This window comes from Lithobates pipiens, unplaced genomic scaffold (genome assembly GCF_037356315.1).
Source record: "Lithobates pipiens isolate NorthernLeopardFrog02 unplaced genomic scaffold, aLitPip1_a1.2 Scaffold_1, whole genome shotgun sequence".
NCBI classification, from domain to species: Eukaryota; Metazoa; Chordata; class Amphibia; order Anura; family Ranidae; genus Lithobates; species Lithobates pipiens.
In genome coordinates, this window is record NW_027507685.1 from 191,615,176 (window position 1) to 191,687,264 (window position 72,089).

The window sequence follows — 72,089 nt, forward strand, 5'->3', positions numbered from 1 at the left end:
CGTTTGAGCGTTTATCAGTGTTAGAGCGTTTTTACAGCTGAAAAACATCTGAGAACCCACTCTTTTTTTTTTAAACGCTAACGCGGAAAAACGCTTAAATATGCTATTGCAAAAATATTGAAAAAAAGTTGAAAAACTCACTGCAAAGCTATGGACGTTTTTATAACGTTATTTTAATGTCCATTGTGCATGAAGCCTTAAACCATCAAGCTGGTGTCATAGATGATCACATGTGCAGCTCCATGGCAACTTCAGATCACACAGAGCCCAACATAGCAGCTTCCTTGGTTGTAAAAGTACGGGGGGGGGGGGGGGCAGGGTGGTTTTAGTTTGACTTTAAGGGAAGCCAATAAAAGGGCTGTGTTTTATTTACTACAAGATGAACCAAACCGCTTACTAGTATTTGACTGTTAAAATAAAAATGCACATGCATAAATTTAATTTTTTTTTTTATAAAAGCACTAAAAACTCTTGCCTACATTACTTTTATCAATAACAAAAAAAAAAAAAAAAAAAAAAAAAAACGGAAACAAATGAATTAATAGGGGAGGTTCTATGTCTTTACATGACTGTGAGACACTAGCCATTTCATTGGAGTTCCATGTATGCAAAAATATGGCCTGCATGTCAGACTATACCATCTTTATTCTCCAGCAGGGTTTCTCAACCAGGGTACATTGAACAATCAGTATGTTCAAAAAAGTTCCCACTGACACCATTGATCTTTTTCAGTATCTGTAAGGCTCCTTTCACACAATAGGCCCGCTCAGATCCTCTTGTCCGTTTTCAGGCAAATCCAAGCGGGCCGCATGGGCAAGCGGATATCAGCGGAGATGCCATCTGAGATAAGATCCACTCAAAACAGCCGGATGACGATACATTCGCCATCCGTCCAGCAGATGGGATGAAAACTGACAGGGGGAATCTGTTTTCATATAATCTCCCATACAGAACAGTGGGGCTCTGACAGGTCCATCCCTGCTCAGTGAGCATAGACGGACCTGTTGTCCGTCGGCTCAGTGGGGGGTCAACAACGCTGAGCTAGCGGAGTCCACCGAGCAGATCCACCCCATGTAAAAGGGGCTTAAGGGGGTAATTCTCAATTAAGAGCACCGAGTGCCTTTTCTGTCTGCTGCGTCGTTCCTTTTTAACCACTGTCAATTTTCAGGAGAACAAAGACTTCTGCATCAGACACTTCCTGAAGTGTGAATTGTCCTTTCCCCACAATGTGCTCTGTGGTTGAACTTGCTGGCCCCATATGAAACCACAGACCTCTGTGGGGAGGCACTGCAGTCCCAAATAGTTTTCTGCCACCATCACTCTGCAAGGCAAGGGCAGTGGCAAGGGCAGTGGCAAGGGCAGTGGCAAGGGCAGTGGCAAGGGCAGTGGCAAGGGCAGTGGCACAGGTATGTACTAAAAGTATTATGGTAGTTGTAAACCCTTACATATATTTAAAGAAGTGACTGGCCTCAGGTGATATACAAGGATGGATGAAAAATCCTTCTACACAAGTTGTACCTGTCTATCTTCTCTACATCCTTTCAAAGTGCTGAATTTCTAAAGCTTTTCTAACAGTTCAGAAAAAAGGGGCAGAGAGCTGAAATGACACACTGTAGAGCTCAGTGAGGAGATATTGGAAAGTCGATTGGAAGGAAGAGACACTGCCCCCTCCTCAATCTGCTGGTGGTCCCTCCCATCACCATTTTTATCTTGGCATCAGGAAAATTTGTCAGAAGTTATTTTCATGCTGATAGCAGAGGAACGACACAGCAGACAGAAAGAGCACTCAGTGCTCTTGAGACAAATATACACTATAAAGGGATATGTTTTGTTCATATTTCATGTCTGAGGTTTACAACCACTTTAATTACTCTCTTTACAGGCCGGTCTATTTTACTACTAATAGTAATTAAACAAGAGAGTCTCCAATTCCCTCTGCTCTATACATAAAAATGAAAAAAAAAATGGGATTCAACAAATTCAATGCAATAACAGATCAGTGTATGGTTTCAAAACAGTACACTGGGTAGGAAGACATTAAATACATTCTGGTTTATATAACTAGATGAGAGAGATGGTTTTGGTATGATAAAAACAGAATTTTGCAGCACAGTTGCCATTCCACTGTAAAGGGTGTCATACACAAAACACGTTATTGCTGCAACACATGCACAATCTTGCATCTCTTTACCCGTACCTATGAAATGCATGGCAGCCATGGCTGTTCTGATGCACCCAAGTACTTCATTGGTGTATTATAATAATGCTCCTAGATATAAGTGTACTAGAACCCTGCTTCTACTTCCCCCATGAGATGATCACCTTTTAAACCATTTTTACGTGGAAGCCTTTGCGGGGTGCGTGTGTGTATGTATATATGTATATATGTATACACACACACACGGCCTAAAGGATTACTTCACTACATAGTGAAACATTTCAGTTAAGAATTGTAAAGCAAGCAGGTAAAGCACTTAAGGGGCAGCATTGGCCACTAAGTGCCACAGCAAAAATGACCACTGTAAGTTTCAACCACCTAGGCATAGGTAGCATAGCAAAAAAAAAAAAAAAAAAAAAAAAAAAAAAAAAAGAAGAAGAAGGATCTTAAAATTTAAAATTAAAACTAGCAGATTGGGGGCACAAAGGTAAATCATGTATATAGCACACTCATACTACCTACCACACTAGTGGGTTAATGGTATTACCTTTTAAAATTATCCTGTTGAAGGAGGAGGAGAAAGAATAAAGGAGAAGACCTTCTGCCAAACAGAAAGGCCAGCTATCACTATTCTGCCATCCGCATGTGCTTGCTATGGCAGGATATTCTCCTATGCACAATGCATCATGAGAGGCAAACAGGCAAGTACACTACCTGCAGAGGTAATCGGAAAATCTAGCCAAAGATTTTGGATAGTTGTGGGAATAGGTAGCTTTGTGAGGATATTACACCTTCCTATTACTACTTGACAATCACAAAAATGGTGAATGCCTCTGTTGGAGGAGTCTGCCACAACTTCCTATCTCAAGAAAATGTTTTCACTGGCACAGGGAGAGTGGAAAACTCCCCAACAGGGGCACACAAAACAAAAAATCTGACAGAAGCTCTAACCCCTCAACACTCTGAAAAATCAGACGCCCTTATTTGTGGCCCTTTCATTACATAAAAGTGTGGAAAAGTGTATTGAAAAAAGCTACTAGAGTTAATCTAAAAAGTACTGTACTAGCACAAACTGCTAGTTCTGTTAAAAGGGCCACTATATTTAATAGTAATTTAAAAGGCTACTCCAATTTCTTATGCCTAAAACACACAACCGCAACCAATCCTAAGGCTGGAGCAAAGTAAAAATGACTACATACAGAAGTCTCTACTGATTCTGTCTCAGTAATTAATCTGGCATTGCAATGGCCCTAAAAATAGTGTTTGGAAATGTTTCAACAGAATTCGAAAATGTATAACAAGCATGTTAGGCCTCATTCACGTGGGGCTCATCAATGAGAACCCCACATGAGGGCCATGCTTACCTGCAGACACATCCTCATGCATGCAGTCCCATTGCTGTCTATTGGGATACAGCTTCTGCTTTCTGACATCTGTATGGGTGCAAATAGACACCCCGTTCAGAAAGGCACCCAACTGGGATCAGCAGCTGTATCCATGCCTGCACAGAACACCTGTACAGGTAAACACGGACCTCATGCAAGCTACAAATTATTATATTACTACAATAATGAAGTTGTATGCTTTTCCCTTTTAAGCAGATGTGGTTTGTTTTTCTTTTTTGTAACAATATAACCCCCCTTGGAAGAAATTTGCTTTCAACCATATATCAGTTTCCTGGAAAAAAATAAAAAATAATAATAATAATTCATATATATATATTTATACATGGCAGAGAGGGCAAGGTGGAGACCAGTCACATCTGATGCCTTCAGTGTCCAGGCCAAATTTTCTTCAGTAGGTCAATGTAATAGAGAGATTTTCTGAATCTTCTTTTGTCGGGTGTGGTAAATAGAAGACCGTGCTTCCAAACGTTCACTTGCAAGGTCTGGTTCCTCCTGGTGAACATGTCTTAATCACTGCTGGGTCACCCATCAAGAGGTATATGGCAGGGATATCCATCAAACTTAAGTGCTATAAAAAACAAAACAAAAAAAAAAAAAAAAAAAAATTCTAGATGTGATACAAACCAAACAGTACCAGAAGTCATAACAGTTTGGTTGTGTTGGGAGACTGTGGCAGGAAGAATGAGACAGTGTAGAAATATAACAAATAAGCGAGAAAATAATGCGCTATTACATCTGGTTATCACTCGTCCATGGAGAGCCTGACAAAAACAGCCCAAGGTCCCAGAAGGCCAAGACAAGTGCTTTAAGTGGGAAATTCTCCCTGTGGATCTTATGTAAGATACCATCAACATAACTCAGTTAGGAGTGGGAGAAACGTTAAAAAAATAGTTGTGTTCAAACTTAAAAAAAAAATTAAAAAAAATTAAAACACACACACAACTTTAACGGCATCTTTTAGCAGGTGGTTCACCCGTTATATCCACCCTTCAACTAATGCTCTAAATTCTTTTCAAAGGCCTCAAATTTGAGGCAACGCAAAGGTGAACAGGATGAAAATAGTCTTGCGTAATGTGATTTTTCTACCATCTTGCTCTCTGTGCAGCCTGACTTTCTCAGTAAAACAAGTTTATGTCTATGTGTGCAGTTCTTACAAAAATAAGTCTTCAGCACAGCTAGGGACCCAGCTCTGCTTTCTCTGTACAATGACCCTAAAAAGTCCACTCATCCACTCAAGAAGAAAAGGGTCAGCATCAAGAGTGTAAGAAGAAGGTCACAGCAGAAGAAGCTTTCCATTCCGGTGAATCTTTAGGATCTTGCCCAGACGCTGCTTAGCTGTAGCTAAACCTTTCTTGGGTCGCTTTCCTTGAGGGGAGAAAAAAAAAAAAAAATAAGTACAGTTAACCTCTTATTGCAACTACTTTGTATATGCAGATGAATTATACTCTTTTTATATAGCCATTTAGCATTTTTTTTAGAACATATTGAGCCTTCATTTGGTACTAAATAATGGATCGCTCATATTTTTATCAAAAGGAAACTAGACCAATAAATCTAACCTAATAAATATTTTTTCTACAATTAGTTGTTAAAGAGGCGTTCCAGTCTCTCGCTCCATCCCACCATCCAGCAATTTTATCTTTCCATACATTTTTTGAATTTTTAAAGTAAAAAACAAGCTTCTCCTCTGACTGGGAGAAAAAGATCCAAAGAAACTTTTTCAGCATTCAGAGGGGCAAGTTTTACCGAATGATCACCGTTCTAGCCAATTACAGACTATCACGTGAGGTACTCTCGGCTCCCAAGACCAGGAGCTGTTGGTGATAGCACTACTGGTCTCTGTGATGGGGGCTCAATATGGAGGGTGCTTCCAGCACAAATGCCAGGCACATATGTGTGGCATCTAAGGCCGCGGCGGTGTAAAAGTTAACTACTCCTGGAGCACCCACATACTGCGGCAGGGTGGCCCGGTCTGGGGCATGCGCCGCCGCCTACCGTGATCGGACACACCCGGAGCCAATCAGCAGGTCCGGCAGCTGCTGGCCACCCACGATCATTCGGGGGAATGACAGAACGACAGTCTGCCTACATAAACAAAGCAGCCCATTGTTCTGTCACAGAGGAAGAAAGTTCTGTGATTCCTAGTAATCAGGATCACCGATCTTTGCCTAGTGTCAGCATCCCCCACACAGTAAGCACACCTAGGGAACACATTTAACCCTTTGATTACCCGGATGTTAACCCCTTCCCTGCCAGTGTCAATTATACAGTGGCAGCACTTTTTTTTAAGCACTATCACTGTATTGGTGTCACTAGTCCCCAAAAAGTGTCACTTGGTGTCCAATTTTTCCACCACAGCCCCACTAAAAATCGCCTGTTCCCAGCCAGAATCATTACAGTGACCGTGCATATTTTTTAACACTGATCACTGTATTAGTGTCACTGATTCCCACAAAGTGTCAGTTAGGGTCAGTTTGTCCGCAGCAATATCGCAGTCCCGCCATAAGTCGCTGATCGCCGCCATTACTAGCATAAAAAAAAAATCCAGTATATATCCCATAGTTTGTAGATGCTATAACTTTTGCGCAAACCAACATACGTTAATTGGGATTTTTTTTTAGCAAAAATATGTAGCAGAATACAAATTGGCCTAAATTGGTGAAGAAATTAGACTATTTACATATTTATATTGGATATGTTTTATAGCATACAAGTCATAAATATAGTTTTTTCCTTCAAAATTGTTGCTTTTGTTTAGAGGGCAAAAAAAAAAAAAAAAAAAAAAAAAAAAAAAAAACTGCAAATGTGATCAAGTACCACCCAAAAGAAAAGCTCCATTTGTGGGGAAAAAAAGATTTTGTTTGGGTACAACGTCGCATGACTGGGCAATTGTTAAGGTAATGCAGTGCCTTATCGCAAAAAAACAAAACAAAAATACATACTATTAGATTTTCTGCAGATTTTTGTCTTCAAAGACCAAAAATAAATAAATAAAATAAACACAACCATGTCCAGGATATTACTAATACAATTTTATGTTATAACATCTCTACCCAATTACAAAGTGGGAAAACAAAGACTAAGGGCTCCTTCATCGCTCCGTTGATTCCCGCTGAACAGGCAGATGACAGGTCCGTCTTTGCACACTGTGCAGGGACCGACCTGTCAGAGAACCGCTCGCCCCTATGGGGGATTGGATGAACACAGACTGTAGAGTCCGTTGTCACCCGATAGAAAAATAGGTTTTTCCTCCATCACACTTTTTTCGGATCGGATGTCAGTGGACATGTCACCGCTGACCTCCATAGACATCTACAGTGTTCGTTCAGGTCCGCCTAAAAAACTGACAGGTGGACCTGAACGGTTCATCTGTGTGAAAACGGGCCTAAGTGATCATTTTACAAAGCTGCACATATTTTTAATATTTCCGGAGGCCTATGCAGTCAGGGGGCCCAAAATGGATATTAAAAATCTGTGCAGCTTTATAAAATGATCATAAATTTGATGGATTAATCTGCCGGCCATTTGGGTCCCCCTCAGAAGGCTGGCCTGAAAACGCCTAGTTAGCGACCTACATGACCTAAAATGCTGGAAGTGAGCCTCCCAATGGTTTTTCACATCCTGACAAGTCAGGACTAATGGTTTTCAGACTAGGACTCTGAGGTGACCCAAATGTCTCACAGGTAAAACAAAAATCTGTTCAGCTTTGTAGGATCATTTTATTATCTACCGAGCCCCTTCAACTGCATAGGATATTTTCCGGAAAAAAAAAAAAACTTGGCCTCAAAAAAATAAATAACCTTAAAAATACAGTATCCAAGATTGAGCATTTGCTTAGGAAGGCCGATTTAAAAAAACAGTGCTAAAATAGTTTGGTTACAAGGGGGCAGTGTGACTTAATTTCTTTGACTTTCTAGTCAAAGAACTGAATTAGGAAAACTGAAGGCAGCACTTTTACTAGAATGCTGTTCTTTATAGTAAATATGCTGGGTTTGTGTCTATGACATTAGCCTGGCATCCATTTCAAATCACTTCTGAAATCATTCTTCCAGGTCAATGACTGGCACTGTTCTATCATGAAAGATGTCCTTTAACCACTTGCTGATCACCCTATAGTAGGTTTACTTCTACAGGGCGGCAGCTCTACGCCGAATCGCGTATATATACACACACACGTGATCCCGCATTTCCGCCTGCAGGAGGTACTTAAGCGCAGATTCTGCTGTGATTATTCACAGCAGAAGACGATCTGCGGGTGTTGTCATTGGATGTCCACTGGCACCCACTGATCATCGAGCAGACTGAGAATGGAGCTCTGCCTATGTAAACAAGGCAGAAATCCGTTCTGACGGGGGGAAACACAAATCCATCTCTTCACCTAGTAAAAGCAGCACACATAGTAAACATTAATGCAGAGGCAGTACATAATTTTAGCACTGATCATTGTATTGGTGTCAATGGTTGTCGCAGTATGTTAAAAGTTTCAGTGTCCGATTGTCTGAAGCAATATCATCGTCCCACTATAAGTCTCTGATCACTGCCATTACTAGTATAAAATAAAAAAATAAAAATAAAAAAATATTTCAGTATATCCAATTGATTTATTTTTTTTTTCACCAGGACCGGCGCCGACACCTCATCGGTCTTGAGCCATTGTGGGCAGGAGTTTTTAGGCGAGGACGCAGCCGCGGCCTCGCCTAAAAACTCCTGCCTGCAGCTCCTCAAGACTGATGCGGTGTCCATCAAAAAAAACAAAAAAAACAAAACAAAAAAGATCGCAGTTTTTTTTGGGAGAAAAATCTCCCAGCTCTAGGCAGGTTGATCAAATACCACAAAAAAAGCTATTTGTGGTGGAAAAAATTGGCACGCATTTAATTTGGGTATAGCGCTGCATGACGACAATTGTCAAGTTAAAGTAACGCAGCGCTTTATTCCAAAAAGTGGCCTTGTTATGAATGAGGATAAATCTTCTAGGTGGTCAAATGGGTAAAAAGATTGCTTTGTGTCCAACTGCATTGACTTGTTAAAGTGGTTGTATACCCTTTTTTGTAACTTTTACCTACAGGAAAGCCTATAATAAGGCTTACCTGTAGGTAAAAAAAAATATCTCCTAAACCTGTACGGTTTAGGAGATATTCCCCTCGGTATGCGCCACTGACTGCAGCGGCGCATGCGCACGAAGGGATTCTCGGCCTGAAAATCCGGCAGTGGCCGGCGGCCGGAAAGAAATCTCCCGCGCGCATGCGCGGGAGTGACGATATTGCGGCTCCGGCCACTCACAGCGCCGGAGCCGCGATACCCGGAAGAAACGCCGAGGGAGCATGTCAGCTCCCTCGGCGTGGATCGTGCCAGATGTCGGGGCCTCGTTCTAAGGTAAGTATTTCATAATGAGCTAGTATGCGGTGCATACTAGCTCATTATGCCTTTTGCTTTGCAGGTGTTAAAAAAAATAAAAATAATAGCGGGTTTACTACCGCTTTAACCATTTCAAACTGGAAAAAAGCATCCTAAACCACTACAATACAGGGCACTTTCGCCCCCTTCCTTCCCAGACCATTTTTCAGCTTTCAGCACGCTCGCTATTTCAATTACAATTCCGTGGTCATGCTGCGCTGTACCTAAATTACATTTTTATCATTTTGTTTGCACAAATAGAGCTTTATTTTGGTGGTATTTATTCACGACGATATAAGCGAAAAAAAGAGCGAAAATGTAGAAAAAAAAAAAACACAATATTTAGTTCTATTTTAAAAGAAATCTACATGTTTTTGGTAAAAAAAAGTCCGGTAAGTGTAGAATTTGTTTGTGTGATCACGGACATATATACGCAAATGATCATTTATAGATGTGTGTGTGTGCAGGTGATCACGGACATGTGTGTGCAGATAATCATTGGGACATGTGTTTTTAGTGGGACATATTGGGACAGGCGTTTTTATTATTTGAGGACATGTGTGTTTTACATGTGTGTTTACACTAGGTTGGTGATCAGTGCGTAAAAAGCAGTAAAAACAGCACATACTCACTGATCACCAGCCCGGTTGCAGCGATGTGCTCTCTTCACCGACAACTTCTGTGAGGAGAGTAGAGCCGATTGCCTAGCAACCGGCTCGGTGTTTACATCACATGATGGCTGTGACTGGACACAGCCGTCATGTGATCAGGAGGGCCAATCACAGATCCCCCTGCTGATCGGAGATGCGCCGTGTCCGGGTGACACGAGCGCATCGGGATTGCACCACTGCGCAGGCACGCGCAATCCCCCTCCTTCTGAAGGACATTCCTGATTATCCACTCAGAAGGAGAGAGCACCCACCCGACCGTATATGTACATTGGCCGGGTGGGAAGTGGTTAAGTAAGGTTACTGGATATGAAGTAGGCAGTGTCTAAAAAAATAAAATAAATAAAATAAAAAATTTCCACAAAAGTTTAAACATCCCAAGACTTGGTAAGATCTTGCAATTTTACAGTTATCTGTACACATAATCTCTTACACAGACATTATAGGATATCAAGCGGTTGACAAAGAAAATGTTTTATTGCTTCCAATTCTGCATTGAGAGAACAAAATGATAATCTGTTTTGTTCACCTGAAACAGGTACTACTAAATTCAGACAGATAACCCCTCTCTTGGGATCAGACCTGGATCATGTTCAGGTTTGTACACAGAGCTTTTGACTTTTCCCCAGGTACATACAGGCTCCACCTTTCCTGGTTTATAGGACACTAGCCTGACCAGATCTTCAATGGACAGTAGACATTCCTGCACTTGACAGCTGATTGTTGGGGGTGAAGCTTAGCACCAGAAGGGGGCAGGACCTAAAAGGATAAGTTCACCTCTAAAAAACAAAACAAATTTATTAGGAGCCTGGAATGCATTGCACCCATGATCAGCAGACTGCAGGTGCCGAGCAGGACTCCTGCAGGCTGTCAGTGTAAGCTGTCTGCTAATACCTCACAGGCAGTTACACACTAAAAGGAAGAGACAATGATCTAAAGCGCTCAACAGCGCCCTAGTAGTTCATTGGGATCTACAAACCAACAACCACAAAGGCAGGTCAGTAGTTGTAGTTCTCACATTCACAGAACTCTGAATGATGTGGGCGTAGCACTGCATATCCACATTTCTTTTAAAATTGTGACAGCAAGTTCAGGGAAAAGATAGCTTGTACTAGAGGCAGCGCATTGTGGAGCCGCTGCAGGAGTGGGAGTTTGATACATGTTCTGCCCTAGAAAAGGGTGGCACGTGTTATTTTCCCAAAGGTGAACTTATACTTTAAAAAAATACTTTGAAAGATGGCAAGGCCCTGTTTACAGCTCCCCCCACCCCTTCCAGGGGCCTCAATAGGATACAGTCATCTACTTATCTACAATCATCACTAGGTGCCTGCACTTTAGCACGGCTATCTTTTTAGACCAGGTTAAGTTCACTTTAAAAATTTCTAAGTATACCTGTCACAAATCTGAGTATCTCACATTTCGTGACAAACTGCACACCAAAGATTCATTAGACATATGCAGACACAGTTATATGGAAATGTAAATTTCTTCTGGAGCAAGGCCCTCCTCCCAACATTTACTGTACAGAGCAGCTTAGCCATTGCTCAGCTTCGCACACCTTTCTATTGGTCATGGAGGCAGCTCATGACATTCAAAAGGATTAAAAGTAAGGCTTAACAAGTAATGCAGCAAGCTAGGTTTTTGCGGGAAAAAAAGGCAAGATTTTCCTTAAAAACATATGTTTATATTCCTGGATTCGATAATTTTCCCCACACAGTTTTCACTAAAGGTAATCTGTAAACAGCTGTAACACATTGCAAAAAGACATTTAAAAAGGTAAAGTCAGTTACTACACAATTCAATTCATACCCTGAACTACTTGACTTGTTGGAGAGGTAGCAGAAAGCCGTCTGTGAGAAAGGAAGACACCGGGTGCCATTGGGGTAGTGCCACGGTTCACCTGAGCCATGCCAAATATATTGGGACCAGCTGTGTATTCATGGTCAACCAGGCTGCCAGAGAAGACCTCAATCTGAGGCTCAGGAGGTGGTGGTGGCGGCTCAGGCTCTGATGGGAGAATTTGAGGTTCTGGTTCACTTGGAGGCTTTTTCTTGGTGGCCAATTTTTTCTTTTGAGATCTCTGTTGCTCCTAAAAGAACAAACGTGAGAAAATAAGGAGCATAGACACACACAATGGTTTGTTTTTAGCCCTTAGCTCAAACACAATACCTTGAGAACTTTTTACCTGCCCACAAAACTTCAAGAGCCCATTCACATCTTAGCATGCTGATGTGTTGCGTTCTTTTTGCATGTTAACATGCAATGCATTAAGGCAGTGCATTCAAAATGTAAAAAGGGAGATGGTACATCCACCATTCTTTTGTACACACCGAGGTTGATTTACTAAAATGGGAGTGCGCAAAATCTTATGCATGGTAGCCTATCAGCTTCTAACGTCAGTTTGATCAATTATCCTTTGAAAAAGAAACCTGGAAGCTAATTGGTTTCTATGCAAATTGGCACGAAATTTTGCACTCTCCAGTTTTAGAAAATCAATCCCATTGTGTTCATGTGTGTTTGGGTGCAAGTGAATGCACTTGCAACACCCCGCAGCATGCAGTGTGAATAGGAACTAAAAGGGCTTCAATTTGTTTGGGATGCAAAAGGCCCCTTTAGATCCCCTTTCTTCAATTATAGTTAGTCAAATTGGGAAAAAATAAAATAAAAACACAAGCCCATCTAGTGCAGTGATGGTGAACCCTGGCACCCCATATGTTTTGGAAATACATTTCCCATGATGCTCATGCACTCTGTAGTGTAGTTGAGTATCATGGGAAATGTTAGTTTCAAAACATCTGGGGTGCCAAGGTTCACCATCACTGATCTAGTTCAACCAAAACAAAAAAAAATACAATCCCATATACACAATCCATTACCCACAGTTGATCCGGAGGAAGGTGAAAAACTCCAGCTAAGCATGACCCAATTTGCTCCAGCAGGGGAAAAATGCCTTCCCGATCCCCCCCTAAGAGGCAATCGGATACTTCCCGGATCAACTTCACCTATAAATGTTAGTAACGAGTTATATTATGTACATTTAGTAAAGAATCCAGGCCTTTTTTTAAAGCAATCTACTGAACTTGTCAGAACCACCTGGAGGGAGTCTATTCCACATTTTCACACCTCTTACTGTGAAGAAACCTTTCCGTATTTGGAGATTAAATCTTTTTTCCTCTAGACATAAAAGAGTGCCCCCTTGTCCTCTGATGACCTTAAAGTGAATAACTCAAAACCAAGTTCACTATAGACCACTTATGTATTTGTATATGTTGATCATATCCCCTCTTAATCTCTTCTCAAGAGTGGATAAATCTTTCCTCATAGCTGAGCTCCTCTATACCTCTTATCAGTTTGGTTGCCCTTCTCTGCACTTTCTCCAGTTCCCCCATATCCTTTTTGAGAACTGGTGCTCAAAACTGAACTGCATATTCCAGTTGAGGTCTTACTAACGATTTGTACAGGGGAAAAATTAGACCTCTCTAAATACAAGAAAGGACTTTGATCGCTTTGGAAACCGCAGCTTGGCATTGCATGCTATTATCGAGCTTATAATCTACAAAAAAAAAAAAAAACAGATCCTTCTCCACTATGAATCCCCCAGTTGTACACCCCCCCCCCCCCCAGTATGTATGATGTATACATATTCTTAGCTCCCAAGTGCATAAATTTACAATCAGATAAAAAAAAAAATGAACTTTTTATGAAGCCACAATGTAGGAATGTGCAAACTGCTAAAATAAGTTACCAAGGCTATAAAAGTTTGGTTGATTTTTGTAATGTACCTGCTGAGAAAGTCTTGCTGCTGCCACAGCCAATCCTGTCTCAACTGAGGCCACGCGAGTTCCTTCTCGAACTGGACGGGCTTGTTTTGGGAGTGTTGGAGTGACACGTGCTGAAACGGACAATTTAATTTATTACATTTCTGTCACAAGTCATTACCTTCATGTCAAAACGATTTTTATCATCATGGTTTACAAAGGGACTCAGCACTGAGGAATATGGTCTGCCTGGAGCTGTATGTATATTCTAATCAAATCTAAGAAGAAAATGAGACACATGCATGGGGTTATCCTCCCACCTTCAAATACTATTCATACACTACCAACAGACCAAAGAATAAAAAACAAAAAAAAACTAATAAAAACAATAGAATGTGTTAGAGAATGGCTGCTGCTTCAATTACATGATTCTTACACCTATGTTTAGGTTTATGACTGATAACGGCTAGTTCAAAGCCCAAAAAATGTATTTGTTTTCATAAAACGTTACTTTTTAAATGCAAGCTCAATTAAGCCCCTTTCAGACAGGGCGTCAAGCTGATTCACCTGCTCAGCGGGGATCTCTCTGGTGATCCCTGCTGAGCAGGTGGATGACAGGTCTGTGTCCACTCCACTATGCAGAGCAAACACAGCCTGCTGTCTTCTATGGGGGTAGCAAGATGGAAACGGATCGCCTGTCCGACTCAGTCGGACTGTCACCCCATTAATCCGCCTGATGGATGGGGACCAGATCCCCATCTGTTTTAAGGGACAGGATCGGATGCCGGCGGGCGCCAGCGGCTCCACCAATCCATAGAGAGCTATGGATGGTCAGATCAGGTCCATCTGAAAAACTGACAGGTGTCCCCGAACAGTCATCAATGTGAAAGGGGCCTTAGAGCCATTGCCAGTGTTCCCCTACTCTCTGAAATCTGTGACCTACCACTTGACCACAAGAGGACCTCAGTATTCAAAGTTAAATTATGCCCAGTGTCATTCAAACAGGAAGACAGAGGCTATGAGTGCAGGGCATCCAACATTCAGTGTAAGGAGTACATGAATCATACATGACATCAGCGATGCTTTATGTTCAATGTGGACCGCCCACCTCCAGGGGAGAACCCAAAAAAGGACCCTGTGCATCACGTGACTTTCCTGTAGACTTAAAAAAAAATGAATTGCAGGGGTCTTTATCTGAAGTTGGTTTTTAAAAACAGCATTGTGATTTGGCAATACCAATGTGCCCTTACGATTTTGTGATAATAATGGGTCAGTTTTATTTCACCCACCAACTATGTGCGATTCATTCTGTAATTACAAAATACATAAAACTAATGATTGTGGTGAAAACGACACCAAAATGTACAGTATAAGGAAGTTGAACATTTATTGTACCCTTTGGATTCCAAGGAGCATCATCGGTCTGCTTCTTTTTTTTGGGACGTGACCTTAGTGCTGGGTCGTCATCATCAGATTCCAGAGATGGGTAAACTGAAATGCATAACAGAAAAATAATCAAACTAACTATGACTGGTAGAGGTGGAGAGATGTTCAAAACCAATAGCGAACAAGAGAATGAATTAGATGTTTATGAGCAATGTCTGATGGAAATGTGAATGTAGCACTGGACTGAAAAAGTGAGAATTGGTTCTGACAGATCTACAGTGGAGTGCATTTGCCTATCAGGAAGCAGATCTGTAAAGGATGTATAGCATACAGAGACCTAGAAACAGATCATTTGGCGGCTGATAGACTCTTAGTTATGTACCGAGGCGCTCCTAGGTCACAAATCTAAAAAGCTTTAAAGCCAAAAGCATCAACCAGGAAAATAACACTCTCAAAAGGAGAGATCAGCATGAGCTTACGCTTCTCATGGCAGAGCCACTAAATTAATGATATGCATAGACATAGTACAACCATACTCACTATATTCTGAATCTTTAAAACAGGCTCCCAGCGTTTCCTGCTCATCAGTACTATCTTCGTCATCTTCACTGTCCATACTACGGTGCGCAGGTCTTTTAACCGGCCTCTTTCCTGGCCTCAGAATCACTTTGCTGTTCCCAGAGCTTCCACTTGTACCATTACTTCCAGACTTGTTGCCTGCTGCAGCCTTACTACCACTTTGTGGTATACCAGATACAGCACCACTCTCTTGTCCAGCTGCCCACCAAGCCTGAAGGCTAGCAGGGGTGCAGGAGGAAGAGGCTTGAAGGTTGGCCATGCACAGCATACCCTGAATGGCCTCCTGGGTGCTTGGAGAAGCAGGTGCTTCACTGTAAACAGAGAGAAGTAAAATTTTATATATTAATCTAAAATTGAATGGAAAATGTACAGTACCGAAAGATAAGCTCAGACAGTAAAGGGAGCTGAGAAGCATGATACTGAAGCAATATTTTAAAGTTTGGCCTGTAAGTCATCTATGAAAAGATTGGGGTGTCTGCAAAGCCTCTAAATCATGGGTCTTCAAACTATGGCCCTCCAGTTGTTCAGGAACTACAATTCCCATCATGCCTAGTCATGTTTGTGAATGTCAGAGTTTTACAATGCCTCATGGGATGTGTAGTTTTGCAACAGCTGGAGGGTCGTAGTTTTAGGATCCCTGCTCTAAATCTTTCAACAAAATCTAAGTATGTGCCCACCCCTCCTTACTGCTATACCTCAGACTAGGAAACAGCGATTTGTCCTTGGTGCTGGTCTGATAGCCAGCTTTTGCACTCTAGACGGAAAGCAGGGAGTTTGCGACTGTCTTTTGTTCACTGATTCACTTCCTGCTTTGCATGGATCCAGAAGTGTTCATTAATGAGCACTTATGGGTTTAAAGCAATTCTGTCACCAGAAAGAATTGCTAAAACAAAACCTGTAAATGAATCCCTTTTCAAGTGTTTAGGTCTACAAACACTATTCCGTTCATGATCTCTCATAATCTGAAGTTCTTTGGGAAATCAACACAGGAGTTTTGATCTCCTGGGTCCCCTGCAGCTCTCACTGGTTCCTCCTGCTGACCTCGATGTGGAGGTCAGAAGAAATATGTGAGAGCTGTGGGGAACCCGGGAGATCAAAATTCCCAGAGAACTGGGGTTAAACCATTGCTAGAGTGCAAAAAGACAGGATGTGTCGGCAAAGAGGCTGCTGCTGGTCAGTAGCACTGAGATGCAACAAAATATAAACAAAACATAAAATTTAAAAAAAATAAAAAAAGGAGGCGAAGACCATTTCCATTTAGAAAAAAAATAAAAAATTAACTAAAAACACAACACAAAAATGATACCACAATACAGCAATTATACAGTTAGGAGTTGACATCCTCTTTAAAATATGCAGAAAGAATGCACCAATTAAAGAAACCCATTTTTCTTTACTTACTCTATTTCAGAGTATTCTGGGCCTCCAACCTGTCTACTGGCTTTAAGAAGGTCCAATATACCACCACTGCTAGCTCCAAGTTGGTCTCCATCAGCTTCTCCCATTTCTTCATCCGTGGTATAGTCTTCCTGTTAGTGACATGGATGATTTAGTGTGATGCGAGTTAACATGACATTACACTTAAAATTCTTGTGTATTTCACCAACCTCTACATCAAACTCCAGCTCTCCTGGTTCTCGTACTCTGTTAGGGTCTGAGCATGGCTTTGCGCGTGGAAGCTTACGTGGGAATTCTGGAGAAAGCAGTGAAGTGAAAAGCGTAAGGGTCAGCCCACTTAAAAATTTTTTTTATTTTTTTTGAGAATAAATATTATATATATATATATATATATATATATATATATATATATATATATATATATATATATATATATAAAAACACATCTTGGCAATTGCTAATATCTTTTGGGGTTATTTGGTTTGACTTCCTCTGTCTGCACAACTACTAGGGGGGCTCCCGCTCTTCCTTTGAAAAAGATTTAACTTACCACCTCTGTTTCAGCCGATCTTCACTCTGTTTCACAGTTAAAGCCATGACTGGGTTCTTCAGTATACAAAAATGTTTGTGTTTATCAGATGCCTGTGTCTTCCCACTGTACACATTAGCTCACACCACTATATCACTAATGTGCCCCTTCAGAGCATAGCAGAGACACACAGATATTCCTAATCAGTAGGAAATGTCAGATACTGAAGATCCTAGCAGTGGTTTTAGCTCTGCACAGAGTAAGGATAGTCTGTTTAGGAGACATCACTTTTAAAGGCCACCTTTAAATAAAAAATGCAATTTTTTTTTGCAAAAAATTGCATTTATTAGTCTTTTCCACAGGAGCCAACATAGAAAGCACCTGCAATCAGCAGATCACAGGTGAAATGTCAGGCTCCTGCATGCTCTTCCTCTATGCCTGTACCTCTGTGCAGGCTGTTACAAAGCAGGAGGAGGAATGACTGGGGGGAAGGGTGCTCATCAGCACCCTCGCAGTCAATTGAGAAGCACCAGCAGATTGCCGCAGTGGAAGACAGGACTGGTAGTTTATTCATTTATAGATTTCTGCTGAACTCCACACAGCAACGCCATTTTTAAAACGTGACAGTGGGTTGGGGGGAGAAGAACTCCCACCCACTGTTACAGCGGAAGGGGGGGCGAGCGGGGCACCAGCTGGTAAATGTTACATTTACACCGTACAATCTGGTTGCAACATGTGCCAAAGGCGAACCAAAGAAGCTTGGTGGTGGTCACATCACTGGAGGGGAGCTAGAGTAAAGTCCCACTTGAAGTACCGTATATACTCGAGTATAAGCCGAGATTTTCAGCCTCTTTTTTGAGGCTGAAAGTGCCCCCCTCGGCTTATACTCGAGTCATCGCTGTCTGCCCGCTCGATCAGCGTGTCGAGCAGACAGACAGCGGCCATTCTATAATTCAAAAGCCGCGCCTCCGGCTCCGCCTTCGCCTGTGATAGGCGGAACACTGAATTTCCCAGCAGCCTGTGTTCCGCCTATCACGGACATCATATCATCCTCGTACTACGGACGAGGATGATACGATGTACGTGATAGGCGGAACACAGGCTGCTGGGAAATTCAGTGTTCCGCCTATCACAGGCGAAGGCGGCGGCGCAGCTTTTGAATTTTACAATGGCCGCCGAGGCGCCGATGAAGAGGGCACGGGACGGAGGCAAGGCAAGGCACGGCACGGGACGGGACGGAGGCAAGGCACGGCGGCGAGGCACGGAGGCAAGGAGGCAAGGCACGGGACGGAGGCTCGGGACAAAGGCTCGGGACACAGGTAGGCTGGACACACACACGGATGGATACACACACAGGGATGGATGGATGGATGGATGGAGACACACACACACAGGGATGGATGGATGGATGGATGGATGGATGGAGACACACACACACAGGGATGGATGGATGGATGGATGGAGACACACACACACAGGGATGGATGGACGGACACACAGGGATGGATGGACGGACACACAGGGATGGACGGACACACAGGGATGGACGGACACACAGGGATGGACGGACACACAGGGATGGACGGACACACAGGGATGGACGGACACACAGGGATGGACGGACACACAGGGATGGACGGACACACACACAGGGATGGACAGGCATGTCTTACCCTCGGCTTATACACGAGTCAATAAGTTTGCCAGTTTTTTTGGGGGTAAATTGGGGGCCTCGGCTTATATTCGGGTCGGCCTATACTCGAGTATATACGGTAATACAAATCTACTGTCCTATAGTTTACCTTTTTCCCCCCTCATGACAAGGTCTAAGGAAAGTCTATGGTTGATGAGCATAATCTTAGGAGGGAGGGCTTTTTTACAACCTTCTGAATACCAATCCTGGGGAAAGGGACACTGTACACTGAATGACTCAGACTGTCAGAAAGAGAAGCTTCAGTTAAGGAAAGCAATACTGAGAGAAATAAGGTGGCCACTTTTTCTGAAAATGCCAGCTGCCTCCTTATGCTTGCCAAGGGGCTTCAATACAGACATGCATACAGATGAGAAAAAAAAAAAAAAAAAAGCTTTAAAAAAGGAATTGTAAACAATCACCTTGTAAAACAAACCAGTTTTAAAAAAAAAGAAACGAAAGACATTTGTGTATAGATATATACAAAGAAAATTTATAAATAAAGTTTTTTCCCCTTTTTTTAAGCAATCACATTATTTTTTCAGCTGCATAAGATGGGGACGGAGGGGTGTCAGGACAAGTCTGATCATTGGAGGAGAGCAGGCTGAGTTCCCAGCATAGCTAGAGAACTGACCACGATGTGTTCTCCTGCTCAGTGTGTACAGTTGAGGGGGACTGGCAGGAACACCAGGGATTTCACACAAAGGAAGCAATACATAGAACAGAATACTTTCTCATACAAGAACATGGTACAGCAATACAAAAACGAACACAATACTTTTTACGACACGGCAGAGATAAGGAATGTTGGGTTTAAATTCTCTTTAAATCTGCCCCTTTTCTGGTTGTTTCTCAGAAGCTATAAAGTCATTAAAACAGAAAAGACAGGCGTTCTGTAATGGCAGACTGTATATTCATCTAAATAGAGTGGTCATGAAGAGAAATTCAATCTCCCTCTATGCTTACTACTATTCAAGAGCCCCACAGGATATTCTCCTCCCACCCTTGGCTGTCACAAGCTGAGCTACAATTTTCACCAGTGCATGCATACATTCTATGCAATGCCATGACAAAACATGCTCACTGAAATGATCTGCCTTAGTATCTCTCCTTAGAACGCACATGGTAGTGACACTTAACTCTGATCACGTATTTGGGAGGTACTCGATTATACTTTAGTATTAAAGTTGAACTATAGGCAAAACTCCCCCCCGCATTTTCAATAGTGTAAGGGAGAGTTTTAACCCGCCCAATTTTTTTTTCCCCCACCATCTATGTCCGATTGCAGAGATTTCCCTTCACTTCCTGTCCCATAGCCAAACAGGAAGTGGGAAGAAATGCCTCGGGGACCCCCCCAGGTCATCAAAACTAGTGTCGCCGTTGGAGTAAATTTCCCCTCTTACTTTTCTGGGAACAAACCAAAATTTGGGATTTTCTTATACTTTCAATGATAATGGTAAAAAGGACAAATAGAGGCCTCCCTAATGAGGATACAGACAGCAATAAAAACGAAGTGTTCTAATCCCTGTCCAATCTTTTTAAAACAAAAAAGTTTTGCCTTTAGTTATACTTTAATATACATGAAAGCAGTGTCATATGGATGCTACAAATGCCTTATCTAGAAAAAAAGCATTTCATTAGTTCATACTATGCAGCTTTCTTTTCGGGGGGATAAGCTTTCGCTCCTTTCGTGGCGTCTCATCAATCTGCAAGTCGTCCTCCGAGTCCATCAGAAAAGGGTCACTAGATGACAGATCGGGATCCACTGGTTCACTTTTTATATTTTTTTTGGCAAAGGCCTGAAACCTACCTCCAGCTCCTACACAAACCTTTTTCCCACTGCATAAAAAATAAATAAATAAAATCAGAAAAAAAAAAAAAAAAGTCGTGTTCCAAGGACTAACAATACATTAAATGACATTCCAACATATACTATTCTGCCATTAGATAAATATGCCAGGCCTACCATATTGTAAAATGTATGATGCTATATATATTACTTTTTAAAATGATAAAGTCTTGTTTTTAAAAAACAAAGCTGTCATACTTACCTGTGCAGTGGTTTTGCACAGAGCAGCCTAGACCCTCCTCTTCATGGGTCATTTCCTCCTGCTGAGTGCCCCCACAGCAAGCATCTTGTAATGGGGACAACTGAGCCGTGGCTCTGTGTCCATTCAGACATGGAACCGTGACTCAGCCCCGACCCCTCTCTCCCCTCATTGGCTTGACCACAGCAGGAGTCAATGGTGCCCCCGCTGCTGTGTCTCAGCAAATCAGGAGAGAGAGTCCCAGACAGCCGAAGCTCTCATGCAACATCAACATCGTGCAGAATGGAGATGGGGCTCAGGTAAGTATTAGGGGGGCTGCTGCACACAGAAAGGTTTTATTTTTATCTTAATACATAGAATGCATTAAGATAAAAAAAAAAAAAAGAGATTTGCCTTTAAGTTTTAGAATGAAAAATTGATTCTGTATTGTCAACTACCCTCAGTTTAGCAGGGTATAACCTACTATACTGTATAGGTTTTGTGAAGTGCAGCCAATAAAACTTAAAAAGGAATGTGACAATGGCTGCATCGCCCTTAACCACTAATCTCTCTCAGTGCAGCTGATCTCAGATAAAGACTGACACTTCCAACAACCGAACAATTTTTTTTTTTACTGTTTTAAAGTGGAATAAATCCTCCACAAAGACAAAAAAAAAAAAAGACAAAAAAAAAAAAAAGAAAAGAAAAACAAACACTCACCTTAGATTCGTACCATTGGCCAAAACTAACTGCAGTTTACTGTCTGCCAATTCTGAATCCAGAAGACTGCCATCAGGCTTCTCATCAATTTCATCTAAAATATCATCATCCACCTGGATTAAAAAAAAAAAAAAAAAAAAAAAAAAAAAAAAATAAAAAGGAAGAGGTAGGTAACAAAAATAAATTATTCGGGGCACAAGCATTTTATTTTGATTTCTTACTACTTTTTTTTTTAGGGTTAGTCAGCCCATAAAACAGTAAGGAGAGGATTTATTCGCAACTAGATCACAGAATACCATTAGATACAGGCAGGTTATAGAGTTACCAGTATAAATTCATTAAAGCATTATTCTGGGCCATCTTAAAACTGCCACTAAAACTGGCATCTATACTAAGTAACCTGTAGAAGATGCATATACACGCTTATTTGCAGGGTGCTTCTGTCCGGTCACATGACCAGCTTCCCTGTGTCAGCCAACAGTGACTTTAAGGGAGAAGAGGAAGCACTGACAATGGATGACCCATAGTAAACCTAATGCCGCGTACACACGAGCGGACTTTTCAACATCCAAAGTCCGACGGACTGAGTCCGTCAGACTATTTGATCGTGTGTGGGCTGCAACTGACTTTTGACTCGCCAAAGTCCGAAGGACTTTAGAATATGGAACATGCTTCAAATTTTTCCGAAGGAACTCCGCCGGACCCGGTCCCTTCGAAAAATTTGCTCGTGTGTATGCTACTCCGACGGACTAAAACCGACGCTAGGGCAGCTATTGGCTACTGGCTATGAACTTCCTTATTCGAATCCAGTCGTACGTCATCACGTTCAAATCCGTCGGAGTTTAGTGTGATCGTGTGTGGCCAAGTCCGCTCAGCCGAAAAGTATGTCAGAACTCCGTCGGAATTCCAGCAGAACTCCGACGGAACTCCTTCGGAAGTCTGTCGGACATAAGTCCTCTCGTGTGTACGGGGCTTAAGGGTAACATCACCGCTCTGGCATTCCAGCCATTGAGGAGCACCATCTCCTCTCCTCCTTAGTCGGCACTGGCTGACACAAGGGAGATCACATGACTAGATGGAAGCGCCATGCAAAATAGGCAAGTATATGCATCTTTCTTCGCTTTACCGGTTTAAGCAGCGCTTTTCGACCACTAGCGGGGTGATTTTAACCCCAAAGAAGGGGTTAAAAACACCTGTGTTGCGAGACCACGAAATGCTGCCCATTCATTGCAATGGGCTGGGGTGTTTTGGAAGCGGTGTATACACCGCTCTCAAACTACCCCAAAGATTCTGCTTGCAGGACTTTTTCAAATATGCTGCAAGCGCACCGCCCCAGTGTGAAAGCACTCATTATTGTTCTTCTAAACAGAGTAACCATAAGCTAGATGATTGAGTTTCAGCTTTTCCCTGAATGTCTTCCAGACACAGGAATAAAATGAAACCACCGTGCACAGTCCCAGCTGTTGCTTTTCTGTGCAAAGGCAGTGCAGCGCTAGACAGGGCTAAAGCTATTTTATTATGTGGGTGACACTCAAGTGGGAAAGCTTTAACCACTTGCTACCCAGACCAATTCTGATATTTCTCTCCTACCTGTAAAAATCCAAATTTGTTTGCTAGAAAATTACACAGAACCCCAAAACACACTAAATATATTATAGTAAGTGTATATATATATATATATATATATATTTATTTTGTAGTAGAGACCATAGAAAATAAGATGACGGCTGTTGTAACTCGCACGGGATTTGTGCAGCAATATTTCAAACATTTATGGGAAAAAAAAAAAAAAGTTTCATGCATAAAAAAAATAAATAAATAACATCGTAAATTTAGACCAATGGTCAATAAGTCCCCAGATCTCACCTCAAGGCTGGGGAGCCCAAAATAAAATATAAAAGATCCTGGCTTCCCAGCCAAGACGGCAGCATTTTTTTCAACATCACAACTGGCCTCCAAAAGATCATAGAGACTCTGTGGACCATCTGTCCCACAGAAAACCTCTATGGTCAGCATCCAGGCTAGTTGGTTCCTTCTCTGGTTCGTGGAAGGCAGGCGCGCGAGCTGGGAGAAGCACCGGAGGGCAGCGAGAGAAGGGGGGACGTCCCCTCTGGCTGACTGTAAGAACGATCAGGCGGCTGAACAGCCACAATGATAATTTTTATGGTGAAGGGAATCGCTGGCTCTAAAAGAAGATATCTGAACGATGCCTGTAGCTGCAGGCATCATTCAGATATCATATGACGTTACACGGCCAGCAAGCGGTTAAAGGAATAATTCTGTAATATAGTAGAAAAGAGATTCTCCTTTAAATAAAAAGGACTTTTAGAGAATCAGACTCTCCGTGTTATACACACACGTCATCTTCCTTGGCTGCTTGTACAAGCAGTTCACTGCATGATTTTAATTAGGGCCCCTATATGCTCTATCAACTCATATCAAGTTGAGAAAAAAAAAAAAAAAAAAACAAACAATCCCACATAAACACAGTAATATTTGCTAAGGATCATATAGCAATCTGATGTAAATCACACCATTTCTTTCTTGTGAACAAAGATCTTCCTCTGATTTGGAATATCGACAAGCTCCGAGTCATCGTCCAGCCCATCACTGATCCATCTACCACCTTTTTTCACAAAATCTTTGTTCTTGACCCCCTTTTTCTTAGGACCCTTGGGCAGTAGAGACATTTTCACGGGGGAGGAAGTGCTGGTCATGGGGCTTCTTGTCATACCCAAGAGGTTGCCAGTCTTCTCAATGTTTTGATGAAATATATCCTGATAGAAAAGCACAGAATCTCAAGCAACATGTACTGAATATGTACACTATATGAAACCTATATAATGGCCAACTTACCTCCATTAGCCGGATTTCACGATCAAGATCTTTAATGAGCTGAGAAGTAACTATGGTCTCTGGGATTTCCTCCTCGTGATCCATTAATGCCTGAAAACCAAGAAGCAGGAAAATAAAACATGCTGGGAGACCAGAGTTAAACAAAATGTGAAAAGAAAAGTATCAGCAAGGAGAAGCAAAGTGCCAGAACAGCATAATACAAAAGGGTAACAAAATGAGTGCAGGTGGGATCTGCAAAGCTCAATTGAACACAAAATTCAAATATTAAAGCACTGTATAATGCAATGGATGTGATACATTTACTCTTTGTGATATACTATACATCATACAGTATTCATATTGCAAAGACATTTTCAAAAACAGTAAATGAGAAAGCACCCCATCTCAACAACGTAACCACATCCTGATATCTTCACTGAAATAAAATTAAATTAGAGGGTGCCTTGCAAATTTAAGAGAAATAGGATCAGCCTGGTAGCTGCAACTAAATTAACCATTGGAGAAATATCATTATACTTTAACACCAGGACAAATGGTCAAACTAAACTTATCGGACAAAGCAGATTTTGCAACTTTTATGCTTCTTTGATGACACCTTTTTTTTTTTTGAATGACAAAAGTTAAAGCAGTTACGCCAGAAAAAAAAAATAAAAAAAAAGGTCAGCAGCTACAAATGCTGCAGCTGCTGACTTTACATTAGGACACCTACCTGTCCATGGCGCATGCAATGTCCTCACCCAAAGCCGATCTGCACCTTGGCTCCCGGGTGCAGGCAACGGCATCTTGGGTAAGGGAATCAGGAAGTGAAGCCTTGCGGCTTCACAGCCTGGTTCCCTACTGCACAAGGCTTGTTACGCGTCCTCACTGGTCCCTGCTTTCTTCTGGGACCTGTGTGTCTCCCAGAAGACAGCGAGGGGTGGACTGAAGAGGAGGGGCCAGACATGGAGTAGATCGCTGCGGAACCTGCGGCAATCTATCGCAGGAAGTGGGAGCAAATACCTGAACTGTTAAATAGTATAAAAGGCATGGACAAAGAATTATTAGTGAGGAATGCTTTGTGTACGCTGCAATTGCATCTCCACCTTCAAATTACACACAAAACACACATACACTAAAATGAACAGCTGGTGGGCAGTGGAATTGACACCGACGTTAGCTGACCTTACATGGTTAAAAGGTTATACATTACTGGACAAAATACTGGGGCATTGCTCTTCCTACCACATAATATATCAGCGTCACAACTTAAAGAGGAGGGCCGTTTAAAAAAAAAAAAAAAAAAAAAAAAAAAAAAGTCAGCAGCTGCAAACACTGCAGCTGCTGACTTAATAAACACACTTACCTGTCCAGGGCGCCCGCGATGTCGGCCGCCCCGTCCCTCGGCTCTCAGGTCCCTGCACCGCCATTCCCTCTAAGGGAAACAGGCAGTGGAGCCTTATGTCTTCACTGCCCGTTTCCTACTGCGCATGCGCGAGTCCCGCAGCACTTTCTGAATGGGACACGCTGTGTTCTGGAACACACAGTTCCCAGAACACAGCGTGACCCATTACCCAGAAGACGCCGCGACGAGGAGAGAAGACAGAAGATCTCTGCGGAGGAGGAAGAGGAAGATTAGGATTATGTGCCTAGCAACAGGCATTTCTGGTAAGTAAAAAAAAAATTTTTTTGATTTTTTTTTTTTGATTTTTTTGTAATTTTTAATATTTTTTTTGTTTTCAGGGTGGCCCTCCACTTTAAATAGCTCACCTCTTTCTTGGTCCAGGATCTAAAGGCTGTATTAAGTGCTTTGGCTCCATGCAGCAGGTAAGTAGCTGGATGCCTCCTGTTCTCTCGCAGACCTGAAAACAAAGAGTGGGCACAGAATGAAAGCCAATGTTATAACAAGAAAAAAATGGCTCTCAGAAGTCAGAATGATTTGTCCAAAACCAAACTTATAATATTTCCTCTTCCCCTGACTTATCTGTTAAGAGCAATGGCATAATCATCCACTCATGTCAGCATACTACCCTGTTTCCCCTAAAATAAGACCTAGTGTGATAGTCTGTGATAGCTGCAATAAAAGCCCTACCCCCCAAATAAGCCCTAGTTAAAATCCTTGTAGGTCTTTTCAGGGTAGGGCTTATTTTTGAGGAAAGAGTAGGGCTAATTTGGGTGGTAGGGCTTATATTGCAGCCAACACCGACAATCACGCTAGGTCTTATTTTAGGGGAAACACGGTAGGAGTTATACTGGACTCTGAACTCTCATTTCGGCCCCACATCCAATCACTTTCCAAAGCTCGCTGCCTCAACCTTTGCAACATCTCTAAATTACGTCCCTTTCTAACCAATGAAACCACAAAGCTCCCGATTCACTCCCTGGTTATCACTCGCCTTGACTACTGCAATTCCCTCCTCATTGGCTTACCTTCAAATAGACTACCCCCCCTTCAGTCCATCATGAATGCTGCTGCCAGACTCATCCACCTTACAAACCGCACAGTGTCTGCTACTCCTCTCTGCCAATCCCTGCCACTTGCTCAACAAATGAAATTCAAAATACTAATAACTTGCAAAGCCATCCACAACTCAGCCCCCAGATACATCACTAGCCTAGTCTCAAAATACCAACCTAAAATCGCCCTTTTCATTCCTCCCAAGACCTCCTTGCTATCTAGCTCCCTCATCACCTCCTCGACTTCTCCTGAGCCTAGCCCATCCTCTGGCATTCGATACACCAATCTGTCAGAATGTCTCCTAATTTATCCACTTTTAGGCGATCCCTGAAAACTTTCCTCTTCAGAGAAGCCTATCCTGCCTCCATCTAACAACTGCACTATTTTCTCCATGAGCTCACCCCCCCCCCCCCCCACAGCTATAACCCTTCTGTATAACTTGACCCTCCCTCCAAGATTGTAAGCTCTAATGAGCAGGGCCCTCCGATTCCCCCTGTATTCAATTGTATTGTTATGTCTGCCCTAATGTTGTAAAGTGCTACGTAAACTGTCGGCTCTATATAAATCCTGAATAATAATAATAATAATAATAATAATAATAATAACTGAAATGCTGCCTTTATTAAATGATCTTTTCTGTGCGTGACCTCAGTGACAATTAAGGATGAGCTCTGGCGTGTTCACACAGCCCACGTGCAGAGCAGTCCTGGAAGTCGGCACTGCACTGACCACAGGCAGTAAGACATTGTCCTGATGCGCGGCTGCAGAGATTGGGAAATGTCTCACTGCCTGTGATTACAGCAGCGCCGAGTTCCTGGCAGGCTCTGCACGTGGGCTGTGCGAACACGCCGGAGCTCATCCTTAATGACAATCTAGGGTAATGGAGGCAGGTCATCAACTGACATTCCAATACTCAAAGTGTGAGCTAGAACAAAAATTGACTGGGGAGAACAAGAGAAGAAATTCCTCACTGACAGACACTGAGCTGCATGGCAGGAAACGACCCCAAGCAGAGGTTGGCAAGATCCATCAATGGTTGACAGAAGAAACATCAGACAGATTTTGCATTCCCCTAAAAGTCTATAGAAATGTAAAACCCACTTGAAACGGTCCAGAAGGAAAATCAACTGCAGGAAAAATGCACATGTCAATTAATTCTGAATGATGCCTGAAGAATCTCAAGCAGATGCCTTCAACACAAGCCCGAAACTACTTGACACAAAAGCTTAGAATATTGACAATCTCAGTCCGCAGTCTTGTCCCCAGCAGGGCAGTACAAAAAAAGAAAAAAGGCAAAGTTATAGGCGGTGATTAACAAAGGATTTCCTTAAAAACTACTTTGACAAACAGACCAGCATCCTGTTAAAAAAAATCTATATATCACCCTTAGGCCCCTTTCACACACACACTGTACATCCATTTTTCATCCATCCGTTGATGGATGAAAAACAGACATCGATGCACTCCTATGGAAATACGGATACGGAAGATCTATCTATTTTCATCCGTTTTCAACTCCTTCCATCCACAGCCATTTTTTTGAACAGATAAAAGCCCCTTTTTTCACCCGTAAAAAAAAAAAAAATAAAAAAAAAAAAATACGGACGAATAACAGATGTAAACTGACAAATAGTCAGTCTTTTATCCATTTTTGCATTGATTGTTAGACGCAACCTGTAACTGGAACACTATTTTTCCTACAGCAACCAATGATGGGTTGCTATTTTTCCCACTAATAACAGTTACATAGTAGGTGAGGTTGAAAAAACAAAAAAAAAACAAACAACAAGTCCATCAAATCCAACCTGTGTGTGATTATATGTCAGTATTACATTGTATATCCCTGTATGTTGTGGTCGTTCAGGTGCTTATCTAATAGTTTCTTGAAACTATCAATGCCCCTCGCTGAGACCACCGCCTGTAGAAGGGAATTTCACATCCTTGCCACGAGTCTTGTTAAACTCCCTTCCGCAAAAAAGTTTTATCCCTATTGTGGGGTCACCAGTATGGTATTTGTATATTGAAATCATATCCCCTCTCAAGTGTCTCTTCTCCAGAGAGAAGAAGTTCAGTGCTATACACACACACACACACACACACACACCAATAAGGCACCATTATTTCCACTGACACCAACAGGGCACTATTCCTTCCACCAATACCAACAATAAGGCACTATTACTCCCACTAAAACCAATGATGGGGTATTGTTTATTCCCATGGACACTGCAGCATTTTTTACTTCCCACCCCCCTAAAGTCTGAAGAACAGTAAACAGTCCTTTCATTTAGAAAGTTTGGAGATCTCCATTTTAGATTAAAGGGATCTGTAGATGAGGGCAGTTTAACCACTTAAGATTAAACAGTCTTCTGACACTTGTTGCTTACAAGTTAAAAATCTGTATTTTTTGTTAGAAAATTACTTATAACCCCCAAACATCATACCATATCATATATAAGAGAATAAAATGGCAATCGTTGCAATATTTTATGTCAAACGGTATTTGCGCAGCTGTCTTTCAAACACAATATTTAGGGGGGGGGAATACAATTCCATGAAAATTAGCCCAATTTTTTTATTCTACAATGTGAAAGATGATGTTATGCCGAAAGAATTGTGATCTTTGTTCTAAGCAAAAAATAAAAATAAAATTGTGATTCTCATTTGTGCAGCTCTAATGTAAAAAAACTGACTCAAGTGGTTAAATGGATGTAAAAAAAAAAAATGATGCAAAACTTAAGTAAACGGATTAATTTTTTCTTTAAAAAAAACGTGACTGAATTGATGAAAAACTAAAGGCATGTGTGAAAGGGCCCTTAATCTTGAGTCACATCCTTAGGTGTAATTTAGAAGAGCAAATCAAATACTCTGGCATTGAGCAGCATCTCTGAATACATTGGTCTGTATTCAGACACTTAAAGGGAAGCAAAGACAGTAGTAGATAGATTTATTAAACAGAAGGTAGCAGACTCACCACGAAATGTGTCCAGTAAGTGTTTTCCCACATACCAACAGATGGACTCAAAATTTGGAAACTTGAAGAGATCAGCAGTACTCAGCCGCTTTTCAATCTCATATGCTCTGTAAAGAACAAAACAAAGAACAAAATATGAAATTTACAAATTCTGGCTCTGGTAAAACAGATGGACATCAGCAAAAAGAGAACCCCCTCAAGGTATGTTAAAAAGACTCCAAATGTTTTATAATGCGTTATACTTACCAGCTCTGTGCAATGGTTTTGTACAAAGCATTCTCCATGCTTCTCTTCTGGGCCTACTGATGCTCCAGGCTGCTCCTCTTCTCAATGTGCTAGCACCTTGCTATGGGGGCACACCTGCAGCCTCAATCGCGAGCTACCCTGTGTATATCTATAGACACACACAGTGCGACTACGCTGTGCCTCCCACTCTTTGCTCAAAGGATTTGATTGACAGCAGCAGGAGCCAATGACTCCCACTGCTGCCAAACTCCCTGTAAGAATAGGGGGGAGAGAAGACTGCAGCCGGGATCACTGACAGGCTCAGGTAAGTGTTTAGGGAGAAAGGGGAGGGAAATAGTGCAGGGAACACATTTACGTAAATTACACAAAGGCTTTAGAATCACTTTAAAGGAGTCGCAGATTTCAAGTTTACACTAAAGTGCTTTTTAAAAGAAAAAAATAAATAAAATGTTCCCTCTGTTGCTGACTGGTAGGTTATTTCACTTCAGCCGTTTGTCCAGCATTGCTGATCATCTACAAGGCTACCATTATCAGGTTTTATTGAAGGCTAACTCCAGCTTTAGCAACATGTTACATGTCTTTGGAAACCCAGTTGCAGTGAGCCATTGGAAAAGTTTTTGAAAAGCAATTATTTTCGGAGGACAGTGTTATGCTGAGGAAAGTTGAACAGCTTTCAGCAGTGGCAACTTTGGGGCTAGTCAGCGGTGCTACTCAAAATTAGCAGCTGTAAAGGGCAGCGTAGAGAGACCTCTAATTAGTGGTGGAGTTTTTCTGCTTTCTTTCTCTGAAAGTAGAAAATGAACTCCATCATTTTTTATCAAACAGCAGGGAAGGGTTGGAACACACTATTACGTTATTATAGTGGTCTAAAGCTTGGTTGAGCATGCAGCAATTGTGCAAATTCTATCATGCCCTTAAAATTATTGTAAGTTTTGTTTTTTTATTAACCGGTTTATACTTGCATGCTCTGTGCAATAGAATTGGTTCCTCCCCTCCTTTTCCTGGGTTCCCCGATGATACCTCCCCGCCTCCCCATAGCAAGCTCCTTGCTATGAGGGCCCCCCATGCAGGTTTGATCCTGAGCTTCGCTACATGCGTCCAGAGACAGCGCGGCCGAGCCCCGCGCTCCCTTGTTGCAGAATTTGACTACCAGCAGCCAATAGCTCCTGCTGCCTCAGCAAAGCCAGCGAGAGCAAGGAAAGAAGGGAGAGCCGCTACAGAGGGGCACAGCGCTGGATCGAGTGTGGGTAAGTAAGGGATACTACCTAAATGTTTTTTACCTTAAAGAGGAAGTAAACCCTGATGGGTTTACTTCCTCTTTCATTCCCTGCAAAGGCAAAGCATAATGGACTACTATGCATCGCATAGTAGCCCATTATGTGTCACTTACCTGACACAGGAGCCAGCGATGTCACCGCTGTCCCATGTAGTCCGGCGCATCCATCTTTTCGGTGGGGTCTCGCAGCTCCGCCGCTGTCATTCGGCGGAGCCGCAATGACGTCACTACCGCGCATGCGCACGGGAGCCGACACGCGCGGCAGCTCCATTATTGGAAATGCCGCGCTCAGTGCGCCGCTGTCCACGGCGCATGCGCCGTAGACAGCGGTGCCTGTCTTCGGGCAAATATCTCCTAAACCTTATATGGGTTTAGGAGAAATTTCTTGGACCTACAGGTAAGCCTTAATCTAGGCTTACCTGTAGGTCAAAGTGGTTTGTAAGGGTTTACAACCACTTTAATGCAGGGAATGCAAATTTTTTTTTTTATGAAAAAGGTTTAGAATTTTAGCACCAATTACCAAAAAACTGTTTATATTGCTGTGCATTCCTGGCAGATTTTTCCTCATGCCCTATTCCAGCGATGACAAAGCAGCAGTATTGATTGAGCTGTTTGGTTCATTTAGTTATTACAGGTACTAATAAAGTACCAACAATTTACACAGCGCTTTACATATATATTGTACATTCACATCAGCCCCTGCCCTCAAGGAGCTTACAATCTAACTTTGCAAACTCACATTCATACATATACATATACTAGGGACAATTTAGATAGGAGCCAATGAATCTACTAGCATGTGCTCACATCCCCATGGACACTGCACCATTGAATTTAGACATCTACACAGAAATCTTTACGTATTTTTGCACATTTTTTCCTATACATTTTTCTTATTTCTGCCTTGGTAAATTGTATTTTCTATTCACATACCAGTAATCTAAAATTTATTCCTGTACTATTCTCTCTGTATAATACCCAAATATTTACCTTTATGGGCTTATACATCACATTTGCTCCCAAAGAGTGGCGACATAGCTACGAAAACACGTTGAGCTACACGTTGTTTTCATTATTTTACCACTGTGATTATATTATGCTGCTATGCCATTATGTTACTTTGCTACTATGTTATGGAATTAAAGTTTCCTTGTTTTACTATATTGTATGTATTCTGGTATTGTGCAAGATATATGGTCACAAATATGGTTATCAACCAGACATTATCATTAGTATTATGTATTGCCTCCCTGGCTGCATGCTTTACATTAAAGAGGAAGTAAACCCTTTCAAACCACTTTGACCTACAGGTAAGCCTAGATTAAGGCTTACCTGTAGGTCCAAGCAATATCTCCTAAACCTATATGGTTTAGGAGATATTTGCCCGAAAACGGGGACCGCTGTCTACGGCGCATGCGCCGTAGACAGCGGCGCGCAGGCGCACTAAATGCGGCAAGTCCAAGAATGGATTTGCCTAATTTGTCGACTCCCGTGCGCATGCGCGGGAGTGACGTCATCGCGACTTCGCCGAATGGCAGCGGCGGAGGGTTTACTTCCTCTTTAAGTCCCAAACCTTTTTTTTCATATATCCAAATGTCGGGGATGGAGGTACATTCTAATGTCCTCATATAAAGTCCAAACTGGATCTTCTCTTTTCATTGAATCTACTAGCATGCCTTTGGAATGTGGGAGGAAACCAGAGTAACCAAAGGAAACCCAGGCAGGCACCCGAGAGAACAGGCAAACCCCAATGCAGGTAGTGCCAAGGTTGGGATTCGAACTGACAAAACCTAGTGCTACTAGGTGGAGGTGCTAACCACTTAGCCATTGTGCTGTTCCAGATTATATGGATATATAGGAGTCAGCAGGGTGGATATAAATCAACGATTTAACCACTTCAGCCCTGGAAAATTTGTCTGCTGAATGACCAGGCCATTTTTTATGATACGGCACTGCGTGTGACGCTGTACCCAAACAAATTTGACATCCTTCGTTCCCACAAATAGAGCTTTATTTTGGTGGTATTTGATCATCTCTGCGGTTTTTATTTTTTGCGCTATAAACAAAAAAAAATAAATAAATTAATTAAAAAAAAAAAAAGAGCGGCAATTTTTGAAAAAATAAAAAAAAGTATCCCTTACTTACCCACACTCGATCCAGCGCTGTGCCCCTACAAACTGTATAATTGAATTGGTTCTGATATCGCTGTTTTACTAACCTGACAGATTATTATTCCAAATAGGAAACATTGATTTTGTTTTCAAATATTCTAACTACCAGCAAGAATAAGCCCTTACATTTAAAGAGCACCTACCTTTAAGTGATTGGGGAGTGGGCAGTTCTTATGGCCCTTTTACTAAATACCAACAGTGTGGTGATTGAGTGCTGTGGTTGCATTCTTCCGGTCTTCTGCAGCTATTGCCACTACCTTTCCTGCCTGGGCAGAAAAGGGGGAATTTTGGGGGAAGTTCCCGTAACCTCCCCGCCCCAAACCTCCACAGCTCTTTTCCAGGTGCACGTAACACTAAACGTTTGTAGGATGGTGTAGTCTGACTTTCCAGAATTCCCCTACCTGAGCTGCATTGCTATGTTTAGACTGTGCAGAAAGTTTCCTCCAAAAGCCAGGCACTCCACAGGGGTCAAAACTGCATGAATCCAGCCTGTAAAGAATGAAGGATTTACCAAATGTCAACCAATTCAGTATTGAGAGCAAGTCTGAAAATATATATGCAATGCCATATTTGCTAAAAATTCAAAGGGCAATGACGTACAGTTAAATCGTTAACAGCCAATCTGTAGTTGGCTTTTTGGGACCAACATATGTTCTTTGCATTGTCTTATCAGGCAAAGCTCATATATCATTAATATATTAGTTACCTGTAGGGATGAAGAGAGTCTGACCCTGCTTTACAGGACACCGGTAACACTTGTCCACCTGATCTCCAAAAAACATTTCATTCTGGTTAGAAGAGCTGCTCCAGCACTCAAACAAGGCCAGGTTGGTCTTTGTAGGCTGTATCAGGTAGAAGATCTTCTCTCCCTAGCACAAAATCAAAATTTAAATTGTGAATGCTATAGCCTGTGTATTGTAGCAGTGTAGAAATTGAAATTGTGAAGCTACAGCCCGTGTATTGTAGCAGTGTAGTACTTAGCTTCACACTGTACGCTATACAAGTATTTTATTCATTCATTCACATGCTACATATACAATAGAGCTAGTACAATGCTAGCATCTTCCAATGTATACCTTTAAAACATGATACCAGACTGATGTTCCTCCAAAATCTATATGGAAATCTGTATAGCTGTCCTTGACCCCCATCAAACAGTACTTCTGCACGTTTGGTCTTTCAAACACACTTTGCTCAGGCCACAGATTTTCCACCCAGGATAGTTTGCGTACAATCTTTGGCGTTTCAACAAGATTTGACAACCTGTTAATGAAAATGCAGAAAAGATTACATTCCCAAGCACAATTGTACAATAGTACAGAATACTACAAAACAATTACAGGTTAACCTTAGGCCAAGTTCACACGTCTGGCTGTGGTTTGCAGTCTGGAGTGGTTTTGTTCACCAATTCAGGTGCAAATTTGTACTTGAATTTGCACCTGAACTGGACCCAAAATCGGACAGGACTCTTAAAACGGACCGCAACTGTCCCCGGACATGTGTGAACGGGTTCCATTGGAAGCTGGTCTAGTTCACGTTATGTGAATCAGATGCGATTAAAAATGCATTTGATTCACATATTTGTTTAATGAGCCTTAATGTATAGCATTTTCATATTTAGAATCAAAAAAAAAAAAAACCCACACACACAAATCCCTTTAAATTCACAAAGCTAAAAAATTTTACCTATGTGAAAAAACGTTTACAATTCATTAGCTCAAGCTCAAAATGAGGGAAAAAAAAAAAAAAATAAAAAAATAAAAAACACCAGACACAGCTGATTGAGCCCGAAGAGTACCAAATCCCTCTTCCAGACTGTTGGATTCAGACTGGGCTTTATGGAGTAACAACTATAGAAAAGTCACCCTGAAAGTTCAAGTATAACTAAAGGCGAAACTTTTTTTTTATATAGTTTTGGACATAGTGGAGAGTGATTAGAACACTCTCCCAGGTTAAGTAGATTCAGCCTGACCAGAGTTTCACTCAGTAGGAACCTGGCTGCCTACCTATTAAATGACACCCCTATGTCTAACAAAAAAATTAAGAACCCTTTGAGACATTTGCTTACAGCAGCCAGGGCCTGTATTCCAGCCTTGTGGAAAAGTATGAGTGCCCTTACAATTTCTCATTGGAAAACAAGAATCACAGACATTCAAGTTATGGAGAATCTTACCATGACTTTGAAGGAGCAAGAAGACCAATATTGGGAGATCTGGGACTCCCTATTTTTTTTTCTATAGGCACCAGACGCTGCTGGCTTCACAGTCAATAAATAGAGCATCCTTCCTGTGGAATGATCTGGTCAAGAGTGCTTTCTTACCCCTCCCCCTCTTTTGCCCCCACTTTTTTTTTTCATATTCTTCCTGTTTGCCAGTTCCTGTTCGCTTTTTCTGTACTTTCTTCTTTACAGGTTCAGTCGTTACAGCTGTTCTCTCGCCTTGCCATCTTGAAATGTTCAGAGAATTTGCCAAAAACTGTGTTTGACATCCATAATTATATACTGTGGTTCCAAGTTGAATGTGTTCTTTAAGTGATTACCAGTTGACCTAGTAGTTAGTGTATACTAACTTTGCCGAGATGTGCCTTGGTCTTATTTTGTAGCTTGTTATTGTTTTTCAAGTGGTTTTGTAAAATTCCTTGACCTTTAACCACTTCCAGCCCAAGCACTTTTGACTTTCAGTGAAGATATCTGAATGATGCCTGCAGCTGCAGGCCATGTCATGGGTGCACCCTCTTAATTTGTATTTGAATAAATGGTTTACATAAATAGGATAAAACAATAAAATAAAAATGTGTTTAAAAAAACAAACAAACAAACAAAAGACCTAAAACCATTATCATTTACCAAAATGTTTAACTTGCCGTTCCATGTAAAGTTAAGTTAATTTTATTTGTTAAAAACAACAAAGAAGTTACGGATTCTAAACACAGTTCGGGGTGTTTTGGGTGTCTGGTCCCATTCATCACTAATATGTCCTATTGTGATTATGGAAAGCAGAAGGGGACCAGACTTCTGACACACCCATAAATTCAGACATAGAAGATTCCTTGGCAGTGATAAAGTAAAGAGCTCTTTTACAGGCTGATTTCATATTTTTTGGAAGAGAAAAAGTGCCACAAAAAAAAAAAAAAAAAAAAAAAAAAAAAAAGCCCAAGTTCACCTTTGTTGACCTTTTTTCTAAATTCCAGCCCCCCTATACCAATATAGCATTAAAGAGGAAGAAAAATTCATCTGCCGACATTTACCCATTAAGGTAGTGAAAATATGTCCTAAATGTGTACCGTTTTGGAGTTATTTACATTACATGCAGCCAGTGACATCGCTGGTGCATGCGCTCTGAAGGAATGACCACGGGTGCCGTTACTTCCAAGCCCATGCCGTGAACAGTCATGGCTCCGACCAATGATAGCGCTGGAGCCCGCGAACCCAGATGATTCTCCAGGGAAAGCGTCATCGGTCTCAGCGGTGTGCGAGCATCGCTGGAACAGCTGCGTTCTAAGGTATTTCATAATGAGCTAGTATGCAATGCATACTAGCTCATTATGCCTTTGTCTTACAGGTGTTTTTCTTCTTTTTTCAGAGTTTACAACCTCTTTAATGTACTTCTTTTGCAAAAATAAAACAGCTGTCCATTTATTCTACACACGATTGCCTCACTCTCTTCATAGCTGTTTGACCACTTTGTGTTCGCGCTATAGAAGACCGCCTCCCCTTTGCACACCCCCAGCGCGCTGTGATCATCGAGTCTCGGGTGATCACAGATCCAAGTAAGGGGCCGGTCCAAGCCCCTTACCATGTGATCAGCTGTCTTTCAAAGACAGCTGATCACGTATGTAAACAAAAGCTTGGTAATCTTTCTTTTTCTCCTCACACTAACAGCTTGAGGAGAAAAAAAAAAAGCCGATCACCAGCTTATGTGCAAGGGACATCGGTTCCAAAGAGGAAGGAGGCACATCTGCCTCATCTGTGCCAATCAGTACCACCTGTCAGTGCATGCAGTGCCCACCAGTGCCACCTATCAATGCCTCATCAGTGCCACCTAGCAGTGCTGCCTATCAGTGTAACCTACTAGTGGTGATCAGTGCCCATCACTGCTAGCTATCAGTGCCACTTTAGTGCCCACCAGTGCCGCCTCATCAGCGTACATCACTGAAGGAGAATAATATAATTTTTTTTCTTTAAATTCAGTTGGCGGTAAGCACCCAGTAAGCAAGTGGTTAAAAACCCTGCTCCATTACTTCTGCCTTACTTCCTGGTCAGACTTTAGGTCATGACACAGGAAGGAGTTGACCAGCTGATCTCATTATCACACTCTGCATCATCTACCCTCAGCTGGTTAACTCCTTCCTGTCATGTCTGTCCAGGAAGTAGGCAGAAGTAATGGAGTAGTTTTTTTTTTTTTAAACAGCTATGAAGACAGTGAGGTAAACCTGTATAGAATAAAATCAAAAGCTGGTTTATTTTTCCAATAAGTACATTAATGCTATAGTGGTACATAGGGGGGGCCCGACGTTTAGAGAAAAAAAAAAAAAAAGGAAGAAGGTGAACTTAGCCTTCACCTCATTAACTTGACAGATTAAACACCTTGTCTCAGAAAACTCCAAACTGATCACGTTGAGAACTTTCTCTCTCTTGGGGCTGTTGTAATATTTCACAAAATCCTTCAACTTCATCTTCAAGTCTGCTTGTCTAACCACATCAATCACATCAATCTCCTTCTCCCCTCCTATATGAAAAAAAATATATATTAATAGTACACACATACAAACATGAAGGAGAATTTTCATTACAGAGGAGTCAATGCAAATACTTTGAGCACTGCAAACATAAGATCATGGGATACTTTCCTGCAGCATCCATATGCTGCCTATAGTTAACACACTGAAATAGCCATTGAATTCCAGCATAGTGTCTGCACACGTTCTACTACCTAAAACATTTTTTTTGGGGGGCATCAAAAGTTTCATACAATTACAAATTTAGAAGCATGCTCAACTTACCCACATAATATTCAACATCATTTACTGTGAAGGAAGCAGGAGGAAGGGTCATCCCAAGCCCATCCTTCTTTACAACCAGGATGGGAACACTGAAGCTGTTCTCTTCTAAATACTCAACGGTCAGCTGAGCTCCCTGTGGTTTCAAGATCACCTCATCTGCGCTGGAAGTCAGAAGTCGGGCATGAAATTAGAGGGAAGGCATTACACTGCAATTAATCTCTTTATTAATGTTTTAGCACTACCACTGGCAATATTCTCTCCCCAGCGGGCCCCCCCCCCCCCCAATAGGTTCCCATGGTCATGGTAGAGCACATAAATGTAATTTGCTAATTTCTGACTGGCTGTCCAGGTTGAAAGATAACCAAAAAACAATCATATTAAAAATGAAATTTATTCTAAACAAAATACGTTCCAATGCCATACAAACTGCACACTTTAAAGGGACCTAAATGTATTGGAAATCTAAATACTTGCAGGAAAAAATAAATAAAAAATTATATAGGCAATACCATGCTTTAAGTGCAGAATAACGTCTCGGCACAAGCTAATCAGAATATAGAACAATCAGAATTAACTTCACTGAAGTATGTAGTTCCAATTGGAAGATTTTATAGAGTATGTATAGCCAAAAGCTTCAAGTGAACTGCACAGGCTGTCCATGAAAATCACGCAAGGTTTCCCCAGGCTCTGTCCAGAACACAGGCGATGTCAGGGCTGGGGAGGGGGAGCTGTGGGGTTAGGCTGGAGCCTCCAACACTTCATGGAAATATCTTCCAGGAACAGCAGAAAAAAAGTGCTCTACTGGCACAGTACTTTTAAACAGGAACACTAAAAAGAAAGGCAGCCACAGCTTTCGTACTGCAAGTGAATTTACATAACAGGATACATTGAGGAACTTGCAAAAGCCATGCAGCCTTGCTGCAGTAGCCCAGTTTGGGAGGGGGATAGTTCAGCTGCATAACACTCATATGGAGGCACTCTTGCTAGACCCGGATCCCACTAAATTGGTCTTCAGATTTTATGCAGCTTTGGGTCCTGGGGATATACAGTTGGATGGGAGAGCTAAAGTGGAGTTAGGATGATTCAGTTAAGATAACTGCACCAGATGTATTATACTCCGACTCACTTATTCCGTATGCATAAACGAGACTCTCCTGTATGTCATAAATGCCAGTAGAGCGAAGGTATCTTTCTCCACATGGTATGGGGATATTCTAAAGTTAGACACCTGCGATCACAGGTGACGAAGTTCATTGCCGATAAGTTCGGCCTCTCCGACGTCTGTAAACCTTTATTATGTTTCAGGGGGTTATTGAAGATGGAGATGGTTGCGGCTACAAAATGGTTTCTTAGATGACTTTTCTTTTATGCCCGTAAACTTATTGCGAGGGGCTGTATCCATGTTTAATATCTCACAGTGGGAATGTGGTTGAAATTGGTCAATCTGGACATCCCGCTCCATGAAGCCAGAAGAGCTCCAAAAAAAGTTTAGGAAGGTTTGGTTTTTGCTGGGTCAACTCTACTGAACACTAGAAGGGGAAGTTGATGCTTGTAAGGTTACGGGATGGTGTTTTTTTGGATGGTGTATTGAGGAAAATTAGCACACATAGTAGTGAGACAGGGTGGGATATTCTTTGTTTTGTTGTTTCAGGTACTGTTTACTGAGTTTGAGGTTTACGATTAATCCCATAAAAATAAACAAGAAAAAAAAATTAAAAAAAAAAAAAGGTGCTCATCAACTTTTGAGGTACAGTTTTCTCAAATACATTGTTGTGACATGTGAGAACTTTGGCATCAGTTGTTTTGAATGGCTCGATCCTAATAACTTTGTATGTCTCTGTATTTTCTATTGATATTTTTCTGTAATGAAAATGTTCAAGTTTTTAACCTCTGAAATAATGTGAAGAAATCAAACAAATGCTCTAGTTACCTGGGGAAATTTCGACTTCTTAGTTCTTTTATGAAACTGGCAGTGCCCGTCTGCACTGGTTTCCCCACATCCTTGGAATCTTGCTTGGCGAGATCTTGCTTGGGATACCCCCGTCGACGTTTCACTAAGGAGAAAAAATAAAAATAAAAAATCATGAGAAAAATCTTAAAGCGGAGGTCCACCCTAAAGTGGACCTTCCGCTCATCGGAACCCCCCCTCCGGCGCCACAATTGGCACCTTTCAGGGGGGAGGGGGGTGCAGATACCTGTACAGTACAGGTATCTGTACCCACTTCCGGGATAGCTCTCTGCGGAAAGGGGCGTATATTACGCCCCTTTCCGCAAGTGCCCGCCCCTTCCCGCAAGTGCCCCGCTGCCTGCTGGGAAAACACACAGATCCCAGAGGCAGCGGGGACAGTCCTTATTGCGCAGCGCGGCTCGCGCATGCGCAGTAGGGAACCGGGAAATGAAGCCGAAAGGCTCCATTTCCTGATTCCCATACCCAAGATGGCAGCGGCAGCACCCGAGATACGATCTACAGATCGGCTTCGGGTGCCGACATCGCGGGCGCGCTGGACACGTAAGTGTCACTATTTCAAAAGTCAGCAGCTGCTGTATTTGTAGCTGCTGGCTTTAAAAAAAAAAATTAAAAACGCGGAGTCCCGGTGGACTCCCACTTTAACTGTAAAATAATGCCTTGACATAGTGCTTTTTGCAATTGTCTACACTTTAACCACTTATGGACCCACCGTACATTCACTTGTGGCAGGGCACCCACTCAGTGCCAGATCAAGAACATGATCTTACACTTCTGGGTCTGGGGTGTGCGGCACCGGTGACTCAATCCCGATGTGGTCAAAATGTAAACCCAGCGGTGGGTATTGCAGACTATGTCCGCTGGCACGCGCCGATTACACAGGTCATAGACAGCACGACAATCTGCCTGTAAACAAGAGAAGGCACTGATCCTGTGTTTCTGCAAAGTAGGAGAACAGATCTTTGCCTTCCTTTAGTCAAAACATCTCCCCCACATTGAGCAAGCACAGTCTAGGCACACAGTTAACCCTTTGACGTCAGCCTCTTCCCAGCCTGTATTATACAGGATTTATATAGCACCAACAGTTTACACAGCACTTTACAATAAAAAAGACGGACAGTACATTTACAATACAGAAGGACCCTGCTCGTAGAGCTTACATAACTTTCAGCACTAATCACTGTATAATTGTCACTGATCACCAAAAAAATGTCAGTTAGGTATCTGAACTGTCCACCACAATGTCACGGTCCGGCTTTAAGTCGCTGATTCCTGCCATTACTAGTAGAAAAAGAAAAAAAAAAAAAAAAATATATATATATATATATATATATATATATATATATATATATATATATATATATATATATATATATATATATATATATATATATATATATATATATATATATATATATATATATGCTTATTGGGAATTTTTTACCAAAAATATGTATCCGAATACATATTGGGCTAAAATGATTTTATTGGATACGATTTATCGCAGAAAGAAATATATTCTTATTTCCAAAATTGTGGCTTTTTGTTTATAGCGGCAAAAAATAAAAACCGCAGAGGTGATCAAATACCACCAAAAGTTCCATTTGTGAGAAGAGGAAAAAAAAAAAGCTGCCTGTCATGCTGATGTGTTGACACTCCTTTGCTGTCTTCTTGCTTTGGGCACATGACTCAGCAGCAGTAAATTCAGCCAAGCAACTAGAATTTTCAGAAAGTTGTCAGAAGTGGCATCCCCTATACATTTCAGACAAATTGACAGATGTATTTCAAAGCAGAATGCAAAATGGTACCCTTCCCCTGTGTTTGGCATTGATCTGCTCGATGTGTCCTTTATCGGAAGACTGAGGCAGAAGGCAGAGCTGGTGAATACACTGCAATAATTACAAGATCATCTTTGAGCGATAATTGGGCCGCTCTGAGTGCCGCTAGGAGTGTGATGTTAACCTCACCCAAGCACCACAAGTGGAAGATTAGGCTAGTACAAACCAACTTTTCTTTACAGGTACCTTTTGCACATAGTAAGAGCTAGTGATTTTTGTAGAAGGGGGGGGGGGGGGGGGCCTGGACATTATACGTGGACGTTGCATTTTACTTGCAATGTATACTTTAAAAATTTTAACATTAAATACTAAACATAAAATACTTACTAACAGATGGCCCATGCGTTATCTGGCAGTTGGGACAATGATACAGATCAATCTCTGATGCCTTTTCTTCCTCTACACCAACACAGCTGCAAAGGAAAGGAGCTGATCAATACATGAGTTTTACAACAATTCTACAAAGTCTATTATATCATATGCAACAGAACAATACTCAGTCAAATTAAGTTTTAACCACTGGGCACTTAAACACCCTTAATAACCAGACCAATTTTCAGCTTTTGGTGCTCTCACATTTTGAATGACAATTACTCAGTCATGCAATACTGAACCTATATGAAATTTTTGTCCTTTTTTTCCACACAAATAGAGCTTTCTTTTGGTGGTATTTAATCACGTCTCAGTTTTTTATTTTTTGTGCTATAAAAGAAAAAAGACCGAAAATTCGGTGAAAAAATGAATTTTTCTTCGTTTCTGTTATAAAATTTAGCAGGATTAGTAATTTTTTCTTCATACATTTTGGCCAAAATTTATACTACTACATCTCTTTGGTAAAAATAAGTACAAATTGGTGGATATTATTTGGTCTTTGTGAAAGTTATAGAGTCCACAAGCTATGGTGCCAATATCTGAAAATTGATCACACCTGAAGTACTGACGGCCCATTTCAATTCTTGAGACCCTAACATGCCAGAAAAGTACAAATACCCCCCAAATGACCCCTTTTTGGAAAGAAGACATTCCAAGGTATTTAGTAAGAGGCATGATGAGTTTTTTGAAGTTGTCATTTTTTCCCACAATTCTTTGCAAAATCAAGATTTTTTTTCCCCCCACAAAATTGTCATATTATCAGGTTATTTCTCACACACAGCATATGCATACCACAAATTACACCCCAAAACACATTCTGCTATTACTCCCGAGTACGGCGATACCACATGTGTGAGACTTTTACACAGTGTGGCCACATACAGAGGCCCAACATGCAGGGAGCGCCATCAGGCGTTCTGGAGCACCCCGGACAATTCTGACAGTTCTCTCCTACATGTAAAAGTCATCATTTATTTGCTAGAAAATTACAGAGAACCCCAAAACATTATATATTTTTTTTTTAGCAAAGACCCTGGAGAATACAATGGTGGTCTTTGCAAATTTTTATCTCACACGGTATTTGCGCAGCAATTTTTCGAACGCGTTTTTTTGGGGGGAAAAAACAGTTTTGTGCTTAAAAAAAACAAAAAAAAAAAAAACAGTAAAGTTAGCCCAATTTTTGCATAAAGTGAAAGATGAAGTTATGCTGAGTAAATAGATATCGAACATGTCACTCTTCAAAATTGCACATGCCCGTGGAATGGCGCCAAACGTCGCTACTTAAAAAATCCCCATAGGCGACGCTTTACATTTTTTTTTACTGGTTACATGTTTTGAGTTGCAGAGGAGGTCTAGATCTAGAATTATTGCTCTCGCTCCAACGTTCGCGGCGATACCTTACATGTGTGGTTTGAACACCGTTTTCATATGTGGGCGGGGCTTACGTATGCGTTCGCTTCTGCATGCGAGCACATGGGGACAGGGGCGCTTTAAACTTTTTTTTTTTTTTTATTGTTCATTTTACTTTATTTTAGTTTGACATTTTTTTCCCCAAAAATAAATTTGATCACTTTTATTCCTATTACAAGGAATGTAAACATCCCTTGTAATATGAATATGGGGTGACAGGTCCTCTTTACAGTGAAATCTGGGGGTCAATATGACCCCACATCTCACCTCTAGACTGGGAAGCCTGAAATAAAAAAATAAAAAAAAAAGGATTCTGGCTTTGATCGTACTGGCGAGTTGGTAGAAGCACCGGAGGGCGGTGAGGGGTGGGGGCGTCTATGGCTGGGTATTGCAGGGTATCACCGAGTATGGCTGGGTATGGCAATTTATGGCAGGGTATTGCAGGGGTATTGGGGGGTACTGCAGAGTAATGGGAGGGTACTGCAGAGTATTGGCAGGGAATTGAGGGGTTAAATTCGGTGAGCAGCGATGTGGGCACTGCAGATGCAGCCCACATCGCTGCCGACACCGATCTCTTTCCCCTCCGCTGTACCGATCTGTACAGAGAGGGGGACGCCGGTTTGTTTTCAAGTGATCACTCCGTCATTTGACGGAGCGATCACGTGGTAAACGGCCGAGACGAGCGGCCGTTTACCGTGATCCGTCGGGTCCCCAGGGGGCGCGCGAGAGCAGAATTCTGGGAGGCCGTTAATTAACGGCCTCTCAGAGTTAAACAACCGCCCTGAAGCCGTTAATCCGCAATGGGCGGTTGTTAAGTGGTTAAAGGGGTTGTAAAGGCAGAAGGTTTTTTTTCTCCATGCATGGAGATAAAAAGCCTTCTGTGGGCAGTAGCCCCCCAAAAACTTATCCGAGCCCCATCTCTAAAAAGAATGAAAGGACAGGTTCCCCTTGGGGTTTTCAGGCAGCGACAAGAAGCAGAAATAAAATTTGTAAAAATATATTTATTTTTATTAGTTCAAAGGCTTAATCGCCGTCATAAATTTAAAATACGGACTCTGGTATATGTTAGTACAGCATATCGATGGGTAAAGGATATATGCAACATTTGGTACAAAGATAGTTACAGGAACAGTTTACAAATACATCAATATTTCAAAAGCTACAAATAGCACCCATGCTACCCCAATGCATTTCGACCTCCAGGGTCTTCTTCAGGGAGGGACAAAACCCAAGCAGAAGGGGTTTTGTCCCCATCTCTATCCAGCGATGTCCACTAGTCTATTGGCCATCCAGGACTCTCCCTCTTGATTGGCTGAGACACAGCAGTGGCGCTATTGGCTCCCCCTGCTGTCAAAGTCAGTTAGCCAATCGAAGGCGGTGAAGCCGAACCGCACCTCTATGTCTGAATGGACATACGGAGCTGCAGCTCGGATCAGGTTCCCCAATAGCGAGTTGCTTGCTGTGGCGGCACTTGATCAGTGAAGAGGGACCCATGAAGAGGAGGATCCAGGCTGCCCTGTGCAAAACTACTGCATAGAGCAGGTATTTTTTTTTCTTTTTTATAAAAACTACAAGACTTTAGAATTACTTTAATTATCAGCCTTGAAGTTCGTTCTGTCAAACATCATTAGTATGTTCCAATATGCATCCAAACCTTTTAAGTCTTGGATAAAGTGCACCCCCAAACAATATCCACAATTTTTAATCCACTGGGCCCCAATCACCATTTAGCCAGTCTTGAATACAGAACATCCCACCGTACTGCTCCTTTCAAAATGAGCAGTACTGCTTACCGCACCCTGAAGAGTGATTTGCAGTGTATCACTTTCTCAAAGGAGCAACAGCGGCTGAAGGCATTCTGCCGCTACTGCCGCCTCCTGAACACCTATTTTTTTGTGTTTTAGTTTACTCTTTAAGTTGCTGAACAGCAATATTACACTGCGGGACCACGCTACAACTGTGAGCCAAGTGTTTGGCTTGAGGTTGTGTTGCAGCCGTACTAAAAACTCAATGGGTGAGTATGACAGGCAGTGCGGCCTGTCAAATTCCGCACGCCAAGTTAAAAATGCCACAACCGTGAAGCAAAGCATTGTGTATTAGAGGTCGACCGATATATCGGCCGGCCGATATTTCCCGTTTTTTAAATAATCGGCATCGGCCGATTGTGCTGATAAAAAGCTGATTCTACAGAGGGACTTTGAAATGACTTCTGTAAGAAGTCAGTGTAAGTTGCTGAGTCGTCATAGCAACACTTTCCTCCTCTCTGGGCAGACTGCCAAGAAAAGAACGAAATGATACAATGTTTACACTTGAATGAAGTCATCTCTGTGTAGAAGTTCTCAGTTTAACCATTTAAAGACAATCTTTTCTGACACTTGTTGCTTACAAGTAAAAATCCTGTATTTTCTGCCAGAAAATCACTTAGACCCCCCAAAAATTATATATATTTTTTTAGCAGAGATCCTAGGGAATAAAATAGCGGTTGTTGCAATATTTTATGTCACACGGCATTTGCACAGAGGTCTTTCAAATGCATTTTTTGGGGGAAAAAAATACACCATTTAAAAAATAAAATAAAAACAGTAAAGTTAGCCCATTTTTTTTTTTGTCCAAAAGTTTTGACTACCCGTTTTTATTTAATATATAGTTTTTTTTTTTTAAATCTAGATCATACATACAAGTAAACTGATTGGAGGTTTGTTTTGTTTAATAAATGTTTAAATGTAAGAAATTTTCTGTATCACTTATGAAGACTGCTTTCACACTGGAGCGGGCAGGCGTTGATGGTAAAACGCAAGTTTTAGCGGCTCTTTACCATCATTTTAGCGGTGCCATTTGGCTGCTAGTGGGGCACATATAACCCAGCTAGCGGCCAAGGAAGAGGTTAAATGCGCCCATGAAGCACCGCTGCCAAATCGCATTGCATGCGCTTCGGCAGTGGTGCCCATTCATATCAATGGGCAGGAGTGGTGGAGGAGCGGTATACACCACTCCAAACGTGCTGCTTGCAGGACTTTTTTTTTTTTAAGATCCTGCCAGTGCATCGCCTCAGTGTGAAAGCACTCTCTTTCACACAGACTGCAGGGGAGCCATTTTGCAGGCACTTTACATGCGCTATTTTTAGCCCAAAAGCGCCTTAAAAAAACGCCCCAGTGGGAAAGGTGTGTTAGATCAAGGGGGATTAAAAATAAATAAATAAAATAAAATCGTCTAACCTATCGGCCCAAAAAAAAAAAAAAAAAAAAAAAAAAAAAAAAAAAAAAAAAAAAAAAAAAAAAATCGGCATCGTATATCGGCTATCGGCCGCCATGATTTCTAAATATCGGCATCGGCCAGAGAAAAACCCATATCGGTCGACCTCTATTGTGTATACAGTCCTATCCGGCTGTGTTGTTACAATTCGTCTTGGTGGGAAACTGTGGCTCAGCTGTCTGTTTTTACTTATAATTAGAGTGATTGTAAAGCCTCATTTAAAAAAAGTAATACATAGAAAACAACAAACATGTAATACTTACCTACTCTATGTAGTGGTTTTGCACAGAGCAGCCCGGCTCCTCCTCTTCTCTGGTCCCTCTTCACTGCTCCTTGCCCTTCCCTCCTGTTGAGTGCCCCCACAGTAAGCAGCAGCTCAGTGTGTCCATTCAGACACTGAGCTGTGGTTCAGCCCCGGCTCCTCTCCTTCCAGATTGGCTAACTGATTTTGACTGACAGCAGTGGGAGCCAATGGCGGTGCCAATGCTGTGTCTCAGCCAATCAGGAAGGAGAGTCCCGGACGACCGAGGGACTCGTGGACATCGCTGGATGAAGAGGGGGCTCGGGTAATTATGGGATGCTGGGGTGGTTGCTACACACAGAAGGAATATCACTGTGCAATAGGTCACTCACGTGCCATGGAACCAGTCTTGACAAACATCACATTCAATCATGAATCTCGTCACATCGTATGGAAGGCGACACAAGCAATACACTAGAACAGATGCCATCTTGTTCTTGTAGAAAACGATCCCTCACTTCCAGGTTACCAGTAAAACCACCATAGGCCTGAAAATGTAAATACAAGTACTTCCTGAGAGCCTTTCCACACACGTCTGAAACGTCACTGATACTTGATTATACAGGTACCCTGAGGGGGGGGGAAGAAAAAACATATGCAAAATTAGAATCTTGAAAAGGTGAATAACTAAGTATTTTATGCTGCACCTTAAGAAGTATTACTACAACAGAATAAAAAGACTACCCAATAAAATTTTACTTAGAGCAATTTCCACAATGAAACAAAAAGCATGCTTGCATTCAAATAGTCATTCGTGCTCCATATATTTTTCAGTCATGTTTTGAACATTTGCCACAATCCCAGGACCACCACAATATTTATTATCCCAAAAATAAACTAAATTTTCATCTAAATAAATAGTGCCTCTCATGCCTCCCCAGTGTGAAAGCTTGAGTGCTTTCACACTGCTGGGTGGTCTGCTTGCGGGATGGTTAAAAAAAAAAAAAATTCTGCAAGTAGCATCTTTGCAGAGTATACACTGCTCCCAAAATACCTTGCCCATTGAAATTAATATGCAGCACTGCTGAAGCGCCTGCAAATTGCTTTGGCAGTGCCGCAACACGGGCACTTTTAACCCTTTGGCTGCAAGCAGGGGCTAAAAGAGCTTTACAGCTAACTTCAGGCACTTTCAGTGTGAAAGTAGCCTAAGTCTATGAGGACGCGGTGGCTGCATCGCCACAGACGCTTCTCCAAAACTGACACGTCTGGGTGTGGGCGAAGCATCCCTGAATGCATGCGGTCTGGTTGGGGCCACTCAACCCCACACTGGTCAAAATGGCATGAGCAGACACTGCATGACCACTCACTTACATGGGCTGTCTGCATGCAACACCTGGTGAACTGGCCCTCAGGCAATCATTTTACGCTTCTCGCATTCCATGCTCTTCACTTATGTTCACACAAGTGCAGGTCAGGAATGTATGCATAATCGAGTGAATTCCTGACCCACACAGAACCGCTTAGGTGCACACCAGAACATGGGCATCATTGTGTGTTCTCAACATGCGCAGAAACACGCTCTTTCATACACACTGACATGCATGTGTGAAACACGTATATGCAGAAAAGAACCCCTGCATTGTCACGCATTCCCGACCGGCAAAGAAATGCACTGATCTTTGCCACCGATCAGCGAGAGCCTGAGAACCATGTGGCACAAAAAAAAAAAAAAAAAAAAAAAAAAAAAAAAAAAAAAAACACAGGCAAGTCAAGTGAATGCGCTGCTGTACCAACGGCATGTTGCGGACGCGCTCCTGAGTCCAGCATTCAGCGCCCATAGAGGCTGAATGTAGGTTTCGGCCCCCCGCCCCTGGATTTGATTGACAGCAGCGTGAGCCAATAACTGAGTTGCCATCAATCTTTTCAATCAAGAGCGGAGAACTCCGGGCAAAGACAGCATGTCCCCATGGGTCAAGTTTGAGGGTTCAGGTAAGTAAAACAGGGGGCTTGGTCACTGACTAGTGTTTTTTCACGAACCTTTACAACCCCTTTAAATAAAAAATAAACCCCTATAGGTAAAGGGGTGGTCGGCTCGCAGGATGACATCCAAAATAGTATTCCTTTATTAAATTACATGCACAAAGCTGTAAAAGCACCTACGCGTTTCAGACATTAGTCCATCATGGCTGATGAGAAAAACAAAATAAGTAACACTGAAGTAGTATATGCAAAAGTCACATGATTAGCCAACACAGGTTTATTAAAAATATAAAAGGGAAAACCTGGCAAAAAGTAGACAAAAAAACAGGCATATAAAAAGTGACCCACAGTAGAATGCCTGGTTTGTATTTTGTCCAAAATGGAACAGCAGAAAAATTGTGGGTGCTACATAAAGATGATATTGCCTACTAAATAAAACAAAAAGGAAAAAAAAAAAAATATTTAATTTGTAAGCACCCCTGTCCTTGCGCCTGCATATGTAAACGATGTTCAATGTGGGGTTCTCACTTAAAAAAAAAAATAATAAAAAAGTCAGTAGCTACAAACACTGCAGCTGCTTACTTTTAATTTTAAGGGGAGAAGGATTTTTTATATGTAGGAGAGGAATGCCGAGATTGGCCCGCTATGGAAGCGGCTAACAATAAATGGCGTGGCACACACACATTGGTTTTTGCACATTTTGCGTGCCAAAAATGGCGAGATTTGGGCACGCAGCCGACTACACTTTGCGTGAATGAGGCTTTAGAGGTACAGAAAATCCCAAAAAAGAAAAGAAAATTTAAAGTACTGATAATTTATCATCCAATAGAAGAAAGGTTATCCATATATGGGGGTGGGGAAGGTTTTCACACTGCAATTGGTGTCATCAGCTGCCCCTTTATTGTACATTGCTGGTTGCTAGGGGTTACAGCTGTATTGCCTTTCCTAGAAGCAGGCCTCGACCTCCCCTGCCCACCCCTCTCCCCTTATATTCAGTCATACCTCAGTCTGTCACATACGAACTTATCACTAAACTAACTCACAAAGCCCCATTATTATTATTATCCGGCGGGATACGTACAGCTCGGCCTGGTCACACAAAGGACGAGCCCTCAGACGCCCGCACGGCTGTGTGGGGGGGGGGGGGACATTAAACCACATCAATTACCCAGGACGGAGGCCTAGGGCTTTGTGACGAGCCCGGCCGCGCGCTTTACCTGAGCCCGAGGCCCGACGCGTCACGTGCACGCCAGCCGGAGTCCGCGCGAAGAATACCGAGCAGATGAGTCCAGATGAACCAGGGAGGTGCGGGTGGTCAGGGGATGAGAAAGGGTCGGCAAAGCCCGGACTGGGTCCGCAAAAACCGAGAGTTCGGTGGCTGAGAGGTCTGAGGCCTTCCCGACGCCATTAGCCTTGGTAACTCCGCCCAGTGTGTAGCGTCACACTCCGGCGACACTGTGGGCGAACAATAAAGTTATTTGAAAATGACAAGCGCCATTTTGTTGGTGCCAGACATTTAGCAAAACATTTTTTTTTTTAACCACTTCCATACCGGGCCAATCCTTCATGTAAAAATAATCTTTTTTTTGCTAGAAAAGGACTCAGAACCCCCAAACATAATAGATGTTTTTTTTTTTTTTTTTAGCAGACACCCTAGGGCAGTGATGGCGAACCTTGGCACCCCAGATGTTTTGGAACTACATTTCCCATGATGCTCTGGCACTCTGCAGTGTAGTGGAGCATCATGGGAAATGTAGTTCCAAAACATCTGGGGTACCAAGGTTTGCCATCACTGCCCTAGGGAATAAAATGGCAGTTGATGCAACTTTTTATCTTGCACAGTATTTGCACAATTATTTCAAACTCCTTTAAAAAAAAAGAAAAAAAGTTTCATGAATTAAAAAAAAAAAAAAAACAGTAAAGTTAGCCCAATTTTTCTGTATAATGTGAAAGATGAGGTTACGCTGAGAAATAGATACGCAACACGTCACACTTTAAAATTGTGCACACTCATGGAATGGCGCCAGTCTTCAGTATTTAAAAACCTCCAGTACTTAAACATCTCCAGAAACGACGCTTTAAAACTTTTTTTTTTTACAGGTGTAGCGGCCACAACCCTTGCTGGGCGCCCTTGACTTATTGGGCTTACAGTTACCTTCTCTTGGCCTGCTCTTCCACGTCTAGGGGTTCCCAGGGTTGAAACCCAACAACTTGAACACTGGCATGGATAAAGTCCTTTTTCAAAGGTTTTATTTTGCAGTAGTAACATCCAATAACACAGTATCTCATGGGGACAGAGGGCATGGGTGAAGAACTCAGGCACCTTGAACTGCGGGTCTAGCAAAGTCTCTAATTCCACCCAGAGAGTAGCCACTCACAGCTGGGTACTGCAAGGCTGAACAGATCTCTAGCCAGAGATCATGGCAGTCAACACATTGACTCAAAACTTGAAGCAATCCTATGAACGTATACAAGTTGTAACAAAGGGTGAGTAGGAACTTTTTTTCCTCTGTACCTGGAACGTTTCCCATCTCCTCAATGGTACTGGAAAAACGTGAATTTGTCATTGTCCTTCCCAACTCAGTAACCAGGCACTTCCCAGGATGCCACTTGCCGGCCCTCCTCCGAAGAGTCCTCCCCCAATCACTTCCATGAGTTGTGGTGCCTCTCCAGGGCGAGAGCACACCTTGAATCCTCCCTCAGTTACTGCGCCTCGGACCAGCGGGTACCGAGACTCAGGAACAGACGGATCCCTACCCCACACCATGCAGGTCTGTCAGGGGCCTCTAACAAACATGTTGTGGGATGTCAAACACCCCGTGACCGGGACCCCTCATAGGGCTACCCCGGTCCTGGAACAAGAACACACCACCCGGGCCTCACAAACTCCTCTCCCTAAACACGTGACTCACACATCTTAAGTACCCCTTCCCAGACTCCCCAGCGGGGCCCAGCGCTCCCACTGATTGGTTCCAAGAAGGTTGATACTCGAAACATCCAACCAGGCCTGGTTCTGGCCTGTCATGTTTCATCACTGCTCATGTCCAGGCAGTACTTCCAACACAGCCCGGCCAGACTGATGTCAGAGCCAACCTACGTAATTAACCCTCAGAACCCCTACTGTTCTGAGGCAAAAACTAAATTTACATGCGTACAACATTTTGTCCAAAATGTCATCCGCTACACAGGTTACAGAGGAGGGCTAGTGCTAGAATTGTAGCACACGCTCTAACACATGCAGCAATACATGTGTAGTTTGAGTGGCATTTACATGTGTGGGCGGGACTTACATGCGTTTTCATTTCTCAGCACAAGCTACCACAGACAGGGGCGTTTTAAAATTTATTTTACTTAATTTTATTTTTCCACACTTTTTTTTTTTTATGTAAACATCCCTTGTAATAGGAATCTATGACAGGACCTCTTTATGGAGAGATGCGGGGTCAATGAGACCCCACATCTCTCTTCCAGGCTGGAAAGCATGCGATCAAAAAACAAAATTCACCGATCGCATACTGACAGCCACAATCACTGCTTTGTTTAATTCAGGGAACCCAAGCATGACATCATAACGTCACGCCTGGACCTCCGACGGTCAGAGATGACTGGTGACCATTTGGTCACCGGAAAGCTCTATAGTCTTCATCCAGCACCAAACGATTCTTTCTTCGGGCCCTCAATGGCAGGGCAGAGCCAGGAGAAGCACTGGATGGTAAACCAATTGAATGATCAAGTGGTGGAACTGCCGCTATGATAGTTCTTATCATGCACAGAATCGCCAGCTGCAAAGAATGATGCCTATAGCTGCAGGCATCATTCAGCTATCCCCTCACAAAATCCATGACCTCATATGACGTACTGTGGTAGGGAAGTAGTTAACTGAATGACATCATGCTTACTAAGGCATTGTGCACCATATACAAATGCAATTTTAAGTACCGTATATACTCGAGTATAGGCCGACCCGAATATAAGCCGAGGCCCCCAATTTACCCCCCAAAAAACTGGCAAACTTATTGACTCGTGTATAAGCCGAGGGTGAGACATGCCTGTCCATCCCTGTGTGTGTGTCCGTCCATCCCTGTGTGTCCGTCCATCCCTGTGTGTCCGTCCATCCCTGTGTGTCCGTCCATCCATCCCTGTGTGTGTGTCCATCCATCCATCCATCCCTGTGTGTGTGTGTCTCCATCCATCCATCCATCCATCCCTGTGTGTGTGTGTCTCCATCCATCCATCCATCCATCCCTGTGTGTGTGTGTCTCCATCCATCCCTGTGTGTGTGTGTATCCATCCATCCCTGTGTGTGTGTGTGTCTCCATCCATCCATCCATCCGTGTGTGTGTGTCTCCATCCGTGTGTGTGTGTGTGTGTGTGTGTGTGTGTGTGTGTGTGTGTGTGTGTGTGTGTCCAGCCTACCTGTGTCCCGAGCCTTTGTCCCGAGCCTCCGTCCCGTGTCGTGCCTTGCCTTCGTCCCGTCCCGTCCCGTCCCGTCCCGTGCCGTGCCTTGCCTTGCCTCCGTCCCGTGCCCTCTTCGTCGGCGGCCATTGTAAAATTCAAAAGCCGCGCCTCCTCCTTCGCCTGTGATAGGCGGAACACTGAATTTCCCAGCAGCCTGTGTTCCGCCTATCACGGACGTCGTATCATCCTCGTCCGTAGTACGAGGATGATACGACGTCCGTGATAGGCGGAACACAGGCTGCTGGGAAATTCAGTGTTCCGCCTATCACAGGCGAAGGCGGAGCCGGAGGCGCGGCTTTTGAATCATAGAATGGCCGCTGTCTGTCTGCTCGACACGCTGATCGAGCGGGCAGACAGCGATGACTCGAGTATAAGCCGAGGGGGGCACTTTCAGCCTCAAAAAAGAGGCTGAAAATCTCGGCTTATACTCGAGTATATACGGTAAAATTTGTTTCTTTTTTGTTTTGTTACTGCTAAATGCTGATCCCCTGCAGCAATTATCTGCCTATTGTCTATAAGCTACACTTATGTGTATTAAAAAAAAATAAGCGCCAGTCATTTTTGTGTTTATTAAAAGACAGCAACTTCTAAAACTTTTAACCAGTTTCCGGACTGCCCAGTGCACATTTACTGTGGGAGGGCAGCCCGGCTGCACAAAACATACCTGTGCGTTGCATAGGGTTGGCACCTGTCCAGTTTTTAACGTGCCCAGGTTTCCCTCTGCCTGAGAGCCAGACACCGGTGCTGAAGACAGGGGGTACTACTAATTTTTGCAGGAGAGAGAGGGTTTTTTTTTTGATGAAAGGGTAACAGGGGAGAGTATTGCTCGTTGGGGGGGGGGGGGGTGGCAATTTTGCAGTCTTAGCACTACACTGTGCGTTACATACCCCTGACCTCTTTGTTTTGTACTCATGACTCCTAAGATGCATTACACACTCCCGTCCCCTGCATTCTGCACATAAGACACTCAGGCTCTATTCACACCTACACATTGCAGACGTTATTGCCACAATTCTCTCCAGGATTCCCAAATTGTCACAGGACATGCTCATGATCCCTTCACTTTCAATGGCACCCCAATCACAAAGCAAAACCTTTTGAGTGACAGGCCTTCCACGATTGTGTGATTTTGCCACTATTTGTCAAGCAACAATCATGGCAAAATCGTGCCATGTCCAGCCAGGTTTGGTTTGAAGAGGTGGCAACCCTAACATTGCAGCTTCTTCCCCCAGTGACCTAATCCCACTGTGATTGGAAACAGCAGGAGCCAATCAGTGGGTCTGGCAGGCCCAATGTTCACCGCCCGCCTGTGATCTCTCGAGGGAGGCATAACAGTGGTCAGCCTATGTAATTAATGCAGGTTGTCATTCTGGTAGAGAAGATTGAGATCTTGAGTTTCTGCTAAGCAGGAACACAGATCTGTCTTCCCCAGTCAAAGTACCCCCCCAGTTAGAAAGCACTCCCTAGGAGCACATTTAACCCTTTGATTGCCCCTGGTGTTAACAAGGTTGCCACCTCATCCCTTTAAACCCAAACATACAAATTACACAGGTTCTGAGGCTAATTTAATACAGATAAGGCACCAAGTGACTTTTATTACCTTTGTAATCAGCCACAGAACCTGCGTAATATGCATTTGTGTTTAAAGGGATGAGGTGGCAACCCTATGTTAACCCCTTCCCTGCCAGTGTCATTAAGTACAGTGACCATGCTTTTTAGCACTGGTCACAAAAAAAAAAGTCAGATTTTTCCACCACAATGTCACAGTACCGCTAAAAATCACTGATAGCCACCATTACTAGCTAAATATGTAGCAAGGTCTTTTACTTTTTTTGGTAAAATGAGGATGACCAAGGCCAAAGATAACCGATATCCTTCAATAGGTGGTAGGTTGTGAGGCATAGTGAGTGCAAAGATAGTGAAAGTCATTGGGCACCAGAGTTCTTGGATGTAAATTTTATTTATTTTGACAATTTTTAGATTTTGGGGTAAACGTTTTGGGCCAGGACACCCTTATATAGTTGAGAACTCAATTGACAGATCCAAGACTTAAATAGGAGAACAGCAGTACAGGGAAAGGCGCCACCCTCTGCACATGCAGGATTGCTGTCTCCTATGGTAACAGTCCCTAATGCAAACAGTTCTTCCAGCTCCACTACAACTGCTACTTGTAGTTCAATACTAAGCTCCTGGTCTCTAACTGAACCCACTGATTCACTTACTATGAATCCCTTGATCTCCAAGGTTTGCAGTGGTATCCCCTCAAGCGTCACCCACACTTCCCTGCTGGGTCCTTAGCTTAGCATGCCACATACTCCTCAAGCTTCACCCCTGCTAACTGGTTTGGTCCCTGGCTGGACACAAGGCTGCTCCGCAAGAGTCTCCTCCGCTGGTTGGGTCCCTGACTTGATCACCGCCTGAAATTAACCGATTCTCCACTGTGCCCTTCGGTGATACGATTCTGTTACTTGCTTCAGTTACTTGCTGTGGTCCCTAGTAAAGGAGATTAGTCCCTTTGTGGTGACAGCTTCCCTTCTACCTCAAACTACTGACAGTTCTGCAGCCAGCAGAAACATCACTTTTGGTTGGGCTTCCAGCCACAATCCTAAACCTGCGCTGCTCTTGCTTCTGGATAGGCCCTCAGACAGCCTAGAAGCCAGATGCCCCTGGGATAGGCCCAATTGCCAGCCTAGCAGGCCAGGGCAGACACGTCCACCCAGCCGTCCTGAGTGGCACAGATCACCAGACCTCACCCAAATATAAAAAAGGCTCTCCCAGCAGGCCAAGGGATTAAAGAAAATGCCTGCCCATTGGCTGGAACACCCACATACCCATAACCTGTCCTTGGGTTGCCCTTCTTGTACCTAGTACCACCAGGTACCCAGCCACATAGTGGTAGAAGAGAAAAGTGCAATAAGGCCAAGCTTAGGGAGAAATCAATAGATCTCTATCAATTGACCAAGATAACTACTCTTGGCAAGTTCATTTGTGAGGAGCTCCCTGACTAAACACCAGGGTGCTACAAATAAAAATGCCATAAACATATCCCATAGTTTGTGGACACTAACTTTTGGGCAAACCAAATATATGCCTAGTGGGATATTTTTTTATAACAAAACACATGTAGCAGAATACAAATTTGCTGAAATTGATGAAAAAATGTGATTCTTAAAATGTTTATTGGATATGTTTTATAGCAGAAAGTAAAAAATAATGTTCTTTTTTTAAATTGTCTGTCTTTTATAGTGCAAATAAAAACACAGGTGATCAAATACCACTAAAAAGAGCTCTACTTGTGGAGAAAAATAAATAAATATTTGTTTACTCAACTGTGGACACCTGGCTGTGATAGCTTGCGGCTTCACAACCGGGTGCATGGTCATAGTCAAGTGCCAACTGTGCATGCTTGAGCGGCTCTGCATATTGTGGATGATCCTGCAGTCTGACTAAGATGGCTACAGGGACAGGGAGAGCAAAACTTCCACTCAGATCACCCAGTTCCTATCTAGTGTGGAAATAGGTCTGCAGCTCTTCAAGCAATGGCAATTGCTCCCTGCCAATGACATGATAGCCCAACAACATCCTCCAGCTAGTCTAGCTATGGAATGGTCCCAAACCTAGGGCAGTCTCAGCAGCTTAAATTGCTGCCACCTCTTCACTTACTCCTAATGCCTCTTACAGAAGCCATGGAACACCCTTGTTGCACTCCCAATTTTTCTGGAGGTCTACCCTTGATGCTGATATTCTAGGCTTTCTGGAATTTCTTTTGTCGAGTTTCTCAGTGCTTACGCCAGCTTAACAGCAGCTTAGAATGCCCTTTTTGCCTGCTTTTTTGCAGGTCTCTATTTTTGTTTCTCCAGTTTCATTCCCCCCCAGCCATTCCCTATGACTGTCCAAGTGCTGTTGTGGTCAGGTGCGACACCACGTTCTAATTGAAACCACTATCTCCCCACTGCCACTCGAAGACACCAGGGCAGATCTCATCCTACACTGCTCACTTGCCTTCAACTGGAATCTCCCAAAGTTTGGAGACCAAGCATCCCCACATATGGAAGATTAGTTATGATGACCCCCCTCCTACTTCATGAGTGGATTCATGCTACCCACCCATGCCTTTGAAGTTTGTTTCACTCAATGTTAAGGGGCTTTAAAGCCCATTCAAGCAGGCCATCTTTATGAAAGAAGCCAACTGTCAGGAACCATGAATCAGACAGACAGAAGTGCAGTAAAAAAAAAAAAATCACTTTAATAAAATAGTACAAACAGAATAAAACATGGTCAAAACATAGCCAGAGTTTGGTAACCAGAGCGGGTAGTCAGAACAAGCCAGTAAAACAGATCAGTATAGTCAAAAGCAGCAAACTGAATCAGGAACCAGAAGGGAAGTCAGTCAGGCAAAGTCTAACAGGAAAACACAGCAGAGAATGTCTGGATATGTTGACCAAGGCAAAGGCACACGAGATCTGATCCAAGGAGTTTAAGTAGCCAGCAGAGCTGGCCGACGAGCAGGATATGATCAGGTGAGTCACTTTGGAGTGATGAGGGCTGGCAACAGCTGAGCAACCTGAGCTCTGAGGAGGGAGGGCTGAGCCCAGCCCCGACACCAACTTAAAGCGGGATTACACCCTAAAGTGGAACCTCCGCTGATCGGATCCCTCCCCCCCTCCATTGTCACAATTGACACCTTTCAGGGGGGAGGGGGGTGGAGATACCTGTCAAAGACAGGTATTTTCATCCACTTCTGGGCATAGACTCCCGTGGGAGTCTACGCCATTTCCTGCCCTGCCACGCTGTCTGCTGGGACACACACGGGTCCCAGTGACAGCGCGGAGATTTCCTATTGCGCGGCGCGGCTCGCGCATGCGCAGTAGGGAACCGGGAAGTGAAGCCGATTCGCTTCACTTCCCGATTCCCTCACCTAGAATGGTGGCGACAGCAGCCGAGAGATCAATCGGCCTCGGCATCGCTGGAACCCGGGACAGGCGAGTGTCCATTTATTAAAAGTCAGCAGCTGTAGTATTTATAGCTGCTGGCTTTTAATATTTTTTTTTTTGGTGGAATCCCTCTTTAAAAGGGATATTCTGTTTGCCCAAGATTTCATATCAGCACCCCATGCCACATACTCAAGCATTGACTTTTACAGATAAAAAGGTCCTTGCAGAGTTGATTGTGTTCCAACATGTTGTAATATTAATACAACATTGGTATAATTTCATGGTCAGACCACGCCTTAGTATCTTTTGTGTTTGACGACACCTTCACCAACTCTCCTCCACCTCTTTGGAGACTCAATACATCTCTTTTGGAAGACCAGAGCTTATGCCAACAGTTAGTAAATGGGCACTGTTTATTTTTTGATTAAGCCTGAAAACGAAGTTTCACCCTGTGGAACACACATAAGGCCTATATGTGAGGAGAAGCAGAGGATGCTGCAAATAGATGAGGCTCTTCGTTCTATAACCGTATGAAAGTTTAAACAAATCTAGTCCTAATCTTCAAATCACTCAAGTTCTGACACTAGGCAAAATGAGACACTTTACAAATATGAGAACCATCTAAAATCTCAGGGCTGATATGCATAGCCTCAATAAAGCAGGAGCTTGGTTGGCGAACAAAATTAATGCACAACAACTTAAGCAAAAGATCTCCCATGTTATGCACCCTATATCTCAAACCAAACTATCAAATCCATGGGATATATCCAAACGCCTTTAGTGTGCATCAATCCCTATACGATTTTGAAATCAGACCCTGCTACTCTGCAACCCACTTCCGCCATTGCTGCCTTTCTTCAGTCAATTTACCAGCCAAAAGACAACAGGAACGGAAAGAAATTCTTAAAAGAATTCTTCAAAGAGGAAATAACTGGTATTAAAGGTAAAACATTATTCGAAAAATTCACACAACACTAGCAATTGATACATACAATACTACTAAACCTCCACCACGTACATCTAAAAATTATACAATTGTCCCAAGGACACAGGTGGCCACCACAGACATGCAGGCAACAGACAACAAACCCCCATTAGTTTCTCTATATTGGATCCTAGTTAAATAATCAAACTAGGCTCCAATATAGAGAAACTAATGGGGCTTGTTGTCTGAGGTCAGTATGTCTGATTGTGGTGGCCACCTGTGTCCTTAAGACAATTGTTTAATTTTTAGATGTATGTAGAGGTTTTGTAGTATTGTATCAATTGCTAGTTATGCTTGTTGTGTGAAGTTTTCTAATATAATGTTTTGCCTTTAATACCAGACATTTGCTCTTTGAAGAATTCTTTTGGAATTCCCTTCCGTTGCTTTTTGTATGTCTAACCAATTCGGGAGGAATACACCCCTATGGTTGATTACCATTGTATCCCTGGGGCGATAGTATGCCTTGCTACAGAGGGGATTAACTTGGAAAATCCCCCTCTAGCATGGTCTATGCAGATACAGTTAGTGTCATTTTTATGCTCATTTTGTCTAGTCAATTTACCAGCGATGTCGCATGAACAATTAGCATCTATAGCCCAACCACTCATGATTCAAGAAATAGGCTCCGCTATTAAGAGGCTCCCGGGTCACAAGTCCCCTGGAACAGAGTTTCTGTAATGAATTCCTTAAAAAAAAAAAAAAAACACATAGTATCTAATTCTGAAGTTCTCTCCCAAGTCAGCGCATCATCCTTATAAACTGAATGCTAATAAGTCGCAAGTTTTGAGTCTGCTCACCCCGTCAGGCCTCCGCACTCTTGCTTCATAAATTCCCGTATATGTGGAGATCTGACTGTTCCTTTCCTAGGTATCTTACACCTAAGATATTGCGCTACTTTGACCATAACTTCAAGTCCTTCCTAGCATCCCTTCCTCACACCCTGTCCCAGTTGAAAACGCAAGTTCTCTAAACTAGGCAGGCTAGCGGCTCTGAAGATAATACTTTCAAAACAAATTTGTTCCAAAATTGTACCTTTACTAGCTATATTCCTCAGAAGTGTTCAAAGACTCTTAAGTCAGTTTATTTTGAGTAATAAACCGCCTAGATGCTCCTTTCATATATTGATGAGACCCAGGAAAAAAGGTTTAGAAGTACCTAATGTTACCCTCTACTACAGGGCTTGTGTTCAGGATCAGTTCCGATATTGGTTAATAAAGTGGTCTAAAATGGAGTATGCTTTAATCCCACATTGTGACTTATGGTCTACCCATATTGTACTCAGTTTTGGACTAACTTGCATGTCATCTTTCCCCAGTTAGCACTTCATTACAGGCAGGGCCGCCATCATTGGGGTACAGGCCATCTTTAACACATGGCAGCTGCCATCAGAGCGGATCTGCCAAGCTGCAGAGGAGGTTGGAGAGGTGGACAGATACCACGTGTGAGAGTCGTGGCCCGCTATCAGGCAGGCTGTGCTTCGGTCCAGTACTACAGTGTATGCTGGCCAGTTTGTGCCAGTGGAGTGCCCCGAGGAGGAGGTCAGTGTGAAGGAGCCCACCACTCGTGTGTGCAGGTTGGGCTCGCTGTCAGGCAGGCTCTAAAGTGTGCGCCAGGCTGTATGGGGCGAGGCCAGTTGGTGCCAGCAGAGGGCCCCATGGAGGAGGTCAGGATGGAGAGCCTGGTGGAGATGGGACACAGGCTCAGCTACCCCTCTTGGTACTGCTGGACAGGTGAGAGCTGAGAGGACTGGTGCTTCAAGGTGTGAGATGCTGCCCCTCTTCCACAAAACTTCCCACCTGTCCCGCTGACCTCCTCCCATGATCCTTCCCCTCTGGTTCTGCTGCCCCCCTTCTGTCACACTTCCTCCTCCCCCCGCCCCGCTGTGGTAGGAAGAGTTGGGGCTGAAGGACGACATAGGATGAATGAGATGGTACTGGAGGAATGGAGATGGGACTGGAGTAGAAGGACATGGGATAGAGGAAATGGGACTGCAGGAGGTAGAGGACAAGGGATGGAAGAGATGGGGTTGGAGGAGGATGTGTGATGGAGATGGGACTGGAGTAGGAGTACATGGGATGGAGGAGATGGAATTTCAGGAGGATGAGGACAACATGGGATGGGATGGGCCTTTGTGGGATGGCCAGTAGACAGATCTGGTGGGAAGTGGTGAATGTTGGTGGTCAGGCCTGGGGTGCGCCCAAGCCTAAAGCTGTGTAAAGGGGCTCCAAAATTTCGAATCGCTACCCTTACAGGTATGTTTGACATTGTAAAAATACCTCTAGCCCCTACTACCCATAACCTTTAGGTACTTACCAAAATACTATAATTTTGTTCCAGACCTCCCCCTCAGTGGGTTAAAAAAAGGTTTAGCATCTGATTTTTTTTATGTCCCTACTCTACATCACTTTGAACATTGCTCTTCCCAGTGGCTTAAGACACTTGTTTTATATCCACTAATTGTATATATATATATATATATATATATATATATATATATATATATATATATATATATATATATTTTTTTTTTTTTTTTTAAATAAAAGGGGCAATCTCGTCCGTCAGGGACAAAAAAAATAAAAATAAAATAAAAAAAAAGAGTTCAAGTTAGACTTACCGGTAACTTGTTTTGCAATAGGCTTTCAGGACAGCACCTGAGAGATCATGGCTCCTCCTCCCACAGGAAACACCTCAATCACGTCTTTAATAGAAGGCCTCCACGTTGCTTCCATCAGTTTGTAGAGAACCTCCAGCCCCAGCTGCAACACATACGCAACGGTTTTTATAGTACTACAACAGAATAGGGTGGGTTACTGCTGTCCTGAAAACCTATTGGAAAACAAGTTACCGGTAAGTCTAACAAACTTTTCCAAAACTTTTCAGGATAGCACCCGAGAGGATTATAGAGACTTACTCCATTTAGGGTGGGACAACAGCCTCTTAGACTTTCCTTCTAAAAGCCTGGTCCCCAGCCGCCATGAGGTCTAACCTATGACAGGCAAAGGCCTTCAGTCTTGTCTAAGTTGCTGCCTTACAGATTTCTTCAGGGGTGGCACCAGCTTTTTCTGCCCAACTCACTGCCAAAGCTCTTGTAGAATGAGCCCGGATACTCACTGGACTCTTGGCCTATAATAGAATAGGCTTCTGAGATAGCCATTCTCAACCATCTGGCAATTGTTCCTCTGGAAGCTTGTCTTCCTTTTTTATAACCAGTAAATAATATTAATCGTGCGTCTGAATGTCAAGTCTTTAGTGGCTTCCAAGTAACTCAAGACTGCTCTTTTAACATCCAGGGTATGGAATTCTTCCTTCTTACCCGACATATTAGAACAAAATGTAGGAAGTATTATCTCCTGGGTTCGATTCTGGAACGAAGCGACCTTTGGAAAAAATTGGGATCCGTCTTCAGAACAAGTCGGTCTGAAAAAATGGCTCCCTGATTGATACGGCTTGCAGCTCAATGACCCTTCGAGCTGTTGTAATAGCCACAAAAAAAAAAAAAAAAAAAAACTTTTCAAAGTAACTAATTTCAGGAGGCTAAATTAATGTGTTCGAAAGGGTCAGGGCCTGTAGAACTGATAAATCCCATACTGGACAACTTTATCACCACAGGTCTAGACCGGGTGAGAGCCTTAAAGAATCTAATCACTAAGGATTCTGATGAAAGATTTTTCCTAAAATACCCCCAGTGCAGCAACAAACCTTGATGGTGCTGACCACTAGGCCCTTGTCCACTTAATGATCTGCCAGACGCTGTGCACCATGAGTTGAAGACTTTACAGACTTTGGAATATATTCCTCTTGTAACCTTCTGCTAGATAGGAGGGTAGCAACCAATCTATCCGAGAAACCTTTTCTCAAGAGCTGCTGCTCAAACCAAGCCGTGAGTTTTAGCTTTGCTACTTCCTGGTGAAGCAGAGGACCGAAATGGAGCTTTGCCCACTGAACTGCCGGTATCGAAGAGGTCAGAGTTCCCAATGCTGACATGATCTTCCTGATGGACAGAAGCTGACTGGACTGCAACAGTGACACCACTTCTACTAACTTTGTTTTTCTTCTAGAAATTTTTTTTGCTCCAATAAGTTGATACGGAAACCAGGAACAACATTTCCTGTGAGGGAATGAGATTTGACTTTGAGGTTTAAAATCCACCCTATGGATTCTAAGTGAACACAGGCTCTGACCAAGTTTTTTGAAGACCTTCTCTGGTTTGAGCAAAGAACAGCAGGTCATCCAGATAAGAAATCAGATTCCCTCAAGGCGCCAATGCTTCAGCCATTTTCGTGAACACCCTTGGGCATGACAGACAGAATGGGAGCGCTCTGAATTACATATGTGCCATCTTCTTTCAGTGCTAACCTCAGATATTTCCCTCTTAGGTTTGACCCAAAGGCTTGAAAGGTGGCATGGAGCCCATCCTTAATAGTTGTAACCAAACCGCCACAAAAGGATGGTGCCTCCTCCCTGACTACATCTGCACAAAGCGATTTGGTCCAAGCTTCACTTAATTTTTCCTTGTAGACAGGACAGCTTCTCTTTACTAGTTGGACAGAACCTTTGGTCTGGACAAAAAAAAAAACGTCAAGGAACCACTCTGAAATGGCTGCTACACAGCACAGATAAGACACCCAGGTGCACTAGGAAAGACAACATCTTACTTCCCTGTGCCCAGCAAGCCACCACACCTAAGGTACCCCTGTTGCTGGGCAGATATGCTAACCACTTCAACAAACATAACCAGGGAGATTGAGGGTGTGGGGAAGGGGGGGGGGAGGGTGAGTAACCCCCCACAGGAGAAAACAGCCCAGAGCAACAGTCCCTTACCTTGGCCTTGCTGGTGCCTTGGCTCACTGCCTTAGCTGTATCGCCATACATAGCCGTCTGCAGATACGTGGTGAAGAATCCTCCAAATCCAGATTCAAAACCGCTGATGCGTTGATCTGGAACCGGAACTTACAGGTGGGTGACCCTGCCCTCTCCCCCTGCTCTTTGCAGCCGGAAAGGACGCCGTGCCAACCTGGAAGTGCTGCCTCTTCCTATGCAGGACGCAGCCGAGGCACTCAGCCACCAGAACAATGGCGGCCGCTCCTTCCCACCACTTATCCCATGATGCAGGCGTCCAGCGGAGAACAGAACAACCGCCTGCCTGAGCAGCACTCCCAGGCATACAGGCTCTCCCTGAGCATGGAAGAGGGAGAGGGAGAGGGAGCCCAAAGGACTGTCCTACAGGAGGCAAGTAGGAGGATCACTCTCCCAGAAAAAAAGACCGATAGGTGAGAACCTTTTGTCTCCCAGGAAAGTCCAGAGAGATCATGTCTCCCACCAGAGGTGTTCTGGAGGAAACTGATGGAAGCAATGTGGAGACCTCCTATTAAAGACTTGATTGATAAGGTGTTTCCTGTGGGAGGAAAAGCCATGATCTCACGGGTGCTGTCCTGAAAAGTTTTGGAAAAACAGCAATCTCATCTGTCGAGAGCCTAAAATTGTCCATTTTGGCCTCCAAAGGTCAAGATTGCCAAACTCTGGCCTCAGCAGGTAAAATACAAACATTTTATATTACCTGTTAACAGTTCTCAGTTTTGCTGAACTTTTCTTCAGGCTTTTATCCTGACAGTAACATTTTCTAACCTAGGATAAGCAAGCTGTGGGGGGGGGGGGGGGGGGGGGGTGGCTGAGGGCCTGGAAGCTCAAGTGGCACTCACATTTAGCAGCAGCAGGGGCTCTGATTTTCTCACATAGTGCTTCAGTATTTGTTCCGTCCAAGACTCTTGTTGCACTGCTGTTATCTACTGCCCACACTGGTTGCTAGGATCGCCTGCCACCTGGTGTCTAGCAACTACTGAAATCATGAGGAGAGCGAGGCCAAGGCCCCAGCATTCAGAGCGGAGGAGGATTTAACTTCCTTCTCTGTGCCTAGTGAATTTTGCCTCCTCCCACCATCTTCTCCAGTGTGGCTGCATGCTCCTCTCAGAGCCTGAGGGAATGGAGATTAAAGCATGTCAAAAGAGTCAACCTGAACCTGCCTCAAGTGAGGTGGATGAATTAAAACATGTGTCATTAGGGAGCATGAGCTGGCAGCAGATGACACTCGCAGAGGGATGGGAGGAGGTGATCACAAGGATGGATCTCAGGAATTCATGCTGGGACTTGTAGTCCTAGTCCCTCACTTTTAGGGATGTGACCCACCCAAACATGAAGGACTACAGGGCCGGGCACAAACCCCTCAGAGCTACATTTATCACATCCCACCACAACTAGTAAAGGACTACAGGTCCCACTGTCCCAGTATGTACCCCTCGGGTGAAGAGGAGTCCCCCAAATAGTGAACTAGTGAGACTACAGATCACAGCATGAACCCAAGAGATCTAAGAAGCCACATATTTAGACCTCAGGGGTTCTTGCTGGGACTTTTAGTCCTTCACTTTGGGGGGGAATCAGTCATATCTCAGGGGCTCATGTTGGGACTTGTCCTCCACTAGCTGGAGGGGGGGGGTGGTGTCCCTTCCTCAGCTCTGAGGGCTTCATGGTGGGACTTGTAGTCTGTCACATTTGGGGATGTGACCCACCCAAAAGTGAAGGCCTGCAAGTCCCAGCATGAATAAGGAATGCTCCTGTGCTATCACAGGTGAACATGATAATTTTGAATATATAAATACACACAGTATATACATACACAACACTAAAGCAACTGCTGCAACCAATAGGTTGCAAAAGTAATAAGTGTATGTGAATGGTGCTGGGCTTTGTGGTGTTATATCTGAATGATGCCCGTGGCTACAGACATCATTCAGATATCGGCATTTTCAGCCGGCGATTCCCTGCACCATAAGAATGATCATAGCGACTGTTCTGCCGCTGTATCATTCTTACTACCGACTCACCGCTTCCATCGGCGAGTCGGTCACAGGATCCGCCAGCCCCCAGATGGTATCAGATTTCTGGTGGACCACATGGTCCCCGGAGTCTACGATTGTTTGGAGGCCGGGCGCGATGTTATGACGTCACGCCCAGCCTCTGCATTCAAAATAACGGCGCCACCTTGGCTGGGAAGCCGTGATTTTTCTTTATTTTAGGCTTCCCAGCCTAGAGGTGAGATGTGGGGTCTTATTGACCCCATATCTCACTGTAAATAAGTCTTATGCCATATTCCGTTTACAAGGGATGTTTACATTCCTTGTAATAGGAATAAAAGTAATTTTTTTTTTAAAGTGTCAAACTAAAATAAAAGTTAAATAAATAATAAACTATTTTTTAAAGCGCCCCTGTCCACGTGAGCTCGTATGCAGAAGCGAGCACATACGCAAGTCCCACCCACATATGAAAACGGTGTTAAAACCACACGTGAGGCATCACCGCGAATGTTAGAGCAAGAATAATAATTCTAGCCCTAGACCTCCAACTCAAAACATGTAACCAGTAAAAAAATTTAAAGCGTCTATGGGGATTTTTATATACCAAAGTTTGGCGCCATTCCACGAGCGTGTGCAATTTTGAAGCGTGACATGTTGGGTATCTATTTACTCTGCGTATCTTCATCTTTCACATTATGCAAAAAAAATTGGGCTAACTTTACTGTGCATGAAACTTTTTTTCTGCAAAAATGTGTTTGAAAAATTGCTGCGCAAATACCATGCAAGATAAAAAGTTGCAACGACCGCCATTGTATTCTCTAGGGTCTTTGCTAAAAAACATATATAATGTTTGGGGGTTCTATGTAATTTTCTAGCAAAAAATATGAATTTTACATGTAGGAGAGAAATGTCAGAATTGACCTGGATGCGAAGTGGTTAAACTATATCCTGTGTGACAAGTAATAAGCTGTAAATGGAAAGGTGATACTAAAACTGTACACAAGATGGCAGTAGAACCAAAACAAATAAAAAACTTTCCAAGGTAAAACTGAAAAAAAATCTACAACCAAATTAATCTTGGATATGCAGATCCAGCTGAATCTTAGCCTAGTGTTAATAGGATCTGTTAAGTGAGATCTAATGAAGTCCATCCACTGCCAGCTTCTCTCTCCTCTATTCCTCTTCCTTAACCCTCATACTCATTTTCTTTTCTCTTAACCCCTTGCTATCTCAACCCCCACTTCCCTGATTTCTCCTACTGTCCCCATCTATAGTACTAAGGCCCCGTGCATTTACCCCTTGAGATGGGGATACATGTGATGGGGTTCTCTTTTCTCTTATACCCAGGTTTAAACGTAAAATGGTTTGTATGATACTGAGCGTTTTTTCGTTCCTGTATGCCTTTTGACACTTTTTACTAAACATGTTTACATATGATCATATGATTGTCTTCATGTATTTCTTGTATTTTGTTCAAATACAAAAAAATAAAAATAAAAAACTGAAAAAAGCTATCAAATGCAGATATAAATCTTGTGCAGCAAAAATCAATCAGTGCTTATAATAAAAATCCACATGTCAATGCATGTAGTGAAGCTATTGTAAAGTCTCTAGAATAACCCTGAGATAAGGTGAGAAAGGTAGTGCTCCAATCTTAACCATGCAAACTGACAGGTGTCAATTCATTCCATGCAGTGAGCTCTATGATGTGGCCTCTCACCTTACTGCTGTAAGGCAACAGCATGGGAAAACCAATAAATCAGATATCCCTGGTAGGTCCTTGCATAAATAGCTGGTGGCTTCTGTAACCTTTGGGGCTCTTACTCCTATTAATCCAAGGATTGGTATTAAGTGGTGGCCCCTCTAATGAACTTCCACACTCGCCCTAAACGGGATGCAAAAAAAGGGGAATGCCCGAATAGTGTATGTCATAAAACATTAAAAACACACACAAGGTAACACTCACATTAAGGAAGATGACAGTAAAACATCCACGAGTGCCGAGCATGTCTCCCACGTCACTTCTGGTGTGCCTGTGTTTCACAATTTAAATTTTTTGGGGGGGGGGGGGGCAGGGTGGAATGGCTGGTGTGTTTATTTTATATATTTTTACAATTTTTCAATATTGCAGTCCTTTTTTCGATCAGCCCTGTTGGGGGCTTTGGCGACATATGGGGTCTAAAAAGACCCCTGAAATCTCCCCTTTGAGACAGAGAAAGGGACTGAAGATAGATTCCCCAGTGCCTCTCTATAGCCTTAACTACACTGCAGATGGAGAGGCTCCTTTTCATTCATAAACTGAAGCATTCTAAACACAGTTTACGACGCTCAGTTATGAATGGACACAGTCAGAGAACACTGACATTGTGCATTCAGAAAAGGGAGTTCGTAAATTACATTTATCGGCTCCTTCCTCTGCTCTCCATCCTGAGATCCAGGATGAGGGGGGACTGGAGGAGCACAGAGGGGGACCAGAGGAGGACCCTATGGGACTCTGGGGGACACCTGGTGCACAGAGATTAGGGACATTTGGGGGTGAACGGAGGATGATACAGGACAGTCGGGGGTGATCGTGCAGGGAGATGCAATCAGATATCCCTGTATGGCTTTCAATGAAGCAGCTGAAAGCCACTCGGAGATCAGCGATTGCAACTCCCCCCACCGCCACACTGAACGGTGTCAGGGACAGACTTGGTCCAGGGACAGGTGTTCTCAGTTCGGGGACTATCCCAGGAAACATCTGGTCACCCTACATTAGGCCACTCCAGTCCAAAGAGTACTGACAGTCCCACTCCAGGCTTGCCTTGCTCCCTTCCCGCAGACCTGCACGAGGCTCTGATGCTCTGTTCAGGTCCCTTGCACCATGACATCACATTAAACATTTCGGCACTGCCTTCACTAGACCCAAACACTGTAGCAGTCACAGCCATATTTACTGGCAATTATTTCCCATCACTGGCATTTACTGGCAGGAGAAAAAGTGCCTGTTTTTTACTGGCTGCCAGTTAAAATACTGACGATTGGCAACATTGGCTGCAACTGCACAGCACTAATGAGGGAAAATTGCAGGGTCTGCCCCCCCTTTAGATGCAATTTCCTATTGAGAGTGTAGCTCACCAAAAATGAAATTTTTTTTTGCAGGGAATGCCTGAAATTTGACTTGCATCTTAGGGCAGACTTCAGGAAAATCAGTGAGCTAATCACAAGCAGGAAGTGCTGCACACATTCTGTACATCATGCCTCTAGGTAGCCATATTGCATTTCACAGAAAATTAGAGATGCAGATTGAAAAGAAAAGGTAATTTTTAACATTCAATTACAATAGGACTTGTCTAAATTTTATAGGCCATGTTTTCTTTCATACGTCATGGGACAGAGTTAGGCTAATATTCATTAACTGCTGGGTTATAATTCATCTCCAGGTGAATGGACACTGGTAGACCAAAAGCTCTTTAGATAGGAAGTGATCCCCTATATAACCCCTCCCATACAGGAAGTACTTCTGTTTTTACCAGTGTCTGCAAGGTGGATGGCACGGTTTGTTGAGTTATGAGCTCCAGGTCTCTAGTCCCACAAACTGTTCTTAAATGAATCAAGGGATTGACCGATCGGATCCATTTGACACACGCTTTATATGCTTAGATAAAATGGTACCCGAGTCTCACAAAGACTCTTCAAGATCCTGCAAGGTTTTGCCTGTAATGCGTCCTCTGGGAGCTGGACCCTGCAAAGTGGAATTCTGGACACCACATCGCTAAGGCATTCCTGCAGGGTGCTGTACAGGTCCAAGGGAGTGGACCCCAAACATGAAAGGGTACCCAGTCCTTGAAGGTCCTCAAGTAACAGGAATTCACCATGATGGTTTAAGATTGGGCTTTTAGTTTCTAAGCTGCCCTACGCCTGGCCAGGTAAGTGAAACCTTTTACATGTTGGGTGTCCCAATGATTGTAACAGTCAAGTTAGCTAGAGGCTGGACATCTGTGACCATATGGGGGAGTTTTGGGCTAACTGTGGGTGTTTGTAAAGTACCTTTTTGCTTCTGTCTGGCTGTGTTTTACCTGTATGATGGCACACAATGGTGTACCATTTTGCCTTGGTTCGCCAGGGCGCACATGGGTTCGCAAGAGTGCTGTTGTGCTCAGCAGTTTGGTGGTTATGGCGCACGCAGCTTCACAGCACATGTGTCATGGCCTTTATCTGAGCACGCAAATATTCATGTCATACGTGAATATAGCCATGCCCATTTGCCAGGACCGTGCACGCATGCACAGAACTTTCCAGCGCACAGCTTAAACTGTATTGTATGCCAAGTATGCAGCGCTTCCAGAAGGCAGCTGTGGTACACCGAGCATGCTCTGAACCAGTCATTTGCAGCAGTTCATTTCTCCTTACTCGAGTCACACGAGTCACCAGGTGTTGCTTGGCAAGCTAAAGGTGCTTAGCAGAATTGTTGCATAGGGGCTTGGTGAGCCCTATTAAAGGGTCTCCCTTCTGAGTTATGTTACTACACCCAGGTACTCTGTGGCTAGTAAATGTCTTCAAAAGAGGAGCGGGACAAACACTATAGGGAAGGGCACACCTATGTAGTCAGTTCCTGATGAACCTAATTGTATACCTAATGATGTATCCCCTGAAAGACCAGAGGCTTCCAGGCAATCAACCGCTGTGTTTATCTGGTGGCATGCCTACAGTCAATGCTGCTGCTTCACCCTTCATCACCAAGGATGAACTTTTCTCGACCCTAGCCAGGGTAGAGCACAGGATTGCTGGCTTGATTGCCTCCATCCCCCAGGGTGGCAAGAAGCACGACAGAAATCCCCTCCCTGGAGCAGTAATGGGTTGCGGATGAGGAAGAGCTAAAAGCTCAGGATTCAGTGGAGGGCCTGGTCTGTAGGAGTCTGCTTCCGAATAATCTGGACACGAAGATATCCAGTTGATGTCTGCTTCAGTCGCAGAGGCTTTTGATCCAGACTCACCAAAATGGTCCGTTCTGCCTTTAAGTTGCCTCTTGCAGAGGTTACTGAGCCCCCCTGGGATCCCTGGGGTCTGCTCAGGCTGCACAGGCTTTCCCTTTACACCCTCTGTTGGAACAGGCATTGTATGCCGATTGAGAAAATCCTGACAGGATTTT

At 43.1% G+C, this 72,089-nt stretch overlaps 1 protein-coding gene across 3 annotated transcripts; it reads right to left on the minus strand.

Annotated features, from left to right (window-relative positions):
- Positions 1-432: 432 nt before the first annotated feature.
- PHF8 (PHD finger protein 8) lies at positions 433-51,185 on the minus strand. Of its 3 annotated transcripts, XR_013274312.1 has the most exons (23): positions 50,948-51,185; positions 48,143-48,380; positions 42,803-42,888; positions 40,602-40,725; positions 38,672-38,832; positions 38,256-38,397; positions 34,747-34,933; positions 34,377-34,539; positions 34,072-34,159; positions 29,978-30,084; positions 26,316-26,407; positions 24,570-24,659; positions 24,248-24,490; positions 21,714-21,826; positions 20,615-20,805; positions 16,957-17,042; positions 16,751-16,878; positions 15,311-15,660; positions 14,780-14,875; positions 13,409-13,518; positions 11,436-11,715; positions 4,719-4,929; positions 433-4,132 (listed from the first exon to the last, which is right to left on the minus strand). XR_013274312.1 is itself a non-coding variant. In XM_077479237.1 (22 exons), exons 2-22 carry the CDS (start codon positions 48,238-48,240, stop codon positions 4,838-4,840), a joined length of 3,027 nt encoding a protein of 1,008 aa, XP_077335363.1. In that variant the 5' UTR covers positions 48,241-48,298; positions 50,948-51,185; the 3' UTR covers positions 433-4,837. The 3 variants fall into 3 exon arrangements, 2 of the variants coding, with proteins under 2 accessions (XP_077335363.1, XP_077335357.1); XM_077479237.1 differs by having other exon boundaries at positions 433-4,929; positions 48,143-48,298; XM_077479231.1 differs by having other exon boundaries at positions 433-4,929.
- Positions 51,186-72,089: the final 20,904 nt, after the last annotated feature.

Coding starts and splice junctions, on each gene's coding strand:
- PHF8 (XM_077479237.1), bottom strand. CDS start 48,240: ATGGCATCTGTTCTAGTGTATTGCTTGTGTCGCCTTCCATACGATGTG. Junction 38,833..40,601: donor AGAAGTCGAAATTTCCCCAG/GTAACTAGAGCA, acceptor TCTGACTTCCAG/CGCAGATGAGGTGATCTTGA. Junction 15,661..16,750: donor CCAGAATACTCTGAAATAGA/GTAAGTAAAGAA, acceptor CTCTGTTTACAG/TGAAGCACCTGCTTCTCCAA.